The sequence below is a fragment of the Erpetoichthys calabaricus genome, chromosome 1 (genome assembly GCF_900747795.2).
Source record: "Erpetoichthys calabaricus chromosome 1, fErpCal1.3, whole genome shotgun sequence".
NCBI classification, from domain to species: Eukaryota; Metazoa; Chordata; class Cladistia; order Polypteriformes; family Polypteridae; genus Erpetoichthys; species Erpetoichthys calabaricus.
This window is the reverse complement of record NC_041394.2, coordinates 99,787,664-99,859,752: the sequence shown is the minus strand read 5'-3', so window position 1 is coordinate 99,859,752 and position 72,089 is coordinate 99,787,664. Positions and strand designations below refer to the sequence as shown.

Below are 72,089 nucleotides of genomic sequence, written 5' to 3'. Positions count from 1 at the left end.
ACTGTATATATATACAAACAACACACACACACAGTGCCTTCAATAATGTTTGGGCCAAGGACGTTTTAACTTGATGTACCCCTCTGCTCCAGTTTAAAATTACAAATAATAAAAGTCATTATATAAAATTGATTACATTGCACAAAGTAGACTTTCATTTAAAGGTATACATTTCAGTCACACCACGTTGAAAGTGCAACACTTTTGAAATGAGCATCTAAAAGCCATGTATGTCATGTAATTCTAGAAAAGGCAGTATCAAGTATCAGCATGGCTCTCACTGTTGCACTATGCCACATGGAAATCACGCCTATTCAAATACTAAAGTTCGACAATGAAAAGCAGCAAGCGTAACAGGTTCAAGCTTCGCGGCCCCTTTAAAAAGTGAACTTTGTAAAATTATCAAATAGATACAGATAAAAGCGCATAATGACGAGTAAACGTCACGCTGTTATTACAGATTAACACACAGACACGATCAGTTACGTTTGGTCTTCAGTTTTAAAGAAAACTAGCAGTCACGCTACTTTATATCCATTAAGTGAATATATTTCTGATGATGTTTTATATTATTATTACACGCACTGAAAATTCCTTCAAATTTCTGGTTTCGAATTCCTATTGAAATGATTGTGGTTAAATGCACACACGAATGCTAAGCAGTATCCCAACCCTTTGTCTTTCAAGACACAATAATTTCCTCAAACATCCAGGCACGGACATATTTGTGCCAATTTATTACTTGTAAGCAACAGTGCAAATATGGGAACGAATGCGGCGTCGCTTAAACTGGATGAGGGAAAACTTCTGTGAAAACATCCCCGCCTTTTCCTCCCTAAACTGCACACTATGCTCCTTGGCAATGAGAAGCTTATTTTTAGAAGTTTTAAGAAATGCATAACATGTAACGCCACTTGTACTGGCTAGTTTGTGTTTAGTGCAGTAAAAGCGAAATTTGTTAATACGTACTTACCATAAACCCGGCGTGCATCCCGAAGACCGACAAGCGAAGTCCAAAATTCAAGATAACAAGCGATAATGCTAAACCGAGCAAGATCCGCCTCCTCCTCCTCCCTTCTGCGCCTCCTCCTCCATGTGTGCCAGTTCGTTGGTTCTAAGAGAAGAAGGAGAGGGAGAGAGAGAGAGGAGGAGGAGGATGGCGGGATGTCCTGTACCTCTGAAGGCCTGACCAGCAGAAGGCTCCGGATAAAAAGAAAGATGCGCATCGGAAGACCCTCGAAGCGCCACAGATTATTCAAATCATGAACAACATAGGAGATCCCAAAATGTGAGGAGAGATCAAGAGAAGCAATTAAATGTTCATTTTCAAATACCATTTTGAAAGATCTGCACATTCTTTCTTTCTTTCTTTCTTTCTTTCTTTCTTTCTTTCTTTCTTTCTTTACTCATTTATCGATCGATTGATTGATTGCATTGCATTTTATGTCCTGTGAATACCAACCTTGTTTCTTATGGTTCTGCTGCAGTATGCATATGAATTTCCCCATGGGATTAATAAAGTATACCTGGTCTACAGTAATCTAATCTAATCTAAAAGTACGCTCAACCATACACATTAAACGTTCCAATGTTTCCATATTTTTTTTATGGCAAATGCTATCTGTGTTTAAGTTTACAAGTCAACAGAATGAAATAGGCTGTTGTTTTGTTCACTGAAATACAGTACATCGACCTTAAATGTTATTGTGCAAAACTGAGTCGTTTATTTTAATACATGTTGTTTATTGTGGGGAGTGGTGGCATGTTGGCAGGGCCGGATTTTCCTATAGGCTAACTAGGCTTCAGCCTAGGGCCTCAAGATCAAGAGGGGCCTACATTCAAATTGTTAGCAAAATTTTATTATCTCTCATGTAATTTACAAACTTAAAAATGGAAGGTGAAAGGGCCTCATAAGTGGAATAGCCTAGGGCCTCTTTTCATGTAAATCCGGCCCTGCATGTTGGACGGTCTAATATGCAACTGAGAACTTCACTGTACTCTGCAAACGTGACAATACGTACTACTATTTCACTAAAATGAACTGAGTTAACATAAGGAACACCATGTACAAGAACAAGAAACACTGGTTACACTCCAAAATTGAGGCTGCCAAGGAACAGTTACTTGACAGTTACTGCTATATAAAAAAACCTTAACAAATGTTTTGTTTGGTCTTAATAAGGCTTATAAAATACTAATTTAGCACTTTAAGTGCTAATTCTACTGCATGTATCATATAGGTTTACAGGGTCAGTACTGTCAAATTTACATAGTACAGATTATTCACTCCTATATAATAATAATAATAATGTATTTTATTTACATAGTGCTCTTCCCATGCTCAAAGTGCTTAAAGATTTTTCAAAAGGGTACAAAAGTTATAAAAGCACCAAAAAATATAAAATTAACACTGGAAACTAATATTAGACATTAACGCCAAAGGAAGTGGTGGTGTGCCATTCTCGTGGACAATTTCTACTTATAGTAAGTGTTTTCTAAAAACATTCATTTATTTGTGTTGTCAAATAATGTATTTTACTGCTTTACGTTAATACATAGACCCTTTATTGTTGTGTTTGTGTTCCACAACAGTTTCCATGTTTTCTTACAGATGATTAAAGAAACCCTTCAGATACAACATTAATGATATTAACAGAAAACAGACAACACAAATTTTTTACAAAAAAGACATTTTGCTGCAACCAAAATAGGCCTTAATTGATTAAAAATGATAGCTATCACAGCTTCTACCCCATTGCTCTCTGGACTCTGAAATCTGTGCTGTCTCCATGCCATCAGATCTGCCCCAAGTAGTGAATTTATATCCAGTAAATTTGTTACACTTGTCACTACTGTTGTTTTTATTATTAGTTTTAATGTTATTATTTATATGTTACTATCTATTTCAAATTATTATATCTATTTACTTACCTATCATTTACTTTTAATTATTTTTTATCTTTTTTTATTTGATTTAAAAAAATAGGAAGAGGATGACAAAGTAAAAAAAAATTCATGTTTAAACCCGCCCTGCTGGTGACTACCCCTGCCTACCTTGGAGCTATACAAAAGAGAACAGAGGTAAATTTAAATTAATAAAACATGCAGGTCACTGTAGTCTCAGAGGCCCAAACATCTGGCTGAGCAAGAAAAATATAAAATTTACAAATCAAGTTGAATCCTGAGCTCACTGTCATGCATGACCTAATCATGGAAACAGTGTCTTTCCAGTTGCTGATAGTTACAGCTGGTATTCCATTAATCCATGCGGTTAACAATTCTAACAGAACAAGGTTGTAAAAAGAGGACTTCCAGACAGAGAAAGCAACAAGGTCAAGGTTCCTCCATTGGGAAGCTGTAAGAACTTTGGCTGCTATTGTAGCTATTGAAATAATGCACTGGTGATGAACAGAGGGAGATAGAGTAGTGAAATCTAAAAGGAGTAAAGTAATAGGAGAGCAAGGAAAGAGGCAGTTAAAATGGAAGAGAGTGCAAAAGCAACTGAGGCCCAAAGAACTGCAACAGTAGGACATTCCCAGAATGTGTGGAGAAAAGTGCCCAGAGCATTAAAGGAACACTGGTGACAGAGTGGATCTGGAGCTAAACCCATCAGGTGACACTTTCTAGGGTAATGATAAACTCTATGAATAACTTTATATTGGATGTGTTGATGACTTGAATTTCTAGAGGGACTTTTTATGTTTTTAAAAGTTGTGTTCCAACAGAATGCAGTTGACAGAGATAGATCAATGATCCATTTGTGCGTGACTGGGACAGATGTAATTTTGGAATCACAAAGATAGGCATTCAAAGAGGAAATGTGTTTAGTGGAAAATGAAAATGAGAAAAAAATAGTCAAATAATGAATGGTTGGGAACAGGGGCATGTCTTGAGAACAGGTTTAATCTGTAAATAGAAAAAGAAAAAGGAGGAAGGGATTATATATTTGTTTTTAAGAGACTGGAAAGAGGTGAAATTGGTTCAAGCAAACAAATCACAGAGTGTGCTGATACCTCTTGAAGCCCAAGTTGGATTGGAGATCAGATGCCCACCAATGTTTAGAGAGCTGTTGTGAAACAGTGCTATAAGAGAGTGCCAACATGGAATGGAGCCAAGGTGCTTTTCAACCCTGTGCCAAATGCACATAACATAATTTATAAGTGGATTACGTTCATCTACCTCCTTTTTTTTGTTTTAAACCTGTTCAATGGTAACTGCTGCAGAGAATGAGGGGAGACAAGGTTTGTTTCTATAAGTAGCCAGGAGGATTTAAGTGGTGGGTTTAACCAAAGGGAGATCAGACATAAGACAAGTCCCCAATGGTATTGTTCAAAATCAGGAAGAGAAATGCTTCTGCCTGATGTGGCGTGAATTTGATAGCAGGTCTTTCAGCACTCCATAAAAAAGAACTAGTGGCTGATTTGACCTGGTACCAAAAAGGGCACATTAAACTAACAAAATTTAAATGAGGGGGAAATTAATTTTAATGATTGCCATACAAGACTGAAAGAGAGAGAGAAAGGGAGAGAGAGAGGTTATTCCAGGACAACATTGACTGTTTACCTGGAAATTTGACAGTAATGGGGGGTTTAAAGGTAATTCCTAAATATTTTAAAGAGTTAACAGCAAGAAATATAGGAAGGAAAAGTGACAGATTGACAAGCCCAGTTATTTCTTTTAAATTATTTACTTTTCTGTTAATAGTATAGTATAGTTCTTTACCTGTCTTGCACTTGTTCTGTATTTATGTAGGTTGCACAGTACTCCTGGGGAATGTTATTTCATGCCACTGTATGAGTACGGATGGTACAACAATAAAGCCACTTGACTTGTCTTGCACTATTCTTAAGGTGCAGTTGGATAAACTGTAAAAAGACATTGAAAAAGTTTGATTGTACAGCAGAATCAAGCAGCTCAAATAAATGAATAGGAATTAACACTACTACATGACAAATACATAACCTAAATCATTTGGTAATCACCTGTTTGAATCTTCTGAGCAAGTGAACTATGTACGTGTTCAAGTTCCAACTTAATTTTTTGTAGCCATCCATTCTTGGCTTCGCTTGATCCTTTACGCATGGCTCCATTAGCTGTTAAGGCATGAGTATAACTCTCATTTTGATCATATCTCTGATTATAAGATATTCATCACAATGGTATGTAGTTAAAAACAAAACACAAATAGGCTAATGGATGCTGAAAAGCTTTCACACACAGAAGACTGTAATTCAGTTAATGTGAAATTCATATCAATCGATGGAAGGTTAATAGTTTTGACTATAGTTGTGGGCCGTGACTCATTTTAGCTTTAATTTATAACAAATGGGAACCCCTCCCCAAAAAAATAACCACCAAACAAGTATTTAGTGCTGTAAATACAAGACCCTCTTTCTCAACCTTATTAATACCACACCTTTCAGTTAAACAAGCTAAAGGTGAACTCATACTGCATGAACAATTAAGTGAAATTACCAAAAGAAAATAACTATAAAAACTAAACAAACAATACAGTATATAATGATAATTAATACTACTTCATGAAAGAAGTAAAGCACCTAAAAAAAGTTCCCCACTTAGTTATTAATATTAGTTAAAAACCAGGCCCCTTCGTCAGGCAAGCTGTAGTACTGTACTACAACTTGGCTGAAGAAGGGGCCTGAGCTGCCTTGAAAGCTTGCATATTGATCTGTTCAGTTACCCAATAAAAGGTGTCATTTTGCTTTACTGCTCCTTGCATCCATAATGGATAACATGGCACATCACTCTACTACTACAGTTAAAAACCAATAATTTATTTAGGTTAGGAGCACGCGCTCATACAACATATTGCTGCACCGACCACATGACAAACCAACTCAGGATCTCAGAGTAAGACCCAAGTGCAGCCATGCAATGGGTGACACCTCAGCACCACACTAGATCAGATGGAGTGGAACCAGTGCAAGGTTTTTTATGATGGCTGAAGTGCCAATTCTGCCACCAACCCCCAGGTTTTCCCTGCATGTTGGGGGATCTTCTTGCAGGGCTGGATGCAGATTAACGTCATACCCAGGACGGAGCAATTGCAAGTTAAGGGCCTTGCTCAACAGCCCAACAAAGTAGAGTCACTTTTGGCATTTTACGAGATTCAAACTGGCAACCTTCTGATTCCCGGAACAGATCCCTAGCCTCAGAGCCACCACTCCACCCTGATAATTTATTCAAATCATCTAAATAACTAAGAACTTGTATTGGGTCTGATTTATTGTAGAATTGGAATACCAAAGATTTTAGATTAGTTTTCAAAATATACAAAAATAAAACCCTTTAGGCCATAATCACAACTCTTTGTCAAACATTATACTGCTAAACAGCTGGTTTAGCATGGCACAAGCTGTAGTTCTGCTCCATCTTTGCTGTTTGTGGCACTTAGCCCTTTGTCCACCATAGAAACTGAATACCACAGCGCGATCCTTTTGGTATGCCCTGTGGCTCTGATCTTTGGCCCATATATAAACTGTAGTTACCTTTCTAACCTCATGCTATCGCTACCTTTCTATCATCTAAGGCTGGCAGCACACCACATGTGCTTCAGAACAACTCTTCCACCTGAAGCTAAGTATGTTGAGGCCCAGCCAGAACATGGATGGGAGACCATCTAGGAAAAGCTTGGGTTGTTCCTGGAAGAGGTGTTGGTGGGCCATTACAGTGCCCCAGTGCTGTAAAAATGGTGCCGTCCTTTGGATGAGATGTAAAACCGAGGTCCTGATTCTCTGTTGTTATAAAAGATTCCTGGGCATTTTTCGTAAAGAGCAAAGTATATCCTGATGTCCAGCCTAAATTGCCCACCACGGCCTAGTCATTCTGGCCCCATAATCATCTCCTGTCTCTAATTGGCTATCTCTCTCAGCAGTTACCACCTAACAGCTAATGTGTGGTGAAGATACTGGCACAAAAATGGCTGCAGTCACATCCTCCAGGTGGATGCTACACATTAGTGGTGGTTGAAATGACTCCCCACTCACTGAAGTGATTTGAATAGTGAGAAAAGCACAATATAAATGTAAATAATAGTAATTATTATTATTATTTAATTGTGATTAAGTAGTTCAAACACCTTTTAGCTGCAGATTGAGGATGTCTGTTCTTTATAATAATTTTGTATAGAGAATGCAACCGTAAGGTAGTACTGCATATACTGTGATGTAAATAATGTTGGTTGAGTCTGTTCTTATTGAGTGACGCTTACATAATTTCGTTTCCATTTATTTCCAAATAGGTGACTTTTTTGTGTGTGTGTTTGCATGCGCGCTGCCCCCACAGTTTTTTACGAACTCGTACTGGGGATCCGAGTGGCTGTCAGATTAGTATTTTGATTCCTGATCTGGAAAGGATGCCCACTGTACTTTCTGACGCACCACAATGATAAGAGAGGCTGTGCCAAGTGGAATTGGGGGTTCAGGTTGGAGTCGATTGTTTGCTGAGGTCTATTGTATCTCCTGTGTAAGCATTGTTTGATGACTGTTCTTAGGGGAGCAGTTTGATGAGAATAGATGGAAACGATAGCATCTTTCATTCTTTTTAATTTCCTACATATTACAATGGGTGTAAATCCTTCAGAACAGAGTCTTAACACAGCTCTGTTTATGCGATGAGGGGTGATTGCTAGAAAAATGTAATATTTTATCTATATAACATTCCTTGTGATAAACACTCATAGTCAAAGTGGTGTTGCTACCTCTTTTAGTGGAGATATCCAGGAAATTGATGCGTTGGTTCATTTCTCTTTCCACAGTGAGCTGGAATGCAGGGAATATTGAGTTGATGTGGCTGTGGAATTCACTCAGCTGGTCACTTTTTAATATGACAAAAGGTTTTGTGCACGTAGCGTATCCAAAGAATACTAGTAGCATAAGAACAGGGGTTCTCAACCAGGCATTTCAGGGGGTGTGACAAAGAGGAAGGTTGTGTCACAATTTGCCAAAACTGAGTGAGGTGTGTTGTCTGACTTTATCGTGGTGCAATTGGTGTCTTGCAGTGTGCCATCATTTGTAGGTCATTTATTAGTCAGTTCTCCTGTTCTGAGATATGAAAAGAATCAAGCATTCCAAGCACAATTGTCATCTGTAAATTAGCCACAGAAATAAACATTTTCACAGGATTCCTTGCTGTAGGCAGAGCATTCGTAAAGGTAAACTTTTTATGAGAATGGAATTTGGAATTGCAGTGATCTGTTGAGGAAGGTGAGGTCTAGTACTGATTTCTGTGCAAGTCCTGATTGTGAAACATCACTGATTGTTGAGGCTTAATTGTCATTTTTGCTAGGGGATGGCAAGGGGAACTGAATTGGATACAACTCCTCCCGGCCATAACACAGCAATTTTGCACTGTGCAGCACATCTGTTTTTGAACTGCAGTACAGGTATTATTGGGGGTCAAAGCTCACTGACTGTTTTTCATTGCTTAGTGGTGCACCAGCACTCAGTGCTTTATGGGAGTGTCCAATCATGCACATCCATCAATTGTTGATCATGTGTCATTTCCTTGCAGTGCTTGATGCTTCGTGGGATACCCCAACCACCAGATCCTCCATTGAGTGTGTAAGCTTCAAGGGGGACACATTTACAAGATTACTGAGATTTAGCAAAGCTGATAAAAGTATAGAGCGCCAGGTCAGCAAGGCAGAGCAGCAGAGAGATCAGGCATATGGAGTAAAAAAAGGTGAGAGTAGGTGGTATTGCAGCAAGTTTTTTTTAAGGAACACAAGCTGATGCCATTAGAGGTTTTAATCCAGCAAATATGCGAGATTATATTATAAAATACATAGCAAAGGAAACACTGGAAAATGGCAGACTTCAGTATAAGGTTGTGGGTAATTCACTGCTTAGTACTCTAAGTCTTAGTACTCTAAGTCAGTGATTCCAAGCCTTTTTTCTGTGGTGGCACACTTTTCATAACCAAAAAAATCCCAAAGGCACACCACTATTCTACTAACCACAGAAAAATGAAATCTCATACATGTGCTACTGGAGAATCTGGAAAAATGCAGCTCCAAGATCGGCATTCACAGACACAGCACTTAGTGAGCACTTGGTTGACACAGGATCAATGATCCATTTAGAAGACACTAAATGCCAGGTCCAGGAGGTTTCTGATCAGACTTCATGTGGACACATCTCCCAGCAGTTTCATCCTTTTGCCTGCTCCTCTCTGCCTCACTCCACTGACCAGGGTTCAAAGGCAGCTTTTAGGCCCATTATTCACAATCTCTGTAAAACTATACTGCCAGGCAGAGGTACTCTAGCACCCAGAAGAAGTGTCTGAGGTGCTCTCTAAGTGCTGTATATACAAAATGGTAATAACATAGCTGCTTTTATGCCAGCTTCTCCAAGTAGTCATGTTCTCCTTGGACAGGTCTTGACCACCTGATAAGCATGTCCCTCTCATGTCCAAACACGATAATTTCTAAGGCACACCTGGGCAGCTCTCACAGTGCACCACTGTGCCATGGCACACCAGTTGAAAAACACTGCTCTACGTCTGCACAGGAAAGCTGATTCCAGAAGAAGTGTCTGAGGTGCTCTCTAAGTGCTGTGTATGCAAAATGGTAACAACAGAGCTGTTTTTATGCCAGCTTCTATGCCAGTACTTAAATGTCCTGAAATACAGAAGTTGGGATGGTTACCATGTAACTGAAAGAATCCACAAGTGAAGGCAGGCACCACTCCACAGAAAAAACAAGCATGTGGTCCTGGTTGAAATGCAGCATATCAGTAAAAAAACATAAGATATATTCCCGAAAATTCAATCTTTTTTTAAAAAAAAGTCTATTCATAAATATGATATCAAACAATTGAAAAGATTTCATTCTGCAAAGCAGATTCAAATCAATTGCTCCAGAAGTTACAATTTTAGTTGAACTGCAAATCAAAACAGAAACTCAAATCCATGATGAACAGAGCAATAAACAGTAGTCTATATGTAAAAAATAAAACAAACAGCTATGAAAGAAAGCAAGAAAAAGTGCAAAAAGTAGGCAGAGAGGAGTTGTAACAAGCATGCACTAACATACCCTCTCTGATTGTTTTTTGTTTGTGTTACAATGTAAGATATGACCAATAGATGCACTGTCTTAAGTATTACTGAATTATGTATGTCATATGCACTTATTTACAAAAGGGAGACAAAGCAGCTCCATAACCTCGGGCATAAATTCCAGCCCAGGTGACTGGGTGGGTCTTGCTGCTTGTTTTCCCCATGCCCGCCTGGGTTTCCCTCCCTCTACATGCCTGAGGTTAAATGGCGAATAATCTGGACTCATGTAGCGTGTGTGAGTGAATGTGCTTTCTGTATGTACCTGCGTGCCTGAATTGGATAAGTGACTAAGAATAGTGAATAGATGGATGGGCATTAAAAAAGCTCTGTAAAAAAGTTTTAGAATATTTTCAAATATAAATATTTAGTTAAGCATATCGGTTTCTATTACTAGAATATTACCGAATAGCAACATTTTCAGCTAGTAAAGGAAACTACATAGTTTCAAGATAATTGTTTACCTAAATAATCACTAGAATATAACTAAATAAATATTTCTCCATATGCTGTTTATGATATTAAATGTTCATGACCATCACTCTGACAATCCCTTCTACATTAACAAACATCCATCTATCCATTCTCTGTGTCTACTTTTTCCATTGCAAACCTCAGCTAGCTGGAGTTTATTCAGGCAGTATCCATCCATCCATCCATCCATTTTCCAACCCGCTGAATCCGAACACAGGGGGTCTGCTGGAGCCAATCCCAGCCAACACAGGGCACAAGGCAGGGAACCAATCCCGGGCAGGGTGCCAACCCACCGCAGGACACACACAAACACACCCACACACCAAGGCCAATTCAGAATCACCAATCCACCTAACCTGCATGTCTTTGGACTGTGGGAGGAAACTGGAGCGCCCGGAGGAAACCCACGCAGACACGGGGAGAACATGCAAACTCCACGCAGGGTGGACCCGGGAAGCGAACCCGGGTCTCCTAACTGCGAGGCAGCAGCGCTACCACTACACCACCGTGCCGCCCGTTCAGGCAGTATCAGAAGCAATAATAATAATAATAAGAAGAAGAATTCTTTACACTTATATAGCACTTTTCTCACTAATCAAATTGCTCTCCACGCAGGGAGGATCCGGGACATGAACCCACGATTTCCTTACTAAGCAGCTTTAAGTCAGGAACCTGCTCTGCACAGGACAACGTTCCACTATTTGACGTACACTCACACATACACACACTCATTGGCTCACTGGCATGGAATTGGTGTCCTGGATTGAAAATTTATATTTGTTCAGTAATTAATAACAATAAAACATACTATCATTGTTAACACTTTTCTCTACATAGTCTATTGCTGGTACATCAGGAAACAATGAACCTTGAATGACTTACACTGACTCCACACTAATTTAGAGTGGTCAGCTTACCTAATATAATTAATCAGAAGGCCAATACATAATCCACTGTTTTATCATGAACATTGTCCACAAAAGGCATTACACTAGCCTCCTGGGTTCTTTTTTTTATTGTTGAACAAGAAGAAATGCTCTTGTACTGCACCTTAACTTATTAACATTGTTTTACATGTACACCCTGCAATACTCACCCCAGAAGCCTCAGCAATGGCAGGCTACATGCTGCTGGGATCACAGCTCACAATCTGCTCCCACCTTTCAAACACTGAAAGCACTTAACAAGGATGTCTCCACATTTCCTGGCAGGACATGAGCATTCTTGTTAGACAGGAGCATCCCCTAACCCATTCGGCAATTGCAAGCGTCATTAAACAACAAGGTCATTTCAATGAGTTAATGAAAAACTTTATTTAATTTAAACCTGCATATATTTATTTGGAAAGAAATCAGACATAACAAACACTAGGACTTAAAATGGGTGAAAAGATAGACCCTGAACGACCCTGGCTTCATATCAGGTAGATGCAGAGACAGAAAAACAGATGTGCTTTTGCAAGTTTCAGAAGAAGAGCCAAGAGAATCCTCAGGAGAATCGCTTCATGTCAGAAGAACCAAAAACAGAGAGATCCTAAAGAACCTGAAATACTTTCAAAATCTCTTTTATGTAGTGCCCTGGTGGATGGTCATGTAAGATGTGCAGAAACAAGGCAATAGTTACATTATGCTAAACCTTCAAGAGGTGATAACGTATTAATGATCAGGTTATTTGTATTAACATTACTGTGTAGCTAATATAATGATATATCAGAAAGGTTTCAGTTCCTTATCTTATATCTTCTATAAGCCTATACCCACTATTTTACCTTAAACTTAAAACTCTTGCAAGCTGTTAATGCTGGTACTATATAAGTGGATGCTCGAGGATGTTTTTGGTATTTTCAATTATTTCATCAGCCTAGTCATCATTCTTTATGTAAACATCCCATCAGCCCTCAAACTACTTTCTCCCTGGAAAACACTCACCCCAGCCATGGTAAATTCTTTAGCTTTTTCTTATAACATCTACACTAAAAGCTGCATCTAATTTAAATAATCCTATATTCCTATATGAACACATCACACAGATGAAATATTATGAGTCTTATTTAACAAACTATTTTTCACCACCTGATGAGACCAGAAAGATCGATTCAACAGTGAGGCAGCAGCACCACCTCCTGTACCACCATGCTATTCATTGTCAAAAATACATTTTGCAGCTAAGGTTTTATGTGAATACAGTCATATGATAAAGTTTAAGAACCACTCTCAGCCTGCATAATAATTTACTCTACTTTCAACAAAAAAGATAACAGTGGTATGTCTTTCATTTCCTAGGAACATCTGGGTGTTCTTCCAGGTGTCCTATAAAAGGGACCAGTCGCCTCTACTCAATGGCCAGAGTCGGGAGGAAGAAGGACAAAGCATGTAAGGAGGACTGGAGGCTAAGGGGCTGTGCTTTGCTTGTTGGTATTTTATGTACTGTGCTGTGGGGATTGAGAAAGAGCGCTTCCTCACTTAAAATAAATGTGTGCTGTGTGGTGAAACTTGCATCTTGCCTGACTGTGTTGGGTTAGGGTGGCTGTATACACCCTGGGCTTCACACACACGTGTTTAAATTCTATTGCCCTATCTGCGGCTCTGTGGAATTCCTCTTTAATGATGGTTATTTATGACTGTTTTGGGAACACAGCCCATGAAGCTGCACTGTGACCATTTCATTTCATCAGCAAAAGTGACTCCAAGAAATATAAAACTGCTGAATTTCATGGTATCGTCTTCTAATGTCCATGGGACTGTGGTCTGTTTCCTGTATCTGAAGTTTGTGACAGGTGCCCTGGTTTTTGCTGACATTAAGGGAGATTATTGTTCTGTCAACCCATTATGTCAGTGATCAGGTGGTGTGGTGGAGTGATGGTGGTGTTATTAGCAAATTCAATGTCAGAATTTAAACTGTGTTTGGACATATAATCATAGGCAATCAAGTTGTACCCTGGGGGCTCGGCCAGCTACCCACTAGAGTGCCAATGTTGAGGAACAGCATAGAGAATGGGATGCTGCCAAGCCACAGCCTGTTAGGATGATTGAACTCCAGGTTTAGAGGATACTAAATGCCAGGTCCAGGAGGTTTGTTATCAGACTTCATGGTACAAATTTGTTAAATCTTGAGCTGTATCCTGGCATACAAGTTGTTATTATCTAGAGGAGCCTGGGTGACATAAAATATATCCTCTGTGCACCACGATTTGCAAACTGCAGGAGGTTCACACTGTCTGGAATACAACATTTAGTGTGTCCCAATACCAGACTCTCAAAGCACTTCACCACAATGGCAGTGAGTGCCACTGATCTGTAGTCATGGGGATAATCCACTTTGGATTTCTTTGGCACGGGAATAATTGTTGTCTTTTTGAAGCCAGTGGGAAACAGAGATTGTCTTTGTGAGTCATTAAATTCTCATGAAATAAAGCAGCTAATTGGTTCCTACAAATTTTTTAAAATATGCCCTTGAAATTCCATCTTCTTCAAGGTTGACTCATTTAAAAATACCTTCTTATGTCATCCTTAGAAAAAAGAAGAGATGCATCATAGGGTGCTGTGGTCACTTGCATCACAGGAACTTGGTTTTTTAAACCAACATGGTTACAAAAAGTTCATATGGCAGACTAAATATGTATGCAATTGGATGACAGTTTATAATTAGTAAGCACCTTTATACCTTCCTACAATTTACATGAATCACATGAAGTAATGTCGAATAGAGTTACTAAACTAATCCAGGAATGACATTTAGCAACTCTAATTCCATTCCTGAGCTTTTCTTGTATTTATTGTATGCTTCCATATCACTGTCCTGAACTACAAGTCTCTAGTAAATTATGGATGTTGCTGATGATGCCAGTTTCTTATTAGCAAATAAGTAGATTTTTCTAAAACAGTCAACCACACTTTTTTTGATAAATCTCATCCAGATATAATAGGAAATTATCTAGAATGACCTGTGAGGCTACATCAAAATATTATGTATGGTTTTGCTCTACCTAAAAAAAACTAATCTTAAGCAAACAGGGATTAACAGAAGGCATACCTGAGTAAATGGATTGAATAGCACTGAGGCATATTGGTTTAAGAGCCTGAAACTTGTGTTTGATGTCTAGCCCAGCAATTACTTGCATGGAGTTTCTGTGTTCCTCCCAAATTTCAAAAATGTACATTTACATTTGCTGGACACCTTTATCCAAGGCAACTTACAACATTTATGATACAATTGGTTATATTTCTTTAGGTTTTCCAATTGGAGCAGAGGCAGGTCAAATGACTTGTTCATGGTAACACAGTGTCAGTAGTGGGATTTGAACTCACAACCTCAAGGTTTGAAGTCCAAAGCCTTAACCAGTGACTATGTTAGGTCAATTAGCATTTCAAGTTTGACATAGTATGAGTTAATGTATTCATCAAAGGACTGGTGTCTCATGCAGACCTAGTTTTGCATTGCAAACATCTCTCCCAATGACCCTGTATTGAAACAAGAAGGTTGTAAAACAGACCAATGGATAAATTAGACAGGTATCACCTGTTACTTTAACATTAATTGTTCACTGTGAGACAGATAGAATCAGGAGTAAATATCTCACAAATGTAATTTAACATGGGGAAATCTAGTTCTGAAATGTAGCTCAAAGTAACCCGACCAGGAATTATAACTTTTATCTTGGTTGGTGATGAATTTTTGATATGTTAAGGAGGACCAAACTGCTGTCCTCAACTAAACTTTTCTTATGTTCATAATTTAGAGTCACCACGGAACTTAACAAATTTGTACTACTGTCATTTTCAATAAACATGGAAAGCAATTTACTGTCTTGTTGCATTAAGTATATTTAATGGACCTGTTGAGCAAGTAAACAATGAAGACCTACCATGTTACAATGCCACCTCTCAGTGTCTGGATGTGTTTGATTCCTTGATACTGTGCCTGTGCTCTGTGTGGTGTTTGCATGATTTTCCATGATATGTGTGGGTTAAATCCCAAAATTCAAAGATGAATAAGTTGGCAAAATTGTCCTGCTGGGCATAAGCTCAATTTATTTTGCTTTTGTGTAGTGCTCATGGCTGAGTACAGGGTTAGGGTCCTTGTACAAATATATGATTATAATGCTCTTCTTCATCTTTTGGTTACTCCTGTTAAAGGTCACCAAAGTGGTTCATCTTCTTCCATATCTTCCTGTCTTCTGCATCTTGCTCTGTTACACCCACCACTTTCATGTCCTCTCTCACCATATCCACAAACCTTCTCTTAGGCCTTCCTCTTTTCATATTATATGGCAGCTCCATCCTTAACATCCTTTTCCTAATATACCCAGCATCTCTCCTCTGCACACATTCAAACCAACATAATCTCGCTTCTCTGAATTTGTCTCCCAACCATCCAACTTAAGCTAACCCTCTAATGTACTCATTTCTAATCCTGTCCATCCTCATCACATCCAATGCAAATCTTAGCATCTTTAACTCTGCCACCTCCAGCTCTGTCTCCTGTTTTTGGTCAGTGCCACCATCTTCAACCCTTATAACATAGCTGGTCTCACTACCGTCCTGTAGACCTTCCCTTTCACTCTTGCTGACACACGCCTATCACAAATTACTCCTGACACTCTTCTCCACCCATTCCACCCTGCCTGCACCCTCTTTTTCACCTCTCTTCCACAATCCCCATTACTCTGTACTGTTGATCCCAAGTATTTAAACTCATCCACCATTGCCAACTCTACTCCTTGCATCCTCACCATTCCTCTGACCTCCCTCTCATTCACACACATGTATTCTGTCTTGTTCCTACTGACCTTTATTCCTCTAATCTCTAGAGCATATCTCCGCCTCTCCATGGTCTTCTCACCCTGTCCCCTACTCTTGCTACAGGTCACAATGTCATTCTCAAACATCATAGTCCATGGGGACTCCTGTCTAATCTCGTCTGTAAACCTATCCATTACCATTGTAAATAAGATAGGGCTCAGAGCTGATGCCTGATGTAATCCCACCTCTACTTTCATTGCATCTGTCACTCCAACCACAGACCTCACTACACACTTCCCTCATACATATTCTGTACCACTCCTACATACTTCTCTGCCACTCCCGGCTTCCACTTACAGTACCGTAACTCCTCTCTAGGCACTCTATCATATTCTTTTGTCAGGTCCACAAAGACACAATGCAATTCCTTCTGGGGTTCTCTGTACTTCCCAATCAACACCCTCAGAGCAAACATCACATCTGTGGTGCTTTTTCCCGCCAAGAAACCATACTACTACTCACTAATCATCACCTCCCTTCTTATCCTATTTTTCATTACACTTTCCAATAACTTCATGCTGTGGCACAGTAATATACAAGTTCTGCACATCTCCTTTATTCTTAAAAATCCGTTCCAGTATACTTCTCCATTCCTCAGGCATCCTCTTACTTTCTCAAGATTGTATTAAACAATCTGGTTAAAAACTCCACTGCCATCTCTCCTAAACACCTCCATGGTTCCACAGATATGTCATCTGGATCAACAGCCTTTCCATTCTTCATCCTCTTCATAGCTGTCCTTACTTCCTCCTCGCTAATCTGATTCCCTATCGCCACATCATCCAACCTTCTCTCTCTCTCATTCTCTTCATTCATCAGCCTCTCAAAGTACTCTTCCCATCTGCTCAGCACACTCTCCTCGCTTGTGAGTATGTTTCCATCTTTATCCTTTATCACCCTAAGCTCCTTGCTGAACTCAGCCTTACAGTCTTCATTTTTCACCTTCCACCATTTGACCCTTGGCTCTGTCCTCACTCTCTTCCTATTCTTGATATTCAGTGTTATCTTACACACCACCATCCTATGCTGCCTAACTACACTTTCCCCTGCCACTGCTTTGCAGTTTCCAATCTCCTTCAGACTGACCCTCCTGCATAAGATATAATCTACCTGTGTACATCTTCCTCCGTTCTTGTATGTCACCCTGTGTTACTCCCTGTTCTTAAAATACGCATTTATAGCAATCATGTCCATTCTTTTTGCAACATCCACTACCATCTGACCTTCTGCATTTCTCTCCTTGACACCATACCTACCCATCACCACCTCATCTCCTCTGTTCCCTTCACCAACATGTACACTCTCCACCATTTCATTGAACTCATTCCAGAAATCTTCTTTCTCATTATCGCACACCCAACTTGCAGGGTATATGCATTAACAACACTCATCATCACACCTTCAATTTCCAGCTTCGTAATCATCACTCTGTCTGACACTCTTTTCACCACCAAAACACTTGACATACTGTTCCTTCAAAATAACCCCTACCCAATTTCTCCTCCCATCCACACCATGGTAGAACAATTTGATCCCGCCTCTGATACACCTGGCCTTACTCCCCTTCCATTTAGTCTCTTGCACGCACAATGTACCAACCTTCCTTCTCTCCATCATATCAGCTCTCTCCCTTACCAGTAATACTGCCAGCATTCAAAGTTCCTACCCACACTTCCACTCTCTTTACCTTCCTCTTCTCCCCCTGCCTCCGGACATGTCTTCCCCCTTTTCTTCTCCTTCTTCAACCAACAGTAGCCCAATTTCCGCCAGCACTCTGTTGGCTAACAGTACGGGTGGCAGCCATTGTGAACCCGGGCCTCGACCGATTCCGTATGGAAATCTGTATTGTTGTCCGCATATTGATCTGCCAAAATTTCACACCGGATGCCCTTCTTAACATAACCCTCCCCATTTATTCCAGCTTGGGACCAGCATGAAGAAACACACTGGTTTATGCATCCCCTGTGGCTGAGTTAAATGTACAACTATAATGCATTAACAATAAATTACAAATTCATATAACATTTGCAAACACAAACATGCAAATAACATTAAACACATAACAAAATAGTAGCCTTGAGACTGTCTGGTATTTTCTCCAAAACTGTTAATGAATTGTGCCTTTTGTTACTTTCCTCTTCAGAAAAACTAAGTCAAGAAAGTGAATGAAATTCATTTTTATATCATTGTAATGGCCTGGACTATATAACCTACTACGTGAAACCTCTCAGTCCAGCCAGGAATTGAATCACTTGGACTGCTGAGATAAATACCTGTATTCCAATAGCCTGGGAAGTCACAGTCATTGTGATGCTCTCTGGTGCATTCTGTCTGATTATGAAAATGTCCTTAGTAACAAAGAATCAGACTCATTGTAACCCATGTGTAACAGGCTCAGTATTTTAGGAGGCTGAATAAAGTGAAAAAAATAAATGCACACACTGGATCAATAACCATAAAATAAAATAATGGTATCGTTCACTTGTGAAATAAAATTCAAGCAAGTTTTTTCAAGTAAGACATAAACGAGAGAACACGCAAAAAATGTTCTTATTGCCGTTAGGACTCTTTCCTGTGTTTGTTTAAAATTAGCTGCAAACTGATGACAGCTCAATGTTTACCACGGATCATTTTTCAAAACTTTGCCTCCCTGCCGCCAACTCATTCACATTTTGTCTCGGCTCTGCCCACTGACGATGACTTTGTTATGACGTTTGGTGACGTTAGCATCGGAATTCTTTCCGGGTTGAGGGAGGGACCCGAAGTGTTCTGTTGGAGCTATTTACTTATTTCATGTTTTCTTCGCCCCTCAGTCTTATCTAGTTTTGTAGAAGCTTATTTTTGATCTGTGAGAAGAAGCCACTTAGGCCAAGCGGTTAGCCAGGTAAGAAAAAATGGACAGAGTGGCGGGTTGTAGACGAGACACACAGCTGAATGTGCCAAATGTGCGGTAAATACAGTTAAGTGGTTTCGCGGCTGCATAAACAACAACAGCAGCAGCACTGATGACATCCTCGCGGCACTCCTCGTGTAACCAGTTGCTGGCAGTTTGCAGATATTGGTTTGGCAGTTACATAGTTTAATATTTATTTCGTTAAGGTAAAATAGTTTTAAATGTTTTTGTTTTTTTCTCCTGTTATGTGCAGTCATGTATTATATATTACATGATGCTTTGCTAAAATTAAAGACGTCTAACTGCTCTGAATTAGATATCTAAAAAGTTGAAACCTCCCACACAAAGTGAAATACAGATAAAGGTGTATCAATCATTCTTCCAGTTAACGTTTGTTACGATAGATAATGACATTGGGATTGTAATGTTGTTTTATACCGTCTGATCTGCTGTATTATCAATCTTTAATTTAAAACTGTTTTTTGTATCAGTAAGGTGCTGCTGGAGTATGTGAATTTCCCCTTGGGATTAATAAAGTATCTATCTATCTATCTAATAAATAAAAAACGTTAAAGTTTTAAAATTAGTTTTGGGCAGTCCGAAATCTGTTGCTAATGTATACGCATACGAGAATACATATTATGAAAGAAATTCAAAATGGGAAAACCATAACAAAAATAATTTAACCACCTTATCAGCTATGAACTTTAACAAGCTTAGGAAGAAATATTTGCAAACTTACCGCTTTGTTAAAATTTAAAGGCACAGTGATCAAGCAAGAAACAAGACTTAGTGGACATAAGTGACGCTTAAAAAAAGGAGCTGGAAAATTAAAAAAAAACAAAAAAAAACTTTACGACTTTGAAAAACAGAATTACGGATTGGTGTTAAATTCCATCTTAAAAAAAACTATTCTAAAAGGAAATTACTTTTGCTTTTATTCATTGTACTGTACATCTAGAAAATAATAATACATTTCAATATAGATTAATTAAATTATTCCTGTTAATTAAGTGTACTAAGTGTGAAGTAAGAAATGAGGTTATATGTGACAATATTTTCTTAAATGAGTATCTTGGATTCTGGCTTGCTCTTTTTATTATATTATTCAAAATATTTTCTAGGATAAGCTACCACATATATCAGGCCCAGGCCAAGTCGTGGGGCAGTTTTATGGGGTGTGTATATGTTTAAAGGAATTGTGTTTGTGTGAGATTGCGTTGGTTTGGACATGTGCAGAGGAGAGATGCTGAGTATATTGGGAGAAGGATGCTAAGGATAGAGCTGCCAGGCAAGAGAAAAAGAGGAAGGACTAAGCGAAGGTTGATGGATGTGGTGAGAGAGGACATACAGGTGATGGGTGTAACAGAACAAGATGCAGAGGACAGAAAGATATGGAAGAAGATGATCCGCTGTGGCCTCCCCTAACTGGAGCAGCCGAAAGAAATAGAAGAAGATTGTTATTTTTTAAATACTGTATACCTGTTGCACATATTAAATATGTTTACAGAGCCCAGGGCAAAGAAGGTGAGTGCAGTGGCACTGTGGTTACTATTTCTAAATTCCCACTGCAGAGTTTAGGTTTTGATTCCCAGGTTGAATGTGTGGGTTTAGCACATTCTCCGCGTGTTTGGGTAGGTATTGCGTGGCTGCTTTACTTTCCGCTCATTTCAAAAGTCTGTATATTTGGTTGATTAGTAACTTTTATTTTTTAACTCAATGGACAAGGTCCAAAAAAGGAAATATACAGTTAGACCTTAAAAAGCATTTTTTAAGTATTTACTGCTCTTTGTTCCTATTGGACCATTTGGTTGAGCAGTGGTTAGTTGTGCTGCCTCACGTCTCCATAGTTCAGAGTTCAGATCCCTGGGTGGGTGTGGAGTTTTCATACTCTTTCTCTGCCTGCAGGAGTTTTTTTCTCTGGTTCCTTTCAACATAACAAAATTAGTCAGTAATCTTGGGGTCGAGTCCTGTCTCCCTTGACTGTGATTTGGAAGTTTTTTCAAGCATAATCATTATTGGATTGCTAGGAATATATGACAGGAGATGTCTGCTCATGTGCTCGTGTTTTGGATCTCATACTACTAATAGTTAAACATCACTAGACATATTCTCATTTGAATACAGGTGATTTTGTGTTTTAAGTTTGAAAAATGTACATTGGCACCTGGGGGCTTGCCCCCTGCTCAGTTTACTTGCCAACCCCCCTGGCCTGCCCCACGTGCCAGCCACTTTGCGTCTCTGCCGTTTGTGTTGTGACGTGGCAGGCTCCTGCAGTCGCTCCTCAGAAAACCCCTCTTAAACGGTGATACAATGGTAAACAAATACTTTTTTTTTTTTTTTTTTTAACCTCCTCTTTGCTCGATCAGCTGCCGGCTTGCTGCTGCTGTGCCACGTGATCTGCATCTCGCACTGCGCTTCGAACATTTAAAAGCCTTTACAGCAGCTGTCTTTGTCATCTACTCTTTGTCTTTTATTTCCAGCCCCAGGTGTGGTTAAATCTCTTGGCACAAAGTCTCGTCTTGTGGGACATGAGTTCTTGAAATTTTTTAGTATATATATATATATATATATATATAATCTTCTAAAAGTGTTTTAGTAAAAATAAAATACCCTTTAGTTCATGCTCAATGTCTAACGTTCACTCATTATAGAACTCTCTCATAAGTTAAATATTTCTAGTAAAATGACCCACAAACCTTAATTGGAAAAAAAAGTCTGAAAATGGATGTATATTTTTTGTGTTTGTATGCTTCTAAGTTAGTATTAAAATAAAGTATACATTGAAGAGTAAAAGTTCTCGGGTTGGAATTTAGTATTGTTTGGTATATTATTAAGATTATTAAGATAGGTGTTCATTATCTGTTATGTTTAATATGTTTCATTTCTTCCTGGGTAATTACTGCAATAATATATACCGCACAAATTCTGTTAATAGACTAGGAAGCAATGGTTGGTTAATTTAGTCATACGTTTGCCACTTGTTTGATTGATAGAATAAGCAAATCTCCTGGCTTGCTCGTTGATATTTAACTTTCAGAAGAGGTGAGGAATAAAAAAAAAAAGCCATCACTAAAAAAAAAAAAAGCCGTATTTTGCTAAGACATGTGGTTTCTATTGTTCCCCTGTCCATGCTTTCAAAATGGCAGATGTATGCAAATCTAATTTTTTATGTGGAGAACCTGCTTACGAAAGTGAAAATTTACCTACTTTTCAACTTCTTTAATCTACCACTGCATTAGCTTTTGAAAAATAATGTTGAAAGTTGGTAAATTAAAAAAGTGTTCATACTTCTGGCCATGCAGCAAGACAAAATCTATATTTGAAACACCCAGATAAAAATGTCAAGGCTATTCATTAATGCAGTATTTGCATGTATTTGTAATTTTAAATTAAAGATCACAGTGTTAATCCGAGTGGCATATTAGCACAGTGGTAAATGCTGCTGCTTAATGGATTCAGGTCTGGGCCTGGTTGATGTTGTCCTTGTTGCATCTGTGTGCTCTCCCCTGTTTGGTTTTTCCTCCTGGTAGTCCAGTTGTTTTGTTACATCCCTAAATGTTAATTGGCAATTTGAAAATGGCCCTGTGTGTGAATGTGCTCTTTGTCGGACTAGAATGTATAAGATATGACCTAACATTCTGAAACTTGCCTGCCTAGCTTCTGGTTATGGATGGCCAAAACCGATCCCAGCAGCATCAAGCATGAGGCAAGTCATGTAGGGCTTACGCACCCACAATCACAGCAAGTCAACTCTGAATTGCCCAGTTGACCTAACAAGTGGAAGGGGAAAAAAGGTATACAGAGAAAAATAAAAACACACAGACATGAGGAAAACGTGTGAACTTCTGTGATTGGGCAAGGAATTCAAACCCAGAGTGATGAACCTGTGAAGTGTTTGTACTGATATACTGTTCAAATATTTAAGATGTGGAATATTTTACCAAAACATTTGGTTACTGTAGCTAAAAGTCAAATTTTGTCAAATCTATTGAAATAAATTAATTATTAATTATTTACCTAATAGCAACATGCTTTTAAGAAAGATTGCCTAAAAGTGTCTGTTGTTAATATTTTTAGCTAAGTCATGCAGTTAGTGATTGTCTCATTAGGGATATCTGTAATATGTGAAATTCCTCACCATGTTCTACAGAGGCACCATTGAGAGTGTTCTGACCAGCTGCATCACTGTCTGGTATGGCAACTGCAACATATCCGACTGCAAGCGCCTGCAAAGGATAGTGAAGACAGCAGAGAATATTATTGGGGTGCCTCTCCCTTCACTACAGGACATATTTTACAAACGCAGTGTCCGCAAGGCCTGCAGCGTTGTGTAGGACCCCTTACACCCCTCACATGGACTTTTTACACTTCTGCCATCCAAGAGAAGATACTGCAGCATCAGAGGCAGATCTGCCAGGCTGCAGGATAGGTTTTACCCCCAAGCTGTCAGATACCTTAACACCATGCTGCCCCCTGGGATTTTCCACACTGCCTCAACCTCCTCTAAAAACAGAACTTTTATACATGCAAGCCACTTTCCTGTAAAGACGAATGTGCATGTAGAAAAGAACTGAAAATCTCATACTGACCTTTATGGATTTTGACATTCTTGATATCCTTCTGCTGTGAAACATTCTGACCTGTCATTGTTTACACATGTCTTAAAAAACTATTATCATACACTGATAATTTCTGTATTATCTATATCTTTTATTTATTTATTATATTACATATCTATTGATGTATTTATGTATCTAGATTGCAAATACCATACATTGCATCAATGTTCATATTGCTTACTACACGTCAATATTGATGCTACTTCTTTGTCTTGTCTTTACACAATCTCTTGTCTTGTTTGTGTTTTAATTTTAAAATGTTAATTTTAATTCTATTTTTAATTTATTATTTGCACTTCATTGTTATACACTGTGGACCCTGAGCTTCGCAATTTCGTCTATCTGTATACTTGTATATGGTTGAGATGACAAAGTTCGCTTTGACTTTGACTTTACAACAACAACATTTATTTATATAGCACACTTTCGTACAAATGGTGTAGCTCAAGTGCTTTACAAGATGAAGAAAAATATAAAAATAAGATTAGGCAATACTCAGTAACAAAGAATAAAGTAAGGTCAAATGATGAGGAGGACAGAAAAAACAAACAAAAAAAAACTCCAGGGGGCTGGAGGAAAAAAAAAAACAAAATCTACAGGGGTTCCAAGGCCTTGAGACCACCCAGCCCCCACTGGCCTACCTAACATAAATGATCTCAATCAGTCCTCATGGTTTACAGGCTTCACGTGAAAGAAATTAGATGGTCATGTGGACGTCTGGCCTTCAGTCCATCAATGTAGGGACTACATGGTGCCTTGATCAGGTGGTGAACTAAGAAAGAAGTTATTTAGTGTGATCTTGGCAACTGTAAAAAGGGGGAAATCAGTCTTCCTTCATTTGTTTCTCTCCCTTTCTTTCTCCTCTTTCCAGTGTATTGTTATAAAGAGACCAAATGGAGGGATGTGACTCAGGACTTCCTTCTGAGCCATCAGAGCCATCACAGAGAGGCAGTCTGTCCTCAGCTGGTGCGCGTGGTAAGTGATGTCACAGATACGAAGATTTTGTATTTTCCAGTTATACAGCATGTGGTGGTTGCCTTATTATTGTATTATGTGACAATAAAATGAAGGTCAAATAGAAAATATTGATAAACTTGTCTTGAATGATAGATGTGTTTTTGAAAGTACTTATGCAATCAAGGATTTGGATATTTAGAACTTAGCAATCAATCCAAATCATATGCAGTGATCTGTGCTTTTTTTATGTCAAGAAAAAACCCCCACTTTCTATAAAAAAAATGGCGTTCACTGTTTGCCCTTGTTAGTTTATTATGAAATAAGCATGCTTAATGTTATTTTAGGCTTCTTCCTCATCTGTTTTTCCTTTAAACTTCTATCTCAAGTGACCTTTTTATTGGAGGGAGTCCCACAGTTGCTATTTTTAAGGGCACATTGAACTCAGGATATTTTCCTGCCTTCTGCACATGACTTTTACATTTTACATACACTTTTGAAAGTACAAAAAGGTGATGCAAAGTACAATTAAACCACATTTCCTCCATTTATGAGTATTTGTCTGAATTAAATTTTTCATTAACTATGACATGTAACTACTCTATTATGGAAAAAATCTTTCAGATATATATTTTTTTTAATCTTTATCTTGCTAAATTATATTTCCTCTTTTGCCTAGCTTTAGAGGTTCTAATCTATCTTGTGAATGACACTGCAATCCAGCTGATGGTAGATAACATGACATCTATTACGGCTCAAGATTTAGGACGAAGTGTCAGAGAAGCCTTGCAGCTTCCTGAAATTGCAGGAGATGTGTTTACCTTATGGATCGTCTCCCCCCTTCTTGGTATGATTTTAGTTTTCTTCACACTGACTTTATGAACTCTGCTTCTCGAGGGTTTACAATGAGCAAGATAGTTGCTGACTAGCAGAATTATAATTCACCACTCTGATTCACGTCAGAAAGGCTGTTCTGTATCAGTCTCTCGCGTGAATATTTAAATCTTTTAGTGGGACTACAGAGTGAGTGGGGAATACCTGTTTTAGCAATGAATATTCTGTTAGGCACATACGTTTAAACAACAGTTGAACTATTCCTTGGTGCAACCTGAAGTTGCATTAAGTTAACTCCCTTGTCCAGTAATGCAAAAACTGTATGTGCAGCTGTATGTGGGCAACTCCAGTGTTGGAGAAAGACCCCCTCCATCCCCAAGGTTGAAAGGTTTGGTTCCACAGCCACTGCTGTAAATGGAAGTGAGTCACACAACAATTTGAGAATATTTCATAACCTCTTACAGAAGCTCTGTCTCTTTTCCTGCTAGAGAATGTGTGTCAGTCTTACCAGCCATTTGACTGGCATTGTACCCAACCTGATACCCACCCTTTGCCTTAGGGGTAGTGAGCAAACATATTTTGTAATTTAGAATTTTACTGTGCCCAACTTGGTTGTGTGGCTTACCTAACAACTAGGCATTCGTTAGCAAAGAACACCCTTAGCATTGGGTCCAGGTTTCTCTTTTTTATTTAGGACTATTATGAGGGTCTATGATTGGTTTAAGTATATTTTAACCTTTTTTTGTATGTAGAATACAGTGCATTCTGTATAACATTATTTGTGTATTAGATAAGTTGTGAGTAGTTGTGTTACTAACTATATCATTTAAATATTTTTAAAGATCTGTATTACAAACTAATATTGCACCAAAATGTTTAATGAGTTTTATTTTTGAAATTTTTTTAAAAGAACTACAGCTTAAACCCAAACACCAGCCTTACAAATTGTGCCGACAGTGGCAGGATCTATTGTATAGATTTACTGACTGCTCAGATGATGACATTGCACATGGTAAGGACAATAGTTTCTGGATTTTTCATTAGTATTGATTCTTTTGAAATATAAAGTGTATTTATTCTTGGGAGTACAGTTTACGTCCTTTTTTGAAATAATTTTGTGTGATTCTTTGTAATACAACTTATTTACATAGATGTTTTTTTTTTTGTGTTTTTATTTGCAGATGAAATTTAACCTGCTGACAAATTAGTTTTTTTTTCTGCTCTTTTAAATAATGATAATTTAATTAGGAACACCTGTCTAAATCTGAAACTAAATAGCTTAAGGTTCACCTCTATTGTGCTGTATGTGAATCCGTGTATAATACTTTCTGTAGTGTGTTTGACAGTGTAACCCCAGGGCTCTAAGCATTCTTTACAGTGTAATGAAAATATTTGCCTCCATTCTGGTTTTCTGCATTTTTGCATATTTTTATAGTTATTGTCATAAGATTTTTAACTAACTAACTAACCTTTAGTGAGTAAGTAATACAAAAATTGGGTTTTATTTACTTTCTTAATTAAAGCTAATTATGCAACATCGTATGTCCCACGTGAAAAAGTAATTGCTCCCTTTGGATAAAATACTCAGTTACTTTAACTTTAGTAACAATAACTTAAAATAAAAAGTTTCATTCCGTAACAGCCCAGTGAAGTAATTATGGTCCATTCTTCTTTGCAGATTATGCTCATTTATATTTGTGGGTTTTGAACATACACATGTTCACTTAAATATTCAGTAATAGCATCTCAGTGATATTTTGATTACTGTAGTATTTTTTATGTGAGAGAGGCCTGTAGACCCCTAACAGGCACATTACTACATGCATATGAGAGATTTGGGCAGCTTTTTCCCTTTGCATAATATGACCCTGAGTGTTTTGTAATGGAGTTCCACAGCCTTACAAATGGCTTTGCAGTGTTTTGCTAAATGATAAGCTTCACAATTTTTTTTTAAGTTTTCTTGAATTTTGTTTGGTCACAACATGGTGTGCCTATAGAAATTATGTGCTGATAACATCTTTCTGAGGACAACAGCCAAAGTTAGTGAGACCCACTGTATATTAGATAGTGCTGGACAGACTTTTTTGTATTTTAGGCAGCATGACCAAGTCATTCCTTTAATCTGCGTCTTTTTAAATTTAAGGCCGTCCTTTTATATACTACTCAAAAATCCTGAAATGTATCACCAGCTAATTCTGAAAATAATGCAACAATGCAGAAGAGTTTTCAAAGCACTTTAATTAACTGTTTTTCAAGACCTAGGTTGACAATAGTTATCAATTACACATCCAAGTAAGTATTTAAAGAGGTGTACATACCGTATTTTATATGTTAACAGACATTACATTCTTCTAAATGTTAAAAGATTGGAAAAAGACTGTATGGTTACATTAGAACCATATGAAGAGGGGGCAATTTCACTCCACACATTTCCCAGTGTTTTGCATCCATGATTAATTTACCTTCGGACAAACATTCATTTGTGGAGAAGATGGTCTTCAGCTAACAGAAAGACACAGATACATATGAGCCACTATAAAGTATATTCAGTGATGTGATTCACCTAGCAGAAAAACAAGGTCAGGTAAAAAGAAGACAGTACCTCAATGAGGAAAGTTCCAGAACTGCTTAAAAGAGACTAAAGAGAGAATTTGCTACAGCTTTGACCCGAAGCTGTTATCTCTGATGCATATTGTACATACGGGCAAACTCTTCTAGAATTTTAACCTTAAAACAAAAAAAGAGTCTTCCTCAAAACAAAATAGTCATTAACATGGAGAAAAAAGGGAGTAAAAATAAGCATCACCAACTGCACAAATAAGAACTCCAATTGAGAATTAATTGCTTATAAAACTAAAATTACTATGGAATCATTTTTTCCTTATGACCAAAAAACAGGTTTGGAAAATCACACCTGCTGTTCTAAAACAAATACAGGTAGTGATTCATTAGCCAGGCCTTTTTTTCCAAAACTCTAAAATGCTGGGACTTAAATAAGCAAAATAAAGCAACGTGAATCTACATCGTAAAAGGCTACGCATTTGTTTGGACCACACACAGGCTAATGCCTTCATTTCTTGCCAGGTATCCACCTGACTACATATCCATTGTTAATACCCACATGGTGAGTAGTTGTTTGTGGAACTGGTTGCATTGTGCTCATATGGAAACCTATGAGTCACTAGAGGCAGTTTTGAAGGAAAATTAAGTGATGCGAGTCAAATGACTGAGGTAAGAAATACATGTTAGGATAACAAAATATTATTAAACAATGGAACTAGAACTCTGAGCCTGGGACAATAAGACATAAGTAAAACAAAGTAAATACAAAAGTCTAAAACATGAGATAATAATCCCCAGCAATGCTGCAGGAATTTTTTTTTGTTATAATGTAATTGAAAGTAACTGGCAGGAGTTGGTTTTTATAATATAGCAAAATGAGTTCCAATAGCCTCAGGTGACAGGACAATGTCAATAAATAGTTATTAATGTCACGAGAGACTTGGCAGTGGGTGTAGCTAAGAGTGAGGTAAGTATCAGCAAGTAACATGCCAGTGGCTGACGATGGGAATCTATTTTTAAAATAATTACTTTTTGTTCTTGGTTGAGTTTTTAATTTGATTTTTAGTCCGGACATGGTGCATGAGGAATGTGCACATTCCACTTCTCTCTCTGGATTTTTTTTTCTGGGTCCTCCATGTTAAACTGACATAGTGTGATTTTTTTTTCTTCCTTTGTAAATTGATTGGTATCCTATCCAGGATTGGTTAATGCCATGGGGACAAAGAAGCAAAGATTTCTCTCGCTGATTACACCCTTAATTGGAGTAAAATGTTAGAAAATAGATGGAAGTTCGTTCAAGTATAATCATTGTTGGGTTATTAGGTTGATTGTATCTTAGTTTGAAGATCTGGGCTAGCACAGAATTATTTGTTTACAGAGGCATTATAGGATATAGGGATTATAGGGTCATTATTCTCACACTGTGCAGTGTACAATGAAATTCTTAATGCAACATTACTTCTGTCTTTATTGTCATGATTAGTGTGTATAAGTCCCATAAAACTTTTGCCTTTGTTACCGGATTATACTTGCCAGTCAATTTTACCTTAACATCTTGAGGGTAACATATGAAAACTATTGTACTTGGTACAACTGAGCTCCAAGAAAAAATAAAGATTATAGAGACATTTTGAGGTTTGTGGAGAAGGGTCTGCTCCACCTGTGACCCCGATTGGATAAATGGGTACGGAAAATACATGAATGGATGGAGTTGTTGTATTTGGTTTTATTTTATTTTGAATGATGATTTCTTTTGCCTTTTTTTTTTTACCAGATGAACCATGCTTACAATTAAGAAGAAATGTATTTTTCCCAAAAGCTAAGGAATTCTTGGTAAGCTGTTTGAAAAATGCAGAATTTCTTTAAGCTTAAAACCAGAAATTGTTTTTATAATATGTGGAATAACATTAAAAAATAATACATTTGTCTTTCAATTTGTGTACAAGAACTGCAAGACGAGGAATACAATAAAATTCACTTGCTGAATTAATAATAAAAATAGATTCTGCATTTGTTTTTTGTAAGGCTTGGGACCTTGACTATGCAGTAATTGCTCTTTTCCTTCTTGGTATGTACAGTCCACGTGAAGCCTTCTGGTGTTCAGGATTCTAAGTTATACACATCAACCAGAAACATAAAATATTTTGATAAGAATAGTCTAAGCTAACAGAGTTTGTCAAATTCTGTTGACATAGTATTAAATATTGAAAAATATATTGAGATTTGTAATTTTATTTAATCTGTAAGGGGAGATTTAAAGGCTTCTGAGATCTGCTTCTGACTGCACTGCTACAAAGTTTGCTTAATGTATTAATATTTTTCTTTGTTTAAAATCTGTTGATAAATTTGTTTTTGCCTGCATCCATCTATGTCATTGTGCTCTTATTATTTTTTTTAATCTTTAAGTATTTCTATTATGTAAATTTGTTATAGAATCTAAACATACATACAGTTTGTCAGGTGTAGCCATATAACTTAAGCTAAACCTCTAAATACTTGTACTTCACAGTGTACTGTATAAGGCAACATCTTTATACACTTACATATTCAGTACAACTTCCAAGGTCTTTCTTGTTGCAAGTCATTATTATGTCCTGTATACAGTACAGTAAAATTCTTACTTACATGTGCTACTCAGCATACAACATGTCACCACTTTTAAGTGGCACAATCAGCGAGTGTAACAAATTTATCTCGATACATCGGTCTTCCTTACCTGAAAAATCTCAGAACATATTTGTGATTAATAATGCAAGTTAAACCCAAAAGGCCATCAAAACATTTTATTTTAGGTATGTTTAGACTACCTTTTCTCATTTGCTCTGCATGCACTTTTATGAGCCATGAATACTTAGATAGATTTGGAGGGGCGCAACATGCACAATTGAGGACTATGAGAGACCATCTGTAGTAACAAACCTTGTGTTAGGAACTTTCTGCTTATTTCATTCCAAAAATGTGTAAAGATACAAACCGACAAAAGTAGTCTCACAAGACTGAGCCAAAAACATGACTGTTGAAGCAGACAATTGGCGAGCTTATATAGCAGGGAGCAAGGAAGAGGCGAGTTGTCAGTACAAGGAAGGGAAGTGATGTCATCCAGGGGCGTGGTCTGTTGCCGGGAGGAAAGCAAGACTGGTTTTACGTGTTCCTCCAAGGAAGGAGAAGAGGCATTAGTGCACATGACTAGCCCTGTTCACCGGCTTTCTATATTAACCAGACCGTGCTGCTGTCCCCCATGCGCACGTATGTGACACCTGATTTCTGTCTCTCATTTATCGACTAGGATTTAGCTCATCCCTTTTGTTTCCTTTTACATATCGCAATAGTTTCCTCTCCTGATCTCATGGAGAACATAACAGTCTGAGCCAAACAGTTATTATTTTCATGTGACAAGACCAAAACAAAGTTCAAGATTCAAACTCAAAATAAACATTGAAAATGAGTCCCGAGGTGTATGGTTATGTTGAAACCCCTGCCCAACCACACCCCACATTGTGTCTGAGTATATGATTATGCTTAGTTTGTCAAATGTCAACCCAAATTTGATTTCATCTGGGCACGCCTACAATAATTTTACTGATTTTTTTTTTTTTGGAGTATCCTGTTAACTTTAATGTCAATTATAGACTTACCAGTCTTTTAAATTTTTTTAATCATTAATTTACATGAATTACAAAAGAATAGTCATTAAAATAATTGCTTGTTAGACCTTTTAGATATATTTTTATATGCAGATATATGCAGATATATTTTTATTTAGACTTGTTTTAAGGTTAAGTGGCTGATATCTGTAAAATTACAGTGTTTAATATTTTGTGTGAATAAACTGAGGTGAGAAGTAAGAAAAAATGTCAAACATACTATCAGTTGCTTTGCCAAAAGAATCTTAAAACAGCTACTCTGCCTTCCAACTATCGCAGCTCTATGGAAACTCAAACAATTTAGGAGTTACTCATGCAACTAACATTTGTTACAGTGACCTGGGTATTTGTAATGGAAAGCCAAGTGTACTAAATGCTCATTTGCTTTTAGGAGTGACGCAGAGTCATTTGTTTCCAGAAGCATTAGTGAGACATTTTTAGTTCTGAGAGATAGGTAGTTTAGTGTTCATAGAGACAGGATAACACAAGTATCAAATATACGAGTCATTATTTGGTTTGGCATTACAGCACTTTAATGGATCTGACATTTTTCACTAATGCATTCTTGATGACTTGAAATATTATTTAGTGCTGTCTTAAACATTTGGACGATTTGAAGTAAAATATTAGTGTTCTGTTTGTTAAAAAAAGCTGGTTCCTTTCAGCTGTGTATGCCCTGTAAGCAAAAATATAGAAATTGTTAGTGCAGATTCTTATTTTATATTTTCTTCCTAATAAAGTCACGTTTGACTACATTTGTTTTGGATGGATGGACTTATGTTTATGACATTATATGTCTAATTATCAGTATTTTATTCAGATGGTGGTTTTCATTTGTACTGCTTTTTTTTTCTTGCACTTTTCAGATAGAGGATGAGAGCGTGCTTCGACTGTTATATGAAGAGGCCAAAATGAATATCCTTGATGGGCGATACCCATGTGATATTGAAGATTGTGAGAGGTTAGGAGCCCTGTCCTGCAGAATAGAGCTGGGACAGTTCAGCCAACAGCAGTCTTGCACTGGCTTGCTTAGGTAATATTCTGTACACTACATTAATCTGATCAATTGTGCTTAGTCCAATTCAGGATCATAGTTCTCTAAGTAAGGTGGAAAATGTATAGGTGGAATTACTTGATAAAACGGTGCACTTCAAGTATTAATTTGAAAAAAGGGCAAAAAGATATCTCATGGTATGACAGGGATTTTTTACATCATCAATTAAAAAAGTGTTAGTTTCACTTTTTAGTGAGTACAAAGCCATTAGGTTTCCCGTATCACATCTAATATGATGTGGGAGACCTTCAGTGACAAGACCCTGAAGGTTGCTTAGGTTTGTGTTGGTGTTACCAGTGTTCCCAGAATAAGGTGTTTCATCTTGCAGGACACTCTGGATATCATTGAGAGTAGTTGCAGCGCAGGGCTTGATGGCAACTACAGTCTGTACCAGGAACTGAGAAGGATGGTTGCGAGGGCTCCGAGGGCAGATAAGGAGGTGTACGTTAGAGGAATCTGTAAACAAGTGACACACCATCTATGGTCTAGTGACAAATGTCCTGCTTATAGAGGAATCAAAGCATTACGCATATTTGAATCTGTTCTTCGGAGAGCTGCAGTCAGAGCGGCTGATGGAACGGTCTTTACGGATGACAATACAGTTGTGACCCGCTGGGCTGGCTACTTTGAGCAGCTGTTTAAAGCTGATCCTCCGGCTAGGTCGTTGGATATCTCGGGGTCCACAGTTCTTGAGGCTGATCCTCCAATTAGCTGTGAACCACCCATTCTCACTGAGATTGCACAGGTGATGAACAAACTGAGGGTAGGGAAGGCTGCAGGGACGTATGGTATCCAGGGTGAACTTCTCCAGGCTGGTGGCAAGGCTGTCCTCCTGGCATTGCAAGCAATTGTGGCTTCCGTTTGGGTGACTGGTGTCATCTCAACTGATTGGAAAATGGGACTTGTCATCCCTATCTGGAAAGGGAAGCTTGATTGCCTGGATTGCGGCAATCGCTTTCGGTACTGGGTAAAGTCCTTGCTAGGGTCATCCTCAATAGGATCACTTACTAAGCTACCAGTGACCAGAGCAGTCTGGTTTTACACCTAAGAAGCCTAACATTGACTGCATCCTGGCACTGAGGGTTCTCATGGAGCACAAACATGAATATCGGCAGAGTTTCTTTGTAGCCTTTGTCGATTTTCGTAAACCATTCGACTCGAGCACCCTGTGGTACGTCCTGAGATTTCGTGGAAGCCCCTCAAGGTTGCTGGATATCATGACCGGCCTGTACACTGGTACAGTGAGTTCTGTGCAGAGTTGAAGTAGAACCTCTGCGTTTTTCCCAGTTGATTCTGGGGTTCGTCAGGAGTGTGTTCTTGCTGCTACTCTGTTTCATGCTTTCATGGACTGGGAGTTGTGCAAGGTCGTGGGGTACAGCGGCTTTTGGGCATCTGTTGGTAAAGAAAAATTAACTGATCTTGACTTTGCTGACAATGTTGTTATCTTCATGGAGTCAATGGAGGCTCTGATCTGGGCTTTTGGAAAGACTGAGTGAGGTGTCTGAGTGTCTGGGCTTACGAATGTCCTGGATAAAACCCAAGATCCAGGCTTTTAATGACCTCTTACGCACACCCATCAGCAGTGTTTCTGTCTGCGGAGAGAGTGTCAACCTTGTCGAGAGGTTTACTCACCTATGACGTCGGTAGACGGATTGGGAGAGCATGGGGGGGGGGGGTCATGAGGTCGTTGGAAAGGGGTGCATGGCGCTTCTGATATCTATGCAAAGGTCAAAGGTCCAAGTCCTTAAAGTCCTGGTGCTTCCTGTCTTGCTATATGGTTGTAAGACATGGATGTTATGCAGTGACCTGAGATGAAGATTGGATTCCTCTGGTACTGTGTCTCTTCAGAGAATCCTTGGGTACTGCTGGTTTGACCTGCATTATGACAAAGTGTCAGTTATGGCACTGTGGCCAAGTGGCGCAATTCCCCGAGGGTGATCCAGCTCGCAGGATCCTCATTGTTGAAGACCAGAGTGGCTGGACCAGGCCAAGGGGACTCCCACGTAACACCTGTCTGCAGCAGATAGAGGGTCATTTCAGGAGTGTGGGACTTGACCGTGTGTCTGCCTTGGGGGTTGCCAACCAGGATCCTGAGCTGTTTCGTCGTGTGGTGGGTGTGGCAACGCGCTGTACCAGTGCAAGCTCCCCAAGTTGACCTGAACCTGACCTATACAAAGCCATGAATCCAAGAAATGCAACTTTTTTCTATTAAAGTAAATTGTGCCAGTGGAATAGTGTTCTGGAGCATGATCAAATGTGCTACATGATACATCTGACCTTTTTTTGGATTTTGATGATATAACTAGGGAGAAGCTGGACTCTTACCTTCCAAGTCACCTTTGTCGTCGAGGCCATGGTAATTTCTTTTCTGCAATTCTCGGGAAAGGTGCTCGACAGCATAATCTTGAGCAAAGCTTGCTACAGGCCTATCAGACCATCACAGATCCCAGTGACTACACAGAGGATCAAAGGTTGAAGAAGCACTTACAGGATTACTTGCACTTATGCCATCAGTTGCCTTACTATGGGTAAGTCTTTGAATGAAACAGAATTAATATGATATTGACATTTACTCCTTCATTTTGTTTTAATGGAATTAAAAGTTTGTTGTAAATATATTTTAAAAAGGTAATTTGATGCCAGAATTGCTTCTTTTTTATTATAATTATTCAAAAAAGCTTACTTTTTGGGTGATCATTATGTTCAGAATGTTTATACCAATTTATACATTAAGTTATAATTATAAATTATCAAGCAGTTTATTTTGTAGGTAACTTCTATGTGTAATTAGTCATATGTAGGTGTAAATTTTGTAACGACGATGGAACACAAGGTGTCTGAAACGTGACTTCACTTTTAACCACAAAGATAGAATTAATTGGGCTTTTTATTAGTATACAGTAGTCTTCCCATTTCAGTGTTTCAAAGTTTTCTCTCTTAAACATAAAAACATTTATGATAATACCTACTCAAGAGTAGCCTAAATGATTTTAATCTACAAACGATAGTTTAACATCCTTCTAGCAATCATTCATATCTCATGTTGTTAGAAAACCATAATCAAGAACTACAACACAAATTTAGAGTTCCACTTTCATGTTTTGAAAAGTATATGGAGAGGGTTGTGATATCATTTGAGAAACAAGAAGTCTCTGGTTTTTGAGATTTAACTAATCCAGTATTAACTAAAACAACATTAAGTATTGGTTTGTTTCTTCTAATCAATCAATAAAATGTAAATAGCACGCTAGACAATCATTTGCTTCTGTGCAAATGCCAAACGTTCCTAGTAATAAGTTTGGTGAAGAATATTTCTATATGCAATGGTGTATCTTTTTTCATAGCACATTGCTAAGTGTGAAAACATCAGCAGATATCCGTAGAATTTAAAACACACTCTGTTTGCTTTGTCATGTATCTTTGCAACTTCTTATTCACTGTCGACTTTTCATATTTTGGTTAATATCCACTTTACTTTTTATAGTTGTTTTTGCCATTTCCAATTGATTAGATTTTAGGATCTTCTTATTAGACTTTTGTTTTCATTTAAAAAAGCAGTAATTGTTCATATCTAAGGACAGTTTTTGAAATTTGTAAATATTGTACTACTTTATTGATTGACGTGTTCAGGGTACCCTATTTGCATGCTTGTTGGCTTAAGCAGTGGAAAGGGCACATCTTTACACTAAAGTAGCTTACCTGTTTTAAACAGATGATAAGTGGGTGGATTGTTAACTTTCCATACTTTCAGTTCTATCTGATTCTTATTTTTTAATGTATAAATTTCATTTATAAAAATATCATCTTCAATGTTTTGTGACTTTATTTTTTGCAGATGTGCGTTTTTTACTGGAGAGATTGATAAACCAGTTCAAGGTTTCCTGCAAAGAGGGGGTAGAAAGTCTGTTTTCATTGCCATTAGCCTGGAAGGTGTTTATGTCATTGATATCAAAGAAAAGGTAGATGCTCTCTCCTCATCATTGCTTTTAAGATGTTTGAAAAACAAACTGAAGCAAAAGCCCCACTGATTGAAAACCCTACTTCTTTTCCCACTTCTATGTGGTGTTGATGTGCTTGATCAGTCCTGCACCTCCTCGCTAGCCAAGACCTTTTCCTTCAGATCTTCTTTTACTTTATCCGACCACCTCCTCTTTCGCTTTCTCTTCCCATCTACTTTCATTTCCATCACTCTTGCACACATATTCATTGTCTCTCCTCATCACATAACCATACCACTTTAACTTACTTTCCTGTACTTTCTTAGATAATGCTGCCATGTTTTGTTGCTGTCTCTCTTTTTTGGTTCTGTCCTTCTTTGCAACTCCATTCATACACCTTAACATTCTCATTTCTGCCACATTTAACTTCTTCTCCTGTGCCCTTTACTTACAGCCCATGTCTCAACTCCATACATCATTGCTGGTCTTGCCACTGTCTTAAAACCTTACATTTAACTCTACTGTTCTGTAAATATCTGTCAAATTGTTTATTGATAATTTTTTATTATGGTAGCTTTACAGCTCTTCATTTGTGGTATTCAAGTTTTATAATCTACCTCGCTACACTTGATGTTATTCTATTATGTTGACCTTCTTTGTTAGTCACTTTAGACAATAGTGTCTGCTAAGGAAACAAATGCAAATGTAAAAAATATTTTTTTCAAAAGTATTAATTAAAATCTGAATAAAATGGATTAACAATATCTGTAAAAGAATTAAACTCACCTTTGGCTATGCTTAAGGAAAGTCTTGCTTATTGCTATTTAGTCAGGTTTTTTTTATCTTCAAACATTTAACAATAAAGTAGCCATTACTGTATACGCATGCTGTTTGGAGTGTTAGTACATCTTTGCTATTGTTTTCACAGCATGTTCTTTTGGGCTTGCACTTTAATGAGCTCTCTTGGGACCACACATACCCTGAGGAAGAAGATGACACCCACATCTTGTGGCTAGAATTTGATGGGGAGGAGGCAGGAACATCTGTTAACAAACTTCTCAAGATTTACTCCAAACAGGTAAGTATCTTATTTGAGGTACTAGTTGTAACTTATTGTGAGGAAGTCCGTTTATGGTCTGTATTTTTGAATGGATCTGGGAAAGTCATTTCAGCATTTTTGTCTGTCGCAATGTATAAAGGGGTGTGTGTTAACATCATACCAAGCTCAGAACAGATTTTAACTGGATGTTAAAATAATATTTACTTTGGAAGTGGACAGTTAAAACATTACTGGAATCAGCCTAAAATGTGTATTATTATATTATATCAAAGTGGGATTTACTTAGCTAGAGGTCTTGTTTCCTACTTGAAAATAATACATTACAAATATTTAAATAAATCAGAATATATAATTTAATACAAACAAAAAAAAAATTAGAGAGATATTGTGCTAGTAGGAGGTTTGTGAATGGTTTGATGCCTGTTTTTGGGTATAGCTCCTGTCTGAATTGTGTTTTAAGATAAAAAGTTTGCACTGTTCAGAAAAATGAAGCTATTAGGATGACACATTAAAAAAAGAAAAAAAAATAGTCTAATTTTGCTATAACTCATAGTGTGAAAGTGCTGCCATTTAAGAGAATAAAGAAAACTTTATTCAAGAGAGAGTACAAAGTGTTGCTGCCCATTGCAAGTCTCAGTGCATTTTGCAGTTTTTCAGTCATTTTTGCATTTAGGCAGTGGTGATACACTCTTTATTCTGTAGCGTTTTGTGGTCTGTTCAGTAAGAGTTTAGCTGTTTGTAATGTTTTCCAATTAGCATTTCAAAGTAGTGTGGGAAGGGAGTGAAAGAAAAAGATGCTGAGACAGGCGTACAAAATTATTCACGTGCTGTAGGAATTTTTGGAATGAACACATTGCTCTTTTTGTGTGAATTTCTGACCAGCATTTTGAGAACAATACAAGATTATTGTCTTGAGCTGTTAGATCTGCACAAAAAAACAAAAACAATATATATTTTTTCCTGAAAATAGGAATCTGCTTAAACATATTTCACTACGTACAGTTGGACCACAAATATGTTGGTTTTGGCTGGCCTGATTCTTTTCTTTGGTCCTGTAGCTCAAGAATGCACCTGACGTTTCTAAAGCACAGTACTATCAGACACTAAGATATATGAGGTACCATAATGAGAAACTTAACTTCACCTTAGCCAGTGAAAGTAAGACATTCTATGCCAGCAAATGAGCACATACCAATAAATTATTTGAGTAGAGCTGTCATAATGTCCACAGTAACATTTTAATGACTAACCAATGAAAACTAACATCAAACTAGGCAAACCTCCATTATTTTGCACAGCTTTATTTTTGCCATGACGGAGAGTGTAAATTTGAACTTGAAATTGAATACAGAAGCAAACTTTGCCTATTCAGTTGTCATGTTTGTGTTAGGTGAGCTTTCTTCTCTATTTACCGTATTTGCATTTTTGATTCCATTCAGTTAACGTGGTGGCTCTGAGGCTACCTTTTTGAAACCCGTAAATGCCACAAGTAACTGTACCCCATTGGGCTCTTGACCTGCAATTGTTTCATCCTGGATATGACGTTAACCTGCATCCAGCCCTGCAAGCTGGTCCTCCAACTTGCAGGGAAAACATGGGGGTTGGAAGCTGGATTGTCATTCATACTGTTTCAGTGTGGTGCTGAGGTGTCACTCGCTGCACTTGAGTCCCAATCCAGGTTGTGTGGTGGGTACGGAAACGTGCTATCAGCACATGCTCCCAACCTCAGCTAAAGTAACCTCCACACACTCTAGGATAACTCACACGCCAAGTATAATGCAAGTTACAATGCTAGTGAACTGTCTGAGCAGTACGGATCATGCAGAAATGTACAGCTTACTTTTATGCCTTATGCTATGTTTTCTGCTTCAAAAAGTAAGACTTTTATTCACACCAAAAAGATAAATATGCTATTAAAGCAAATTTGTCCTCAGTAGCATTTTCTCATTTTAGCGTGCTGATGGTTTTGTTTCAATTTAACTTTATGAACCAGTAAATGAACATAACACATACAATTTTTTTTTCTGGTAGGTTTCCATCCTTTGCAGCTCATAGTTGTTAATATTTGCCAGCAAAACACATTAAGACTTTCTCAGTGAAGAAGCATAATAATAGTGGATATGGTACATGTCTGATTTTAGTAGTTTAAAAAACTAACCAGATAGTACAAAGTTTAGTAAACACAAAACATGAAATCCTGTCCTATGGCTCAGCTTGTTATAATAGCAGAAATTTACAACAGTTAGTAGGACATCTCATTTAGAGCAGTCTCTGTCTGAGCACAGGTTTACAGGTTCCTGTAGCTACATTGCAAGATGTTTACAATATTAATAATTTAATGCAGAGTTGCATAAAAGTTACTTAAATTCATATTAGAATTACTTTGTCAGTCTTTTACCTTACCAATTTCAAATTATAGCTAGTATTCCTCTAAATGATGTACTACTGTATACCACTTAACAATTCTGTTACACTTTTCAGTAAAAATGAGGATAGGCTGAGACTGCCTGATGCTGGCATATACTGTTTTATGTATGGCTATATGAGTAGCCCTATATTAAACATTTTTTATTTGAAAGAATGTAAGTAAGAAGTATATGTCTATGTAAAACAAGGTCAAAGATAATTACAGTACAATGTAATGTCACTAGCATTTATTTATTTATTTAGAACATATTGATTTACTTATGAATTACTTATCTAGCAAGCAGATGAAACTCCCGAATCCACAGTCCTGTTATTTATCAAACAATACCATTATCATTTTCAGCCACAACATATGCTACCTTTTTGTTTGGTCTTGGTTCTTATTAATTAATTTGTTCAAAAATAGTTGATTTACAGTACTGTATAAAAATTTGTATTTGCCATAACAGATACTAAAGAACTTTCTACCTACTCTACTCTTTTATTACCACACAGGTCACAGAAATTTACATTTAAAAAATCAAAATGCCATACATTTCTACCTATTATAGAGTATATCAATAAAATGTATTATTATTATTATTAATATTATTGTCATCATCATATCCAAACATGTATATATGTTATTTGTGGTTTGGCAAGAACTGCAGCAGACTGATTTATTGATTGATTGATTAATTAATTGATTGATTAATTTTTCATGAAAGCTTTCAGTAGATGTGATATATGTGCACAATTCAGTGTCAGGTGTTAGTGCTGCTATTGTAAGATTTCTCAACTCAATTTTTAATATAGATAACTTCAATGTATGGAATTGTATGTTACAATCATTTTCTCTGACTTTTACGGTCTTCTGGTTCCTCACATATCCAAGAAGCACATGAAAAACTGGTTTTCATTCTCCAGCCTAATCATGGAGTATGTGGGTTGAGTGAATGAGTGCTTCTACAGTATACTGGCCCATTACAGATGAGTGTCCTGCAGTGGACTGATGTCTTATCCAGAATCGGCTCCTATTTAGCCTCTGGTGTTTTTGAGTTATAATAAAATAAACGGATTCAAAAACGAGCTGATCCTTATTGCATCTGCTATTTTCCACGTTCTATCAAATTTCACATTTATAAATATTCAGCCTAATTTTTCCCATCCTTATAACTGTTCTTCATTGACATAATTTCAGATCTGCTTAAAACAAATCTTATATGTGGCACAAAGAATGCCCAAAAATGTCCTTTTTGTGTGTAGAAGACAGCTCAACAGGTGATAATCTATGTTTGCCCATATTTGGAAATAGTAAATGTTAACATTATAAGAGCTGATTACGATTATGTTCCTATATAACCGAGGAAAAAAAGAATTTCTGTTGGTTAGTAGTAGATGTAATTGTCAGATCATCCATCAAATATTTTATGTGAAACTTTTGAATCATTCAAAAAAAAACAGTGGTGTCATGAATAACCTGTGCAGTTTTGTATTGTAGTACAGTATTTTACTTTTCCAGTAAAATTATTTATGCTTTTCAGGCAGAGCTAATGAGTGGGCTGATTGAGTACTGCTTGGAGCTCAGTTCTCTGGAGGTGGCAGGGCTTGAGACAGGTGATGCCTCAACCTCCAATAATTCATCACAACGGGTGGTAGAGAAGCGGGGGAAACTGAAACGGCAAAACAGCGTTGTATGTAGTCGGATCCAGAACCTTGCAACTATTAACTACGTTGATGATGGTAAAACATGTTTTTTTCATTTAAATCTATTGCATATATATATATATATATATATATATATATATATATATATAAAGTTTTTCAGAACTTGGAAAACATTATAATAAAAAGTAAATTGGAGACCTTATGGGGGATGGAATTAAATACAGTTTTGCCAGAGTATCATCTTTCATTATAGCTAAAACATAAATACTAATTATGCTGTGTATCACTGAATTGTACTGCTGGCCGTTAAAATTGAAACGCCAAGAAAAAAAACAGATGTATCAAAGCGATATTTACATTGCAGACTACATTGGGTATGTGAGAAGAAATAAAGCTGGGTCACGCATGCAGAACACACAATGATCAGAACTTAGTGTATTCAGCACAATCGGAAATAATCACTTGCATGTGGTCCAGCATGGACAGGAACGGTTGTTGGATTTGTGTTTGTGGAATGGTATGCCATGCAGCCTCAATATGTGCTGAAAGAGGTCTGGTGGTCTCTAGCATGCCAGGCACTCTCCGACTATTTCCGTGACATGATCAATGCACACATCTACAGTCACACTCTTCAATATAATGATGGCAGTCCAACAAAAGCATTGTGGTCAGACAGTGGAACAACAGTTTCAAATGCAAAGAATTTTTGAAATACCAGCCGGGTCGTTCCCTTTATTTGTTGCCAGATGAAGGTAAAAGATTTCATAATGGAAAAAAGAAATTGTGTGACCTCATGCTACTCCCTGCTCTGGGGCTTTGCATAAACTGGAAAAAGAAAGGTTCACTTCTTGGAGTGCTGACTTACAGCTTGCTCTAGCCTGGTAAGATGTGGCTTCCAGGGACAGCCAGTGTTTAAAGCGACCGGATCGGTAGGGGCAGGGTTAGAAGAAAGAAATGTTAAAGTTAGTGATAGTTGCCCCCTTTCCTCTAGGCTGGTTATTTCATACCTGTACTGAGCCAGTGAAGGAGTCCTCCGATGCACATGCATAACAGCATGAACTTTATTTGTGGGGTAAAAACAAAATTTACTTCTATAGTGCATTTTCATACACATGATGTGGCTCAAAGCACTTAATGGGATGTCGAAATGAAAACCTATTTAGAAAAAAAAAAAAGATCAAACTTGCATTAATGATTGTTGTAATGTTCAGATATATATTTTATATATACACATACACACAGACATGTGAAAAAGGAAGTACACCCCATTAAATGCTTTTTCTTTTATAACATATTTGGACATTTGGATATTTGGACATTTAACCTCCATTTAGACAGCATTTACATTTACTTATTTGGTTGATGCCTTTTTCTGAGGTGACTTACAATATTTATGATACAATTGGTTATGTTTCTTTTGGTTTCCTAATGGGAGTACAGGGAGGTCAAGTGACTTGCTCATAGTCGCACAGTGTTAGTAGCAGAATTTGAACTCACGACCTCAGTGTTTGAAGTCCAAAGCCTTAACCAGTAAAACATACTGCCCACACTAGATACCCACACTATTTTTACATAAAAGTAATGTAATTGGGAGAAAAAATAAAAATTGACTTTGCAATTATTTATTCAATGAAAAAATAAACGGATCTGCTATTTCCAGTTGTTGAAAAAGTTAAGTATATCATTGTCTCTTCATTGCTGGTATTATCCTTTTGGCAGAAGCAGCCACATGTAGTCATTTCCTATAACTGCTGTATCTAGCAGTCTTTCACATTAACTGGAAAAAACATTTTTCCACCCCTCATAGCATAATTCTTTCAGCTGTGTGATGCTTGAGGGGTGTCTTTTGTGCCCTGCCACTTTCAAGTCCCCCCATAGCATCTCTAGGGAAGTCAGATCCAGGCTTTGAATTGACCATTCCAGAACCCTCCATTTCTTTCTTCTCAGCCATTCCTTAGTGGATTTCTGGTTTTGTTTTAAATCATTTTCATGTTTCAGAGTCCACTTTTTTGGTTGAGCTTCAATTTTCTGACAGATAGTCGTATGTTGTCCTCAAGTGTCAACTGACTGGTTCAGTGAAGAATTCATAGTGGGTTCTGTGATGGTAAGCTGCCCAGGCCCAGATACAGTAAAGCAGTCCCAAACTTTAACATTTACACCACCATGCTTTACAGCTGGTATAAGGTTCTTCTGGTCAAATGTGGTTTTTGGTTTTCTCCAAACAACATGTCTTCTGATACTGTGAACAAATAACTGTATCTTTGCCTTATCTGTCTACAGCACATTGTTCCAGAAGTCCTGATCTTTGCCTAGGTGTTCATGCTCAAACATTATTATTATTGTCCTAATGGTCCTTTTGGACAGCAAGTGTTTGTTTCTGGCACACCTTCCAGGTAGATCTAATTTGTGGAGCCTCTTTCTAGTAGTAGACTCATGCTCCTTTGACATTAGCAATGACAAGAGCTAACTGTAGGTTCTGTGCTAAAATTCTGCTGTTCATAGAGACTTCTTTCAGCATCTTGCGTTCTGCTTAAATTACTGGGGTGGCCTGGCCTGGACAAGTTTTTTAAAATCTGGATTGTGAAATGATTGATTTATAATTGTTCATAGTGATCTTTTTAAATCCCTTCCTAAACTCATAGGCACCTGACCTGGTGCACCTGACTCTAATTTTAGGGAGCTGAGGCAGTGATAATTGTAAGGGTCTATTCATGTTTTCCAAATGCAAAATTTGCATTTATGCTTAATTAAAGGTATACAGTGGACAACAAAATAAATGTGGCATGATGTTTATTGATAAAGGTGATCTAATATAACAGATACTGTTTAATTAACATGTTCACATATGTTTAAAAAAAAAAACATTTCATGGGGTATAACTTACACACAAATCATGAGAAAAAGTATTCTGTATAAAAAATACTCAGCTTCACTTAACAACACAAGTGTCCTGGGCAACTGAATGTACAGTATACCACGACTGTCAAAAAATAACTGAATTCAAAAATAACAAAGTTATCCTTTAATCAAACCTGAATTACACAGTACAAATGTTAATATGTTTAAGAAAAGTCAGAAGGGATATATTGGCTCATCTGAGACAAGGTAGATTTTGAGTGGAATTACTGAGCAAAATGACACCTTTTATTGGCTAACTAGAAAGATTACAATATGCAAGCTTTCGAGGCAACTCAGGCCCCTTCTTCAGGCAAGATGTAATACAGAAACTGAAGTTTCCTATGTTTATATACACACTCTAGGACAAGAAACAACATTGGTAAATATTTACCAATGTTGTTTCTTGTCCTAGAGTGTGTATATAAACATAGGAAACTTCAGTTTCTGTATTACATCTTGCCTGAAGAAGGGGCCTGAGTTGCCTCGAAAGCTTGCATATTGTAATCTTTCTAGTTAGCCAATAAAAGGTGTCATTTTGCTTGGCTTTTCTCTACATTCATAATGGCTAACACGGTACAACACCCTAGTACTACAGTGGAATTACTGTGATTTACAGTACTCTGTTTGGACTCAATGAGAATAATTTACTAACTCTGCGAAATGAGAGAAATTAAGAGTATTGCTCTTTGAGCATGGGAAAGGCACTATTATAAATAAAATGTATTATTATTATTATTATTTTTAAGAACAAAAACTCCAATTTGGTACTGCCGCTGTATTCTATGATAGTTTTCTGTTTTGTATCACCTTGAAGCTTGATAAACATTATGCACTAAATAATTTGTATTGGCAGAAAAGGTGCAATTTATGTACTGACCTAGATTTCAACTGCTTCATCCTCTGATGTGGTTTGTTTCAATGTTAGATCATTTCAGTTATCTTTCTTAATCCTAGGTGTTTAGAATAAAAAATATACCTAATATACCTACACTGTCCTTCTTCCATTTAAGTAATGTTTAGTAGTTAACGCTTATGTTGACAATTGTGCAGTTTGATTTATAAAGCTTTTTTTCCCCCCACCCCAGGCAGAGAGATCAAACGTGTGAAACCAAAGAGAGCAGCTTCCTTCTTCACCAGACAGGCACCTCCCAGCTCCTCGGCATACACAGCAGTCCAGGTGTCTGAGAGCCTGGAGCAGGGCTGAAGTCGTAAAGCTGCTCCGCTGTCCCACATCCCCTCCCCTCTGTCTACAACTCTAAATTCCTGCTTCTGTGAGACCAAATGGACATTTGATGAAAGATGACAAGAATTACCAGGGTGGTAATGTAAGAGTTTGACGATGTGGACCAATATGCTACTTACTGGACAAGTGAGCCACATTCCAGTAAGATGCAGTACTGTAACTTTACATACTGTTAGATTTGCTGCTTACTTGATTACATATCTTTTTTTTTTTTGTTAAAAATATGTTTTGTTTATTTCCCTTGGAAACAGTTAACTTAAAATTATAGTGTGTTTAAAATGAATTTTTATACCATTAGCTAGATGTTGACCTACTCTCAATATTTAATCTTTGTTTAATATACTTATGTATAAGCATTAACTTGTTAGCCGTGTCAGTTTTTTTTTACAGTGTAATAAGATTAGTTATATATTTACCACCTAGATTGTCAGAATAGGTTTGCTATAATATAGCTCCCAGAACACATTCAGAAATATAGCATGTCTCCTTTAAGGGCGAGAAGCTTTACAGCCATTGAGAATACTGTGGTAAATAAGGAAAATGGAAAGGCAGCAACACTACAGACATAAGTAAAGTAATTCAGAGTTTAACAAAAGTGAATTTGAGTGAACAACAATCTGAAACAGTCTGCAGTATACCAAGTTAAATGATAGTAGTCCTGTGTGTTAATATATATTTACTTTTTTATTTGTGCAATAAACGTGTGAATATTATGGTTTGTCAAAAGAGTAAGAAGATTCCTCCAGATAGTTTTGTGCTGTGGTTTTCCCCCTGCATAATAATGATGTGTGATATAACAGGAGGCTGAATATTTAGATTATAGTTACACATTTACATATTTGAAACACAAACGTCTTTAAGTGCACTGATATGTTTATGAATTTAATGGGCCTTAAAACTGGATTAGAGTAGTTTTTATTTTATTATCATTACATGCCACTTTTGCCTTCACTGGTTTCACCCATGTCCTTAACAATAAAACTCTTAGTATTAAATCAATCTGTTAAATCTGATTTAAAAAAAATGTAAATAGCTTAAATATATCTATAGAAATGTTGAACTTTAGAGTGAAAACAAAAAGTTTGTTATGTGGATTAACAAAATCCTGCATCAGTTTGACAGCCATTTTCCTCATCAGGTAAATTGTTGGATACAAGTTTTAACATTTTGTTTTTCCAAAGAGTGAAATCGATTGTAGACTCACATAAACTTCAAATTAAATTGGACTTGGGCATCCAGAATAAGCATTTAATGGTCAAATTACTATTTATCATTAAAAACACTTTATAAACTATTATTTGGATAAATAAAATTGTTCCTAAGATGCATTTTGTAACATAACTGCTTTATAGGCTTCTTTGTGATATTGCTATAACTTTGACTGAAGATGGAACAGGAATGACAGAGCAAAAAGCTCTGAAGTTCCAAGATAGTTACTTAACTTAAATGTTTCTTTATTTTTTGCCAACATTTCACCTTGTAATGTCTTGACAGGATTAAATTCTGAAATGCCAAAGCAAGTGATGAAAGGTAATATATTAAAAAAAATCTCACATTTCAAAATATTGCTAAAATAAATATTTTTCTAAATCCGAAAACAAGGCATGCTGGGGCACGTTTTCAAAAGTTATTATTTTTGCCTTCTTGATTTTCGTCACCTTAAAAATTACTACTTGTGGTGGATTAATCCAGCAACTCAGCATTTCAGATTACTAACAAGTAGATTAAGTTCAGCAAACACATAGTGGTGCAAATTAGTCTTTTTTTTTGTTTTGTTTTCTTTGGGAAGATGTAGTCTGAAAATCTCAGCAGTATCTTGTGATTATCAATTTGTTTAAACTATTTTATATGTAGAAAAAAATATCAGGATATCTTTTTGTAGTAGAATGTAACATACACAATACACACAGAGAAAGGCTTTGAAAGAACTGGAGTTTATGTTAATTGGCGTTTTTGAAGTAGCCTTTTAATATTTAGATACTGTATCCATATTGCCAGCTTTTTCTGAAGGAACTGTTCATATTGTATATAATGTGATACGAGTGTTAGAATTACCAATGGCTAGCATTTTTAGATAATTATTTTAATAAGATCTATATTTTCTAAAGCCAAGTCAAAGCTCTGATAGACCTGCCTTACACTGATTAGAAAAAATATGAATTTAAGTACTGTAACTACTGCTGCTGTTAGCTTATATCAGACAATCAGTGTTTCAGAATGCATACCGTTTGTGTATCCCGAAAAGTCAGGTAAAGTGCAATTTGACACTGGACTGTTTCACATTCCTACTGTTTCAGAGGTTTAATTAACTGATTTGGTGGCAATGGGTGATGGCTCCCATTAACCAGTGATACAGTACAACCAATTTCTGAAACTGGATTGGGTGGGTGTAGGAGTACCAATAATATCTGTTGTGATTCTGTGTACATAATTGTCAGCTGCTTTTGTAATAATAAGGGCTTCCACTGTAACAAATTAAAGTGCTGTTGGCTACATTCATTCTCTGTTGTATTTCTTCACATTGGCATTGACGTCTTAACAATATTTGTAAAACCCTTATTGAAATACATTTTACTTTTACAATTTTACATTGATTTTCATCAGACAGTATAAGAACGTAACCACATTTTAGCATATATATTGTGTTCTCAGTACTGTTTAACCTCTTTATCAAGAGAAAGTGTGAATTCATAAAGGTTAGAACATATGTTGTTTGCCATCTGCAACCGGTTTAAAAGGTGAGATTAAAAGGATTATTAATTAGTTGCTGGTATAAGTGTAAATGTAAACTTATGCGTTATCAAAAGCTCATCTCATCAGCACATTGCAATAGAAAGTGTTGTTGGGCAGAACTGCTTTTCTTTCCTTCGTCATCCAAGACTCAGTTATTCACAGGGCAAAGTTCAGTCTATTATTAATTCTTCCACAATCCATGCCAGCTGCCACCCCCTCTAGCCATGACTGGAATTAATAGTTGCCAGTAAAACTGACCTTTGTGTTAGCTCTTGCTGCCGCTTAACGTCAAATCTGCTGTTGCTGCTTCTCCCTTGGCAGGTGCTCTTACTTTCTATACTTCATCAGTTAAAAACAGACCTTGGCTTGCAACCACTCAGTTTATTACCTCATTGACATATATTATACTCCTATATGATGTATTTCTTACAGCAATAGATTGCATGTCTGTTTATTTCATATTGAAAACAACAAGCAAATATTTCAACATTTACAAATATAAAATTGATATTTTTTAACTTGCTTCATAACCAGTTAGGCTAAGTAAAATCATATTAAATTTAAATCAAAAGTTATTTACTAATTATAAAAACTAATAATCCAGTGACTATAAACATATTTCAAGTTGCTGCATTTATCAAAAATGCAAAATTTGAGTGTATTTAAATTAATAATAAGAAAGTGGAGTGGGGGCTCTGAGGCTAAGGATCTGTGCTGGTATCCAGAAGGTTGCCGGTTCGAATCCCCGTCACTGCCAAAAGACATCCTACTCTGCTGGGCCCTTGAGCAAGACCTTTAACCTGCAATTGCACCAGGGGCGCTGTACAATGGCTGACCCTGCACTCTGACCCCAAGGGGTATGCAAAAATTAACAAATTCCTAATACAAGAAATTGTATAAGGCGAAATAAAGAACAACAAAAAAAAAGGTATAGCTATTCCAAAATCATTACATTCATTGGGCTCAGTGATTTATACTAGACAAGTTACAATTTGTATAAATACAAGTTTATTGATGGAAACTGTACAGCGCTATGGTCAACGTCTGTTGTTTAAATACAATTTCCTTGACAAATATTTCAACATTACGTACTGTGTATCAGACTAGTATGGTGGTGTAAGAGTTCCATTCCTAGCCCAGTCACTGTCAGTGTGGAGTGTCCTGTTGATACTGTGATTTGTTCTCCCCCGCTCAGTGTCCTCAATACAGATGTGCATGTTACGTTGACCACATTTTTCTCTGTCATCACCTCAGCCTCTACCTCAGAGTCCAACTCACTGTACTGGAGTTTTTTTCTCAGGTTTTTCCACATGGCTCAAGAATTGGGAGTACAACTGAACATCGGGTAAGCCTGTCTTGTGTTGTCTGATTACTAAACTGGAATTTAAGTGGTGATGTGTTGCATGTTATAGGAGTTTCACTACTATATACTAGGGATGCACCACATTTTTGGCTACTGAAAATATTCATTTGAAAATAGCAAAAAAAAATGGTTCATTTAGTTTTCAGTTGAATGAGCAAAAATGGCAGATTTTTTGGCTGCACTTGGGATGATTTTTCCTTTGCTCTCTCACGCTAGTTATAGAAGATGTATTCAGACAGTCTCCTGTGCTATAGGGAATGAGTGATGCACCACATCGCATTGCATTGTGGGGTGTGGATACCATCTTTAGAGGATTGTACTGGTTTGTTTATAAGAAGGAGTAATTCCATACTGCAAGGAACCGCAAAGTGAAAGCAAATGGAACATACCGCCAATTTACCCAACCAAGACACAAATCAACAATATTTGGATGAGCTGAGCTTAGAGAACAAGCATTGGACAAAGCACTCTGACAAACTCACATTTTGTTACCATTTTATTAGTTTCTCTGGGCCAGACACAATTCTTGAATGAGAATACACATCTGGGGACACTCGTTAAAAAGTTTGCAGTTTGCTACACCAACTCCCAATTTACTCCACTTCATCCATTTTAAATTTTCAGGGTTGCAAGGAGACAGCAAAAGAAACTGAACTAAAGACAGTAAGAGAAAATAAAAAGATAAAATTGCTGTTATCAATTCAGGAGCTTGGTAGCACAAGGTTAACTGAAGCTAAATGATTAATTTGTACATTTTAATGAGATGCACGTAGACCAAAGCAGCTACTTAATCACACACATTTGAGAAGTATTTATGCATGCTATGATATCTTTCTGTCATTTTGACTATTGCATTACTATATGGCATAACAACTGCGAATAGTGTTTAGATTATAGTCTGTGGATATAGTACATGTTAAAACTCTTAACTGTCCCTGCATCATCAATGCCATTGTGATCTTAGTTGACTCTCCCCTTTGAACACCAGATTTCACTAGTAATCTTGATGCTTCCTTATATTTAATAATCACAAGATCTGACCCTCCCTCATTATGTCCTTATTCCGTCTTCTGTTGTCTCTTTAACTTGGACTATTGAAATTCTCTCCTAGCAGCTGCTGCCTGACCTCTTCGACTCATTCAGAAGTCTACTGCATGACTTGGTGTATTCTTTCCCACAGTTCTCCACTGCTTTGCTCTCACCACTGCTATCCTGTTACTATGAGGATCAAGCTTCTGTCCTGACCAGCATTCTTCTGCTCCTCAGTTTTTCCAGTCTCGGGTCTTTCCAGATGTCTCTCAAAGAAGCCTTTGTTCTGCCTCTGCCTACCTACTAACTGTGTCTCCCCTCGCCAGATGTATTCTGTTTCACAGATAATGTTTCCAAGCCATGGAATGAGCTTCCTGTGATCATAAGAAGTGCTGTTCTGATGTTGTTAGAAATGCAGCATTTTCGGCCTGCTTAAGCATTCTGTTTCTCTCTCTTTGTTTTTTTTTTTTTCTTGCTGACTTTATCAGCTCTTAAATTATTGAGTATTTGTGATATATTCGTTATCAGTACTAAACTTTTTGTGCTCTATACTAAATTGTGTTTTCTATAGTCTGTTAACTTTGTAAAAAAAAAAAAAATTCTTTGCATTTATATAGCGCTTTTCTCACTACTCAAAGCGCTCAGTAATTGCAGGTTAAGGGCCTTGCTGAAGGGTCCAACAGAGCAGAGTCCCTTTTGGCATTTACGGGATTCGAACCGGCAACCTTCCGATTGCCAGTGCATATCCCTAGCCTCAGAGCCAGGGATATTCCTTGTACTTCCTTGTGTACCCTACGTATGTACTGTATTATGTGAAAGGTTCATTTTACTAAGCTGCCTAAAAAATGATAATTACAATATAACTGAAAGTAGGTAGAGCTGTGGATAATGAGGCTGCCTAAAAGCATTTCATTGATTTTATTTGTTAACAGTTGGCATCCTTTATGCTGATGTCACATTACGCAACTTCTAGTTATTGGGCAGGTCAGACTGGCCGACTGCAATTGCTGATGTCGTAGCCAAACCAGGTCAATTTACATTACTAAAAATCACTAGCAATGTCATATTATGTTATGTTCTAATCTTTTTCTGACCACTAAAACATGCTGCCTGATAGAGCTGGCATTGTATAAAGAGTTAACAGAAACAGAGAAATCAGCAGCAATCCCTGTCTTTTCATTTCTTTTTTCCATTCTGTCATGGTACAAAAAATATGACACATCAGACTAACAAGTTTCTCTTCTGTTTGGGAGGACCAAAATACATGTGTTCATTATTACCTTACTAGGGGGCTCCGCCCCCTGCTCGCCAACCCCTAGCGTTGGGGCATGACAAAGAGTGAGATGTATGAATTAGATATAGAATAGTGTGCAGGTTTGGATGATGCCTATAGAAATAAAAAATAAAGTTTTTGGCATAGAGTAATGTTTTATTGGAATATTTCTTTGTATACAACATTAGTAGTAAAGATGGTGTCTTGTCCTTGAATGAGTCTTCCTTGGCATGGATCATTTATAACTTTAACTTTAACGTCAGATGAACGTCGAACACGTGAGAAGGCAACATAAAGTTGTCCATGTCCAAAAATGGGTTCAGAGAGGTAGATGCCAACCTTGTCCATGGTTTGTCCTTGTGATTTGTTGATGGTCATGGCAAATGCAGGTTTAATGGGGAACTGTCGGCGTTTCAATGTAAAAGGTAATTCTAGGTCCGAACTTGTAAGGTCAATTCTAGGATATCGACGAGAAGATTGTATCGTCTTGGATCTTGTTCTTTGTCCTTTATCAAGACTAAAGCAATTGTAGTTGCTGCTATACCTTCTGCATTTGCTTTTGTATTGGCCTCCTTTTCAACTTCATGTAGCATTTTTATAGACTTAGCTAATGGGTGATTGTTTATGACATGAGTGATGTTTCTCATTATAAGCTCTGTGCATTGTTTGTTTTCAGGAAGGTTCATTCGTTGATAGATTGCCTCATCTGGATCTAGGATGTAGATTTGTGCATATTTGCGTTGTTGATTTGTTTCAGGGTGCACTGTTCCAATGCAATGCAATATTTGTCCACATATGCGAAAGCAGTATGGGCCATTGCCTTTTGGTGGCCTGATATGTACTCCGGTAGATGCAAAAGCAAATGAACTATTGTAGGATCTAATGCAGTTCATAAAGTTTTTACTTTCAGGCACATCGTTAGTTAGAAGCTTCTGTAGATATTCAGGATATGAATGTAAAGGAGGCAGTCTAATCTGCCCCTTTTGACAACAACGTGTAAATTCATTATTTGTATTGCCAGTTGTTTCTTCTGGGAAGTTAAGTGAATGACAATGATTGCAAATGACATTCATTAATCCCAATGAATTTTCCTCAATAGTGGACTTATTATTGAAGGCGTTGTCAGCCAACTGTCGTAAGCGTTTAGCAGGTGTCTGGCGTTGATGTCCGTGACGGGCATGTTTTGCTTGTGGCGTTTGAGTGCCACGTTGTTGCATGTCCATTATTTGTGACGCGCTATTTTGGAGTTTTAATTGATTCGCCTCCGCTTTGCGAAAAGTCCGTTTCAGTCTACGTCGTGCATTGTTTGTATCGAGCCTTGTCCGTTTTTGTATGTCGGTCAGTTGAGCTTTCTGCTTTTGGAGTCTTGCTTGCTTGTTTTCTGGCAGTTCATATGCGCGTTGTACATGTCTGCGTTCATTTATTCTGTCTCTTCGCTCCCTTTTTTGTATGCCTGCGATGCGAGCTCTTTTGGTTTGAAATCGTGCTTGTTTCGATGCAGCACTTTGAGATGCGTGCTGTATGCGTCTACGTTCATTGTGTCTGTCCATTTGGGCATGTCTCTGTTACGGGGCTACTTGAGCTTTGCGTTTTTTGATCCAAGACATTTTTTCTCCCGGAGTTTCCGAAGCGCGTTGTATGCGCCGCCGTGTATTTTGTTCTTTCATTCGTGTTCGTGTGTTTGGTCCCGTTATCCGATCCGAATCGTTTTGTACCCGTGACCATGTATTCATGACTTGTTTGTTCCTCAGCATGCGAAATATGGATAAGTAATAAGGAGGATCGCACTCACTGTTAATATGGAGCCTTTTCTGCTGTTGAACGGTTAATAGTGCTTTATTGTAAGGAGATCCACCTATGCTGACACCTATGCTGCCTAGTGTGAAGGTGTTGAGATGACGTATGTTTAATATGGACGTTTCCTTTAGAAATGTGGCTTTGGGTGTCACTTCTTATTGATGTGTGGGGGGGGGGGGGGGGGTGAGGATTGTTGTTGCGTGAGCGTCTTCTTTCTTTTTGTGTTCCAGGGGCTTGTTGAATCCCCCTCTTTGTGTGTGTCCTGCCCGTTGCTTGTAGGGTGTGTGGGGTGGTTTTGTGTTCTTTTTTTTTGTGTTCCAGGGGCTTGTTGAATCCCCCTCTTGGTGTGTGTCCCGTCCGGTGCCTGTAGGGGGGGGGGGTGCCTTGCTGTTGTGCGCGAGCGTCTTCTTTTTTTTTGTGTGCTAGTTTCGTGTGCAATGGGTTTCGTGCGGCGCTGTGCGGCGCCTGCGTTTGACTACTTTTTTCTGTGCCTTTTCCTTTTTTCTGTGCTCGCGGCGCCTCATTTCTTTGACTGCTTTTTTCTGTACTCACTCCTTTTTTCTGTGGTCTTGTCCGCCTCTCGCGGCCCCTCATTTCTCGGGGCGCCTGCGCAGTACGTCTTTTTGCGGCTACGGCCCATGGCTGGATGTCCCTGCGTCCATCCGGTTTAGCATTCTCGGTTAGTAATATGGATCACAGCCTTATATGCATTGTACTTCCAGATGAGCATTCATCAGTGGTCGGTTCTCATACACACAGAGCCTGCTCCTATGATTAAAGACAAAATCACACCAGTCGAGTGTGACATGGTGTATGTATGACTGCTTCTGACGAGATTATGTAAATGAAGGCTATGACGGAAAACCACTGAAAACATGGCCTTAATTCTAAACATGTATGTGTGTTGGGTTAATCCGTATCTCTAAATTAGTCCACTCTGAGTCGGTCAGTGTGTAAATGGACAGGCATCCCATGCAGTGGGATTTAATTAATTGGGTTCAGTACTTGCCTACAAACAATTAATTTAAGAAAAAACATAACATCAAAATATTCATCAAATTACAGTAGACAGCATCTCTTAGGTTGTGGATAAGTACGATTATGAAATCCAGTAGTGGGGACTGACCTGAGCTATTTGCCAATTACAAGAAGACTAAACAGAGCATTGGAGTGTGACAAGTTGAAAAAGATCTTAATTGCTTTATGCTTCAATCTGTAGTACTAGGGTGTTGTGCCATGTTAGCCATTATGAATGTAGTGAAAAGTCAATCAAAATGACACCTTTTATTGGCTAACTAAAAAGATTGCAATATTTTGAGGCAACTCAGGCCCTTTCTTCAGGCAAGATGTAATATTATTACATCTGGCCCTTTCTTCTGGCAAGATGTAATATTATTACATCTTGCCTGAAGAAAGGGCCCTAGTTGCCTCGAAAGCTTGCATATTGTAATCTTTTTAGTTAGCCAATAAAAGGTGTCATTATGCTTCAATCTGCAAATGTTGGTGGAATTTGGGTTGTTGGGGTTGGCAACCAAAGATTTTAGAGGCTGTGACCACCACTAACTGCTGCCTGTCCACAGCTAAGACTTTGTGGCACTCTAACCTTTTTAAGAAATAACAGTCTTTGGTTGGTTTTCTTAAGCATAACAAATGTGCTGATCTCCCATGTTTGCATGCTGGAAATGGTGGTGCCCAAGACTCTGAAATTCTCCTCTACCTCTACATCTGGCCATTGATTTTTAAAGCTGAAAGTATTTTTTAACCTTGCTTATAGTCTACCAACATTTTTTTTCTTTATATATTTTACTCCAGATTATTAGACTAGTCCCACTGATTTTAGTCCTCTTTTACTGAGATTTTTTAACCCTCAAAAAGCAGTAGAACAGATTAATAAAACCTATACAGAACCACCCAGCAATGGATGGAGTTCAGGGAACTGTTACTGCCTTGTGCCCTATGGTTGCTAGGATAGGACCCAGCTAAAGCACACCCCTGCTCAGGATTAAGTGGGATTAGAAGATGATATAGTATGGTGCACAGAACCAACTGCCTGCTTACATTTGTCATATTATAATGTACTGTAGTAACGTATCACACCACTAGAGAGCAGTACATGGACACTGACTAAAATTTCATTCCCTCTATTTTCCAAAACTGCTTGCTTCAACAGATTAACATATAAAGCTCACATTAGCTGCTAAGAAAAAAATAACAAGAATCCACCTTAGGCAGTTACTTACAGTTACTTATGCAGGGCCTAAACGGAACAGTCTATCAGTACAATCTGCACAGTTTAAAGAAGATGGAGGTCACAACTGAGGAAGCAAACAACATGAGAAATGTACAAAAAAATATCACAGAGGTAATTAAATGCTCTGTTAACCTGTGTTAATGTTCTGCCCACCAGTTTTGTTGTCTTTTATAATTAAGAACTAAATAAGAGTCTGTATAAAAATATTTTTTCACCATTTTTAAACGGCACATAATCTGCTGTGCCATGGAGAACAGAGTCTTACCTAAAATAATGGAGAACAAGGCAGGAACTGATCCTGGATAGGGCACCAGTCCATCTCAGGCCACTCTTCAGAAGAGTTTATAAGTACACTTGGACATTTTAGGAATAATGAGGGCACTCTCTTTTCTTGTTTCACTCATTGCTAAATAATGAACACAGTGTATATTACTCCGGTAACTCAGATCCTAACTGTATTCTGACACTCTTGTTTCTGTGCTCTGCTATGTGTCTTAAAGCCAGTGGCTAATCCTTTCCTGGCACTTACTTGTAGCATGTACTTTATAATAAATTCCTATTGTGACTTTATGTTCACAAAGGCTTAACTGTTTAAATATTATTTTTGAAAATGGAGGTCCAGTGATGTAACTTGCTGATGGTTACATAACTGAATAGTGGGGACTGAATCGACGAAGTTGTGTTTTATACTGCAAATGGTTACTATGTCCAGAAATAATCTACCTTACCTACTTAATTTAGCTCCTTTTCTTCTAAGAAATATTAGTTTACAACCATGTATTATTTTTGCACATCCAGCCAACAAGCTATACTTACTGTCAATGCATCAATTTATATTATTATTAGCAATAAAAGTCCCGTATAATGTTGTCATTTACTTCAAATTATCACCATCATAAGTCTTTTCAATTAATATTGTTTATTTTTTTTTATATTTTATGTTTATTCATGCTTTTCAAAGGGCATCTACATTTTGTGACTGTGGATGTGTGTTGCTGGGCAACATGGTGCACATTTGTGTGGCGCTTGACATTGGCGCAACATCAGTGTGCACTGTGAAGTGGCCGAACATTAAGTCATGTATTGTGACAACTAGCAAAAATCAAAAAGAATTATAGCTGGGGAATATCTCTGATTAAGAATTTAGTTTTGGTTTTTTAATTCTCTGTCCAAAATGAACACCATACAAACATTGCAACCTACACTGGAAAAAAGGGAAGTCTAGACCCGATTATCAGGAATGATACCACGGTCACAAAACATTCAGGGTCACCAAAAGAAGAGAGAGAAAAAAAAAATTGGAAGCAAGGCAGAAGGTTGAGCAATGTGATTTCTCTGCAGAGAAGTAAGACACAAATTCCCTTTTTCAGAGAATGTCTGAGGTCATGTCACAAAGGGCCCATAGTTCTCCAGGCTACTAGGTAGCCATACATGGCACTTAATCAAGAATGCTGGGATTATGTTGTTCATTTGTGGGAGAAACTTAGAAGGACTAGTAGGTACCCAATACTGTCTTAACCAACTACTACAGACCAGCAGGTAGTGTTTGACTGGGAAAATCGGAGCTGTAGTCCCATTTTAAAGTTTGAGATTCCTCATAGGTCCAGGGTCACTCAAGGGCAGCTACAGGGAATTTTAGCTTAGTGTCACTTTGCCTAAAATGGGATGCCTTTTATTCTGAAAGTTGTGCTAGGACCTGTTCCAGAATATCACTAGAGATGCGTGTAAAAGGCTCTCAAGTGTGAGGGGAAATATGATACTAGTGGGGAGTGGGAGAAAAAGAATTATCAGTGTTATATATAAAAAAAAAAAAAAAAAAGGTGAGGTTCATGAGAGTCAGAAAGAGAGAGAAGATAAGATAGGAGGGTGCCAAGGAGGGCGTGTATGCATGCAAACCTATCTGATAAGCATGATAAAGGAACCCTCTGTTGCAAAGCCTAAAAAAAAAGTGGGATTGTTTTTTTTTCATTGTTTTCTCCTGTTAATAATCCCCCTTGCCTGCTTTAAAAAAATTATATATTTAAGGACTCTTATCTTAATTATATCTATCTTATGTAAATGTGCTTTATTTATTTTTATATACAATTTATGCATTATTGTTCTTATCTAATTTTAATTTGTCTTTCTTTGCATGTATCTACAATTATTGACATCTTCTAGCCTTTCGAGTTTATCCTTTTGTATGAAAATGTGCTATACCTTAGCTTTATATCTGTAAATAATTTGGGGTGGTGATTCCTATAAAATGGTGAAATGCAAAATGAAATCTTGCTTGTATCTGTCCGATTACAATCATCATGGCAACAAACGGAAACATGTAAAAAAAAACAAAAAAAACCCTACAAATGTTACTAAGAAGTGCATTGTGCTAAATACATTGTCTTAAATATATTTAAGATCAAAAAGATACTAGTACACCAAAAGTTATGGAACCTAACCGATTCATTTCATTTTCCATTGTCAGCACATGCTGCATCCCAGTGAAGGCTGAAAGTACCTTTTAGATATTCCTCATTGCTATATAGAAAAGTATCTGGCAAGCTGCTTTCAAGAAAGAACAGTCCATTTTAATCAGCCATTTGTCTAACTAATTATCTGTTGTTATTGTTCTCTTTTAGACTAAATCAACTTATTTTCTTATTAGTTACAGAATTACATTGTTGAGAATTCATTTAGCACCTGGCAACATGTTAACAGTTCACAGCCAATGATAATTCTGTACATGCAAATGCAGAGAAAGCAGACGCAGTGCTGTATGCTGACAGCTTGTAAATTTCCTAAGGGATGTTTAACAACCAATCAGAAAAGTGCTAGTACAAAAAAGGCTGCAGATGTGAACTGGCAGCTTGAAGGAGGGGCTGAAACAGAGTGGTTTCAGTCTTGGGCAGAACATTCTGGAAAATTCCAGCACAAAACAAACAAAACAAGGCAAAGCATGTCTGCCTCCTCTGAACTAAATTGTCAGATGAATTGTTCTTCAAATGTCTACATTTGTAAACAAATCGTTTACTGTAAGTGAAATTAAATTTAAAAAACTAACTTTTTGAAAAAAATCTTTTTACAATAATTTCAAAAGACACATACAATACTGTGTAATACCTCAACTAAAAAGTTTCGTTTTCATCGACTAAAAACATCAGAACTCTAGTACCCGGTCTACTATACAAGCCAAGCAACATGTTTGCCTCGGCATTCGGCAAAAGTAAACAATTTTCTCCAGAGCTAGTTCCTAGATTGTAACCATGCTATCGGGATAGGCTCATGCCCCATGTTAACATCCACATTACTAACCGAGAATGGTAAACCGGATGGACGCAGGGACATCCGGCAATGGGCCGTGGCCGCAAAAGACGTACTGCGCAGGCGCCCCACAAATCTCTCCCCCAAAGCAAGCAACGGGAACCGGATGGAATGCAACGTAAAATAAGAAATGAGGCATCGCGCACACAAAAAAGGAGTCAGACCACAGAAAAAAGGAGTCAGACGCCGTTGCACACGAAACGGGACACACAAAGAGGAGGATTCAACAAGCCCCTAGCACACAAAAAAAAAGAAGCCGCGAGCACCACACAAAGCCCACTGGACACGAAACGGGACAGACTACAGCCATAGCACACGAAACGTACACAAAAACGACAATTCAGACCCTCGACCACAGTAACATAAATAACAAATGACACACAAAGCCCCATTTCTAAATGAACTGTCCGTATTAAACATACGTCATCTCAACACCTTCACACTATGTAGCATAGGTGGATCTCATTACAATGAGGCACTATTAACCGTTCAACCGCAGAAAAGGCTCCATATTAACAGTGAGTGCGATCCTCCTTATTACTTATCCATATTTCTAACGCTGAAGAACAAACAATTCATGAATTCACGATCACGGGTACAAAACGATACGGCTCGAGTAACGGGACCAAACACACGAACCCGCATGAAAAAAAACAATACACGTCGGCTCCAATGCGCTTCTGAAACTCTGGAAGAAAAAATGTCTCGGCTCCAAAAACGCAAAGCTCAACTAACACAGTTACAGAAACGAACCCAAATGGACAGACACACTGAACGTGGACGCATGCAGCGCACGTCTCACAGTACTGCATCGAAACAGGCACGGGTTCAAAACAAAACACCTCCCGTCTCAGACATACAGAAACAGCAGCGAAGGGACAAAATAAATAAATGCAGACGTCTACACCGCGCATCTGGACTGCCGGAAGACAAGCACGCAAGGCTCCAAAAAGAGAAAGCTCAACTGACCGGCATACAAAAACGGGCAAGGCTCAATACAAACAATGCACGCTGTAAACTACAACGGGCTTCTCATACAGCACAGGCAAATCGATTACACCTCCAAAACAACACGTCCCAAATAATGGACATACAACGACGCGACTCTCAAACGGCACAAGCAAAAGATACACGTCACAGACATCAACAACAGACACCTGCTAAACGCTTGCGCCAGTTAGCTGACAACGCGTTCAATAATGAGTCCACTATTCAGGAAAATTCATTGGGATTAATGAATGTCATTTGCAATCACTGTCATTCACTTAACTTCCCTGAAGAAACAACTGGCAATACAAGTAATGAATTTACACGTTGTTATCAAAAGGGTCAAATTAGACTGCCTCCTTTACATTCATATCCTGAATATCTACAGAAGCTTCTACCTAACGATGTACCTGAAAGTGAAATCTTTATGAACTGCATTAGATCCTACAAATCGGTATCCACTATGAACATTAACAGTGGCACTGCACATGACATCCGTCTTGCAAAACTGTTAATTATTGATGAATGTACAATGGCATCCACTCACTTACTCAACACCATTCATAAACTTCTACAAACGTTTATGAATAATAATATTCCCTTTGGAGGAAAGGTACTTTTATTAGGGGGAGATTTTAGACAGTGCTTAGCTATTGTTCCACATTCCATGCGCTCAGCTATTGTTCAGTGCACCTTAAAATACGCAGACAATTGGCATTGCTTTCAAAAGATAGTTAGTACAAAACATGCGATGTCCAGATCCAGATCATAACAATTAGTTATTACAACTGGGAGATGGTACACTCACCAATACAGATAGACTTCACCCAAATATTATTACAATTCCTCAAGCCTTTATCTGCGACGACTTAGTTACAGACAGATTTGGAACAGCAATCTCATTAGACCAAATGCCCCTTTTAACACAACGCACTATATTATGTGCAAAAAATATTAATGTGGAAAACATAAATACCCAAGTCATTGCATTACTTCCTGGAGAGACACAACTCTTTCTAAGCTCTGACAAACTTGACTCTGATCACGACAATAACCATCTTCATTGACCTTACAAGTTCTGACCTGGAATTACCTTTTACACTTAAACAGCGTGTACAAAGAAATTTTCCAATAAACCTTTACACTGTGCCACACACTTTATTGTTTGCTTTCTATTTGCATCATCTACACCTTCACACTATTCTATATCTCATTCATACATCACGCTCTTTGTCATTCCCAACACCAGGGGTTGGCGAGCGAAGCGAGCAGGGGGCGGAGCCCCCTAGTAAATTAGATTTAGAGGATTTCATTATGTTATGTTGGTCTTCTAATCTTTATTGTTTTCTATTCTTTTACTGATTGACTTCCTTTTAGAAAACAATTTTACATAATTTGCTGAGCATTTCTGGCCTGTTGATGTTAAAGCCATGTTTTTCCCCCAAGTCCCACCTACCCTTTTCATTTCCAAATATTTAAGGTTGATGATCCAATCTAAATTAACCCAATGCAGTGTGTATGTGTATCCTATGATTTAATTCTGTTCAATATATTGTCATTACACTGTACTGTACAAATGAATACAGTTAGCACTGATGCAGAAGTATCAAACATAAAGTACATGATACATTCATATTGTGTTGAAAAGTCTGGTCAGTAAACATGGCAACTGCAAATATCAGTAAGCAGACAATACACAAATCAAAAATGTGAAAATCAATGACTATATGTAAGTTAAAAGCTTAAAAACCTGGGAGAAAAATATGTTTGCAAATGTACTGGTATGGCATTGAATGTTATAATATTGCTTACTTGAATACAGAGAGGCAGACAGTGGTTGCTAGTGATTGTGGAGGTCTGAGATTATAGAAAACTGTTTTCTTAGACATTATTTGCCATTAATATCTTTTAGGAATTGTACTATGGCCCCATTAATAAACTTGACCCTTTTAGCCATCTGCTGCAGGGCCTTGCCACCTCTAATGCCCAAACCATGATAACACTAGCCAGATTCTATTAAGTGTGCAACTGTAGAAATTAGCAAGGATTTGTAGATACAGAACTACAGATTGTCCCCAAAAGGACAACATACTGCAGAGCATTCTTAACAAAGTACTGTCTATCCATATATCTAACAAGGAAAAAAATGTTGAGACACCAGCATTAGCTGCTTTGTTTTGTTGAAACTGAAAGATTTTTTCTTTGCACACCCTGATGTTTAACCCTGCAGGCTATTTCTCTTTTTGTTGGTAATTACTCCTACTACTATTATGCAATCACCAGCCTTTGTGGTGTAGTTTGTGTCATACTTGGCAATACAATCCTAAGTAAACATGGAGTAAACAAACCTGGTGTGCTTTGGTACTCAAAGCGAGAGTTCTGTCCTGCCACCCTTTTCAGGTTTGATGAGATGTATCGACCTGCAAAGCCACAGCACCATATGTCACCACAGTCTACGTCAGCAGTTTCAGGGCAGAAGTTACGCATTTCTAGACCGGGCAGCTTGATAATAAACGTCTATAGGTCATCACAAATCAAACTGATTAACACCCTAACCACACCAAATCCTAACCTTAACATAACTAACCCCTAGCCTTAACTTCCATCCTATAAATGCTGGTGTAGACCAGTGGTGACGTATGGTGCCCTGGCTCTGCAGGTGCATAATATTGGGTTTGAGTTTTGCCTTGCACAGGCTGCTCCTGGAATTGACTGTTTCCCCACCTTTTCATGGAGCTTTACAAAATGGATGGATGGAGAGAGGTTGAAAGCAACTACAGAATTCTGCAACACTTTATTATATTTCTGTTTCAGTCAGACAGCTTCTAGATAACTGTGAAACTAAACCCCCACCTTATGTGACACATTTGATTCCGAGTAATAGGACTCTGAAAGTACCACTGAACTACCAGTGTCCTCTCTTTTCTATATTACAGTTTTAACATTTTTCATTTATTTAAGAAGCCACGGATTGTACTAAAATTTCCAGTCTGTTGGATACTGGAAGCAAAATGAAGGTAGGTACTTTTCTAATGAACCACAAATACTATTAAACAGATTTCAGAATGTTGTTATTCACTTTAAAAAACTGCAAAGGAAACAAGGAGCTGTTAGAGTTAAACAAACACACCAAAGCAGAAACCATACTTTAAGTTTTTATAGAAAGCTCTATGTATTATACAGTATATCCATAAAAATAACACTGCATTATATTATTAACAATAACCTTAAATAATGTAACCCAACGGATAGCTGTTTTCTCAAATTATTAGTCATCCATAAAAAAAAAAAATTACACCTTTGCCGATTAACAAAAGGCGATAAACAGACATGCTATTGGTCACCCAGTCATGATTTTGTCCCCACAAAATTGTTACAGAAAACAATTCATACGTTCCACTGTCGCAATGCGACGGGATGTCGAAGTCGCTTTGTCTTCGTCCGCCCCTCCACCCCCCCATACACACACACACACGCAACAGTGACTGCGACTGTAGCTTCTAGAAAAAGCACGAAAGTACAATAAAGATACATTACTTCAAGCGACATAACATATTTAATAGTCTAAACAAAGTGATTTAATAGTACAGATAAAGTACAACATATATAAACGTCTTTGATAAAAATACAACAGATGAAAGCAAGAAAGCCCATGTTTTTTTTTTTGACAATGGTATCTATCGATTAGAAAATAACTCAAAATCCATTAGGCTCAGTAGATCAATATTGTATGTCTCGATTACCAGCTTGATTTACAGAATTAAATGAACGCGGCGTCATTTTGATAAGGATATAATTTCGTAGTATGCGTTAATTATACTTTTTCCGAGGTTAATTTTTGTTACAATCTATGCACTTTTTTATATCTTAAATTAACCTGCCATATTTACAATTTATCGTCCTTTTTCAGTGTTTGTTATGTACCTTGTGTTTTAGTCAGATTCACATGCAGTTAACCCAGTGTGTAAAAAATTGTTTAATATCAATGCGCATTCTGTAATCTACTTTGTTAAAAAGGGTTACGGTTTGAAGCCAAACTGTCATTATGTAATAACAAACCAATGCCTTTAAACGATAATAAAACGTGTTTTTCTACAGTCTCGTGCGAAATGTCACGTCCTCAGCAGCAACGCACCGTGCCCTGCCCCCTCTTTGGCCAGTACTTACTTTTGTTCTTGTAAACAAATTCTTCCACGTGAGTTCCAGAAAGTTCCAGTCAACTTTTGATGCCCTCCTCCTCCTCGTCCTGCACAAACCGCATAGAACCGGTCTAACTAGACTGACTTGTATCAATCCGCCGATATGTAACTATAATAAACATTTCCCCACAATAATAATGATAATACAGTTGATTTATATATCGCCTTTCCCATTCTCAAGGCGCTTTTCAATGAAACTTTCTGAAATATACTACAGCTTATAAAAGTTAAGCATTTGAGTGGTTTAGTTATTAAAATTATACTTTCACCTTGTGTTATGATGCATCGGCCCAAATTCATTTAATGGATATAGATTTTAAAAACGTAAATGTCTCGTTTTACCTTTTTTGATCGCTTAAATCTAGAAATAAAACGCTATGTAAAAGAATGACTAAACATAATTTAGACTACGTTTTCTTTTACATGATCTTGTAAACATTAACGTCACGTGACTATTCTGTACGATAAGCGCGGAATCATTTGTGAAGCTGTGATGCGGTTGCCTACTGTATATAAGGATGTGCAACAATGCGGTATTACTAAGACGGCAAGAAAAGAAGATGAGATACGGTTTTGAGAAGTTGGCGGCAGCAACAACAAGAAGAAGTTTACAGTCATCGTTTGTGTTTCTTCGGTCAGCGACGGCATCAGTAACTGGCCGGGGCGATTTCAATTGTCGTGGTCGGTAGGATGAAAATGGTATTTTGTTGAATACCAAGCAGTGTAAATTTAAATTTTTGAGGGATGCATGCCGTTACTATAATACTACAGACTAAATGTTTAAACTGGTGCATGGTTAGTTAATATGATTTAAAGTAATCGTACACAGATCACTTGTAAAGTCGAATCAGATTCTGCAGAATTGCTGACGTTTAGTATTGTTGCACAACCATGCAATCGATGCTTATTTTGCAGTAATATATTTGAAAGAGAAAATCTGCATGGAGAAAAAACTAGCTAAAACGCATTAGTTTTGATTTAATCATGGCAGACGGACAAGAGGGTTATTTTGAATTTTAACTATTCGTGTGTTTTATATATAATGTCCTAAATTATTTTATGGTGTTGGGTGAGGTTATGGGTACAATAGTTTTTAGTTTAAATGACTCAAGGAGGGATGTTTGTATGTCTGACTTCTTTGATACATTTTGACAATTATATTTGGGTTCTTGGGTTTATTGTTTGGCAGACGCTGAATGCACAAATTAATTTTTTAAGAAGTTACTGAATTTCAAAGCTGATGAAGTAAAATTATTTAAATAGGGCGGGTGGGAAAGGGTTTACTTAATCAGAAATGTTAGTTCTTTTTTCCTAGGATGAGTGGATGGAAACATTTTGGAAGGTGTATAATCCTTGACGAAGACCTGCCTTTGGTAATGTAGGCTAGCTGTTAAACCAAACGCAGTTTTCTTGCACATTTAACTTACTGGCCCACTTAAGATGCTAGCGTGGCATTGATTTTGCTTAGCTAACTTGAATTGTAGGGGAGTACTGGAAATTATACCAGTGGTCAGTGTTAACGGAGTGCAGCTAAATTTTAAAAGAAAAGCAATATTGATCCTGCTGCATGATTTACATAGATGTTCATTTTTAATCCTTTCTTGCATGAATAGCAACGTAATAATTGTGTAGGCTTCAAGGAATGTAAAATGTGTTCCTTGTAAAGTTGGTTTCCTATGAGATAAAGGGGGCAAATATATTGTAGTATTTAATGCAGTAATAATGCAAGTTTAAGCTAGGGTTAAAGAAATCATCTTGACAAACCTGTTTATGCAGCAAACTAAATCTGCTACTGGTGCGTCTGTGTTGCCAATATCCAGTACTTGACTCAAGATGGCGTATTTTGACAGCGATTAATAAATGTAATGACCAATTTTAAAGCCCCTGAGGCAAGCTTAAAAGTGGCAACCAATATTGCGTCCATGCATGAAAGGTTTAAAGTATTTTGGTATAGTTTAGACGTGCCAAACAACTGTATTGGGAGTACTGGCACAGTTTCATAATTTCAGTATAATGCCAAATTTAACAAACTTGAATCAAGTTAGTGAAGCAAATTGTTTTTTGAGGTGTGTTTGGGAGGGGGCTCTTTGAATTTTGTCCTTAGCATTTTTCAGATTTTTAAAGACCACAAAGAGTAAATGAGAAGTGAAACCTGAACAAGTGTGCTGAACTACAAAAGTGTCTACCATGATTAAATGTGGAGCTGATCCTATGCTACATCGATGCAATTTTCAAGAGAGCCAGTGAGAATTGCACCCCTTCTGATCATTGAGGAGTTGGTCCCTGTATTTTGAAACATTCCTTGAGGTTTTCTAAAAACCACAAGGGTTTGGGTTGTTCTGATTTTATTGGAGTTTTTCAAGCTGGAGATGAGCGCAGAGCACCTGTAGTTGGAGATCTTCAGTCGTAATTTTAATTTGAGGGTTTAAACCACCAAGTATTGAAGCAAATTGAATAGATGCCCATTCTAATAAAAAGGCTGTATTGTTGCTGCAGAAAGCTGCAGCCCATCACCTCTAGAATTAAAGGATTGCAAGTTCTTCACTTTTTTTTTTAAACCCAGAAGGAAAAGGATACATCCATTAGTTAAAAGTATTGAGTGGATTTTAAGACAAGGAACAAATCATCTGAATATGGACACATACATTACTGAACCGACTGTGCCTTGACTTTTGATTTTTAAGCAGGTGTACTTGAACCGACTATGTGCCTTGAATTTTGATTTTTAAGCAGGTGTACTTCATGGTGACCACACTTTAACATTAGGAGATACCAAATGTAATCTTGATAATTTTTTTTGTGACAAGTAATGCATTTATGTAGTAACAAGTCTGTAAGTTTTTTTTTTTTATTAACAAGCTTGTCTGTTCAAAGTTCAGAGGAAGTTTGCACAGTTGGCAGTGTTTCTGCCCTTTATGGTAAAATGTAAGGACTGCAAGAAACTGATTCCTTTAAAATGTCCTTTTATGTATAATAGTTTTTATTTATTTTTATGTTAATGTGAAAAGAGGGAAAATCTTCACTACATGGACACAGCACAACGAGTATAAATGTATGTTTTCAGTTTACCTATTTTAAGGTGTGGAAAGACTGAAGGAAGATATTTACAATTCTATTTCCTTGATTTCTTTAGATTTTAAAATGTGACCACTTGATCTAGAGGCACGACTCCATTTCTGAGGCATTTTATTTCTCAGGTTATCATATTTGGAATTTTAAAATTTAAATAAAGCCTGTCAGTTTAGACATCTTCACTTGCATGAGGCCACATTTCTAGCAAACTTTGAATACTTGCAAAATAAATCATTTGTATTGTAGCATAAGTAGTATTTTATAAGTATTAATTTAATGTTCAATTATATTTTTTGCCGATGTTCAACTTGTCTAGTTTATCTATAATTTTCCAAAAGAACATACCTTGGCATTACGGCCACAGTTTCTATAATATCTTTATTGATGGACATTGCAAAAACAAAAATCTAAACTCCTTGCATTAGTTTGGCATGTATAATGTTTTGAAAATCTTACAATTAAAATAAATTCTTAAAACACACATTAAACCTTCTTTAATTAAAAGTTTAGAAATATTTTTAAACACACTTGCCTTTATTGTCTTTTTTTAAAGGGTTGGGTTAATGTAGGGTTCTTTCTTCACAGTTTCTCATCCACATTTGTTTGTGGATGAAGTGACATTTTGATAATTATTGATTGCAAAGATCCCATCCAGTTCGGACCTGATTCAGAAGCAAAAAGACAGGTATAGTAAAAAATGTTGCATGGAAGTGTTCTATCCGTAAAGGCCACACGTGGTCTTCTGCACAAGTTGTGCTTATTATGATGTTTGAAGTCCAATTGTTGACGATTTTATTAAATATTTTTTTGTAATCTTCTGATAAGGGGGTCTTTTCAGTTGTCACATACCCTATTTTATTAGTAAATATTTTTCTGTAATTCTGATAAGGGGGTCTTTCAGTTGTCACACACCCTGTGCAAAAACTGTAGTGTTTCTATCAGGTGCTGTCTAGGTCGTTTTTTTTTTCTTTGTTAAATTTGTAGTAGACTTAAAGTTGAAACATCAGGAAAGACACGGGCGGAGGCAGATCTGTATCTTGAGGACAGCTTTTCCATTGAATTTTGCTTGTGTTAGTTTAGCCTCCCAATGTGACCTGGAGTCATTCTGTTATAGTTGGAGAACTAGATCAGGCATGATACTGGTGTTGGTCTGAATGTGACCTGGAGTCTGTTAATACTTGTTGAACTAGATCAGGCATAATAATGGTGTTAGTCTCACTTGTGGAAAATGGAACTGTTAAATTGAAACGAGTGCCCATCTCGTCTTCATTTAATCAATGTGAATGTGACCTGGAGTCAGTTCGGTTATAGTTGTTGGAGAACTAGATCAGGCATGATACTGGTATTGGTCCGAATGTGACCTGGAGTCTGTTCTGTTAATACTTGTTGAACTAGATCAGGCATAATACTGGTGTTAGTCTCACTTGTGGAAAACGAACTGTTAAATTGAAACCAGTGCCCATCTCGTCTTCGTTTAATCAATGTGAAAAAAATGCAATTTGGTGCTTATTGCATCTCTCCACTTTTGAGTGCAGTAGTAGCCCTGCATTTTAAATACTGCTTTATAAGTGGCAAGTTATATGTGCATAATCAATTTATGGCTTGATTTCAAATAGGAATGGTTTTGTATGGTTCAGAACCTTTATTTTAGGAGTACAAAATATAAAAATGCATAGGCTGTTGCACAGTGAGTAATCTGCTGCATTGATTATAATATTTAGGAATGCCTTTAGTATCTAGCAAATGGTAACTTGTTTTCTGTTTTTACGGTGTGAGGTAATGAATTAGTACAACTTGAAATTAGATATGGTTGACCTTCCAGTTGGTATTTTGAAATTTGCACACAATGTGTAAAGTGTTGCTGCAGTATTAGGTTTTGGAATTTTTACACATAAAACCTGTACGAGTCACTTTCTGAAAGTAGTCTCAAGTGGTTATGAGAAGGAATCGTGTTGACCAGCTAGCATTGCAAGATGGATATAATCTTAATTTCAGGACTATTTGTATAATCTACAGTTTTTGTACAGTTGTACTCGAGATTGGGTGTAAAAATAGCTTTAAAAAAGTTATAACTTGAGCTTTGATATTAAATCAAGACCATTTTGTTAAGCTAAGGTAAACAATCAGATGCATGAAAAACCTTGTTACACAAAAGTAGTGGTCTAAAATGAGATGCATAAACTAGAGTTTAAACCTCACTACAAAAGTTTGAAGTGCATTGGAACAAACTATATAATGATGCATGGTTGAGTTTTGTCTTTGTATACTTCATTTAAAGTTTCTTAATCTTGGTCAAGGTTTTGGGGAGCAGCCTTTTAAATAGTACCTGAATAAGTCACAAGTGACCATCAGTTATCGTAATGGAACATCAGTATTTTAATTTTATGTTGAAACATGGTTGTATAATAGTACGAGCATTGGTGGTTGATGGAAACTAAACTTGAAAGTTGAAACCTAGAACTTAAAAAAATCCTACTGAGAAATATTTGCACAACTTGGGCAGTGAACTTTTTTCAGGACTTTGATTTATCCTCATATTTCATATGAAAGTGGGTTTAAAATGTTGCAAGATACATAAAAAAATACGTCTTTGAACAATGTTATTATACAGGTTTATATAAAATTGTAAAGCTCCAAAAGGTCCTGCACTTAAATTTATTAGAAAATGGATAGTAAAGGTAATAAGGTTTTTGTATTATGGTACACATTAAATCAAGTGAAACCTTTTGTATTCATTAAAGATATGTGGTGTTAATTCCTAAGACACACAATTGTCTCTTACTGGCAGTAGGAACGAAGTTCAGAAATTGGACTTAAGGTTGTGAACAATTACAAAGTATGTAGAAGTGTAAATGAAAAAAAACTACATGGGTTTTTTTTGGTGTACCTCATAGGTTATGAATAATGGATGTACTGACCGATGATTACTCTTAATTTTTAAACAAGATTAAGGGAGGTGACTATGTAGAATTCTTAAGGTTAGAAGCCTATGATTAAAGGTATTGTGTATAATCTGTTTTTGCAGTGGGACATGTTTAATTTTAAAATCTGCCTAATCCAGTAATCCATTTTGTGTTTACTTCCATTTCATCCTTGGTTGGGAGAATGGGTAAGGCAACCAATTAAGGTAAGAAAGACAGAAAATTTCAAGTATGGTTGTTACTTTTAATCATTAAACTGCCAGAGAGTGGTGATGACAAGTGGTCACAAGTTGAGCACACACAATCATTTCACTGTGCATGTAACAATGATGACTATATACTACACCAATGTGTATGGCAAGGTTATCAACCAGTTAAATATTTTGTGAATTATGGGGAAGACAAACCTCTTCAAAGAATATATTTTATGTGTTGGATTGATGCTGTGCATTGGTATAATTGTACCATAAAAGTGCGAACTTGTGAATTTCATGTTACTGTAAGAAATGGCTTTTAAAAATGTTAAGAGGATGTTAAAATCCTCATTTGTCTGGCTTAATTTTTTTATTACCAAACAATTTTTTTGAAAGCACAATTAGAACCATGCATGTTGCTGGAAACGAGCGACATTTTTGAAGCAACTGTTAGAAAATTGATGGGCAATAAGCAATTTGTGGAAGTGAAACCTTTTTTTTTTTTTAAGCTCGGGTCTTTCAACAGTAGATTGTGAATAAAAATATAATGCAGGACTGGAAATTTTAGAAACTTTGGGCACTGAAAGGATGGGAAACTTTGCTACACATGGTGATGAAATTGCATCAACAAAAAAGTTTAGTTTCAAAGTCTTGAACAAATCACAGTAAAAATACATTGAATTTATTAGTAAATACTTAAAGCCTGAATTAAGTTTGTTTGCACCTGTTAATGTAGTTTACGTTCAGTAATGCTTGGGTACTTGAATGGTATAACAAATCATGAACTAAAAACTTGTACATAGACTAATACCCAAATTAAGAAAAAAGCACATAATGTGTTGGAG

The 72,089-nt window shown here is 37.3% G+C and overlaps 2 protein-coding genes across 4 annotated transcripts in view; one reads left to right on the top strand and one right to left on the bottom strand.

The window, feature by feature from the left end:
- The window catches only part of LOC114653710 (solute carrier family 25 member 45), a 24,689-nt gene extending 23,585 nt beyond the window's left edge, over positions 1-1,104 (bottom strand). For 2 of the 3 annotated variants that reach the window (XM_028804176.2, XM_028804192.2), the window contains exon 1: positions 974-1,104. The gene's annotated coding sequence lies outside the window, so the exon portion shown is untranslated. The remainder of the gene's footprint in view (positions 1-973) is intronic. The other variant, XM_028804200.2, reaches the window with a different exon arrangement.
- Positions 1,105-19,081: 17,977 nt separating this feature from the next.
- On the top strand, positions 19,082-47,409 carry frmd8 (FERM domain containing 8). Its single transcript, XM_028804168.2, has 11 exons — positions 19,082-19,233; positions 24,736-24,839; positions 25,498-25,665; positions 26,563-26,664; positions 29,989-30,047; positions 32,725-32,891; positions 35,219-35,440; positions 36,748-36,871; positions 37,779-37,928; positions 41,861-42,059; positions 45,968-47,409. The coding sequence occupies exons 2-11, from the start codon at positions 24,758-24,760 to the stop codon at positions 46,084-46,086; spliced, it is 1,392 nt and encodes a 463-aa protein (XP_028660001.1). The 5' UTR covers positions 19,082-19,233; positions 24,736-24,757; the 3' UTR covers positions 46,087-47,409.
- The last annotated feature ends 24,680 nt before the right edge of the window (positions 47,410-72,089 follow it).

Bases quoted from the DNA above. Each gene is read 5' to 3' on its own strand.
- frmd8 (XM_028804168.2), top strand. From the start codon at position 24,758: ATGGAGGGATGTGACTCAGGACTTCCTTCTGAGCCATCAGAGCCATCA. The intron at 26,665-29,988 runs GTAAGGACAATA...TTTTTTTACCAG, and splicing joins AGATGATGACATTGCACATG to ATGAACCATGCTTACAATTA. The intron at 30,048-32,724 runs GTAAGCTGTTTG...TGCACTTTTCAG, and splicing joins CAAAAGCTAAGGAATTCTTG to ATAGAGGATGAGAGCGTGCT.